The 71,733-nt window shown below is 40.7% G+C and overlaps 3 protein-coding genes and 1 long non-coding RNA gene across 12 annotated transcripts in view; 2 read left to right on the plus strand and 2 right to left on the minus strand.

Moving 5' to 3' along the window:
- Positions 1-9,778: 9,778 nt before the first annotated feature.
- On the minus strand, positions 9,779-44,301 carry mllt10 (MLLT10 histone lysine methyltransferase DOT1L cofactor). 9 transcript variants are annotated; one of them, XM_058060022.1, is made up of 21 exons: positions 43,931-44,301; positions 38,062-38,141; positions 35,597-35,651; positions 33,684-33,793; positions 33,513-33,616; positions 33,249-33,342; positions 30,559-30,651; positions 26,872-26,970; positions 25,972-26,311; positions 25,157-25,369; positions 24,344-24,817; positions 18,717-18,868; positions 16,455-16,572; positions 14,333-14,405; positions 13,143-13,363; positions 12,670-12,819; positions 12,519-12,565; positions 11,096-11,361; positions 10,982-11,002; positions 10,733-10,820; positions 9,779-10,505 (listed from the first exon to the last, which is right to left on the minus strand). In XM_058060022.1, the coding sequence occupies exons 1-21, from the start codon at positions 44,091-44,093 to the stop codon at positions 10,500-10,502; spliced, it is 2,967 nt and encodes a 988-aa protein (XP_057916005.1). In that variant the 5' UTR covers positions 44,094-44,301; the 3' UTR covers positions 9,779-10,499. The 9 variants fall into 9 exon arrangements, with proteins under 9 accessions (XP_057916005.1, XP_057916004.1, XP_057916003.1 ...); XM_058060021.1 differs by having other exon boundaries at positions 9,779-10,508; XM_058060020.1 differs by having other exon boundaries at positions 9,779-10,630.
- Positions 44,302-49,377: 5,076 nt separating this feature from the next.
- skida1 (SKI/DACH domain containing 1) lies at positions 49,378-51,953 on the plus strand. The gene has a single exon (XM_058060249.1). It carries the CDS (start codon positions 49,516-49,518, stop codon positions 51,673-51,675), a length of 2,160 nt encoding a protein of 719 aa, XP_057916232.1. The 5' UTR covers positions 49,378-49,515; the 3' UTR covers positions 51,676-51,953.
- Positions 51,954-54,329: 2,376 nt separating this feature from the next.
- Positions 54,330-63,262, minus strand: LOC131109037 (uncharacterized). Its single transcript, XR_009120621.1, has 4 exons — positions 62,691-63,262; positions 59,588-59,753; positions 55,996-56,047; positions 54,330-54,448 (listed from the first exon to the last, which is right to left on the minus strand). It is a non-coding gene; the product is annotated as an uncharacterized LOC131109037 (long non-coding RNA).
- Positions 63,263-63,364: 102 nt separating this feature from the next.
- Positions 63,365-71,733, plus strand: part of LOC131109140 (polycystin-1-like protein 1) — a gene marked incomplete at its 5' end in the record, with an annotated part of 17,221 nt that continues 8,852 nt past the window's right edge. The window contains 23 exons of the mRNA XM_058060804.1: positions 63,365-63,546; positions 63,618-63,857; positions 63,917-64,049; positions 64,108-64,305; positions 65,631-65,809; positions 65,920-66,123; positions 66,199-66,362; positions 66,435-66,512; positions 66,649-66,834; positions 66,922-66,987; positions 67,051-67,221; positions 67,289-67,366; positions 67,441-67,583; positions 67,661-67,781; positions 67,848-67,971; positions 68,058-68,250; positions 69,415-69,471; positions 69,547-69,840; positions 69,913-70,128; positions 70,185-70,298; positions 70,394-70,542; positions 70,602-70,702; positions 70,782-70,974. Coding sequence (XP_057916787.1) covers positions 63,365-63,546; positions 63,618-63,857; positions 63,917-64,049; positions 64,108-64,305; positions 65,631-65,809; positions 65,920-66,123; positions 66,199-66,362; positions 66,435-66,512; positions 66,649-66,834; positions 66,922-66,987; positions 67,051-67,221; positions 67,289-67,366; positions 67,441-67,583; positions 67,661-67,781; positions 67,848-67,971; positions 68,058-68,250; positions 69,415-69,471; positions 69,547-69,840; positions 69,913-70,128; positions 70,185-70,298; positions 70,394-70,542; positions 70,602-70,702; positions 70,782-70,974 — 3,584 coding nt within the window. The remainder of the gene's footprint in view (positions 63,547-63,617; positions 63,858-63,916; positions 64,050-64,107; positions 64,306-65,630; positions 65,810-65,919; positions 66,124-66,198; positions 66,363-66,434; positions 66,513-66,648; positions 66,835-66,921; positions 66,988-67,050; positions 67,222-67,288; positions 67,367-67,440; positions 67,584-67,660; positions 67,782-67,847; positions 67,972-68,057; positions 68,251-69,414; positions 69,472-69,546; positions 69,841-69,912; positions 70,129-70,184; positions 70,299-70,393; positions 70,543-70,601; positions 70,703-70,781; positions 70,975-71,733) is intronic.

Consider the following 71,733-nt stretch of genomic DNA (forward strand, 5'->3'; position numbering starts at 1 on the left):
ACTTTTAAAAGATTATCTCAAAGAACGGCACCGGTATTTAAGTGTCATCAGGTTAGGAACGAGTGAGGAAGTCTAATGGAGAATGTGGGCTGATAGCAAACACGTCTTGTTGTTCTATGCTGTCTCTTCTTGGGGTTTGTTGTTAGGTCATTGTTGCGTAATAAAACCATGTTGTGTAGATACATTTTGACTTTTTAGAATATTTTTAAGCCGGTGGTCAAGTGGTTAACACGCAGACCTCACAGCTAGGAGACCCGAGTTCGATTCCACACTGGAGTATGCATGTTCTCCCTGTGCATGTGTGGGTTTTCTCCGGGTACTCCGGTTTCCTCCCACATTCCAAAAACATGCTAGGTTAATTAGCGACTCCAAATAATTGCCCATTGGTATGAATGTGAGTGTGAATGGTTGTTTGTCTATATGTGCCCTGTGATTGGCTGGCGACCAGTTCAGGGTGTACCCCGCCTCTTGCCCGAAGACAGCTGGAATAGGCTCCAGCAACCCTGTCACCCTGGTGAGCATAAGCGGTAGACAATTAATGAATGAATGAATGTAACAAGAATGTAGAAACATGTGACATCTATCAGCCAATCATATCATAACCCCATAATAATGGCAACAAAAACCTATAATCAAAGAAAGTATATTATACTAATTATTATCAAGACAGTACTTTTTTTAAATACCTGGTATTATTTAATTAATTAAATAAATATTATTTAAATATCAATTAATTAATTACTTATTATCATTAAATATTATTTGATTTATTTTTTTATTTTTATAGATAGATAGATAGATAGATAGATAGATAGATAGATAGATAGATAGATAGATAGATAGATAGATAGATAGATAGATAGATAGATAGATAGATAGATAGATAGATAGATAGATAGATAGATAGATAGATAGATAGATAGATAGATAGATAGATAGATAGATAGATAGATAGATAGATAGATAGATAGATAGATAGATAGATAGATAGATAGATAGATAGATAGATAGATAGATAGATAGATAGATAGATAGATAGATAGATAGATAGATAGATAGATAGATAGATAGATAGATAGATAATATATATTATATATATTGTAATATATTATATTATTATAGTGGATATATATTATAATGGATATAACAGATATCTATATAAAGCAAACAAAAAATAGACTAAGCAGCAGTGTGTGTTGTGTGGCTTTAGTTACACGCCTCACACACACACACACACACACACACACACTACACCAGCCATATTGATGCTTTCACAGGGACACACCTGTTTTGAACCCCTAAAAACTTTACAACCACCTGTTATTATTCTAATATTTCACGTAGTCAATGATTCCGTCTCTGGTTGTTGATAACTGTGAAGCTTTGGGTGGATGTGTGTGTGTGTGTTTCTCTCGTGGCTGTATCATTTGTGAACCCTCCTCCACTCCTCTCTCTACTCCTAACTTCCAAAACACACACACTGACCTTCCCCTCCAGCCCTGCAGTCTCCAGTCTGCATAATAAATGAGGCCTGTGGATAGGTGGAAGAAAAAGGGGGGGGGGGGTGCGCTCTCTCTCACACACACACACACACAAACACACACACGTGCACATATTAACGACGGACTGTACCGTGATAAAATCCAGGCTGCATACCATTTAACAGCTGTTGCTATTGGGAAAATCCCTCTTTTCATGCTTGTTGTAGCTTTTTAAAACTAAATCAGCAAATAAATACTTGAGCTAAATGCTATAAGAACGGCGAGCGTGCCAAATAGTGGCTATAAAGTGTGGCAGTAGCTTGGCCTTGCCAAAAAGTGAGCTAACACTTACTGTTGAACAAAAGTATGCAGAAGTGTTTATGAATAATCATTATTACCTATTTACAGCAAAATAGTTTAGTTTATTTTTTCCGTGTGTGTCCAGCTTTGTGTTTAGTTTCATTTTCTGACTTTCAACAAACTTTTAGCGTCCGTCCCTTTAGTTGTTTACATTTTGTCACCGTATATTTTCCCATCAGGTACTTTTAGTAATCCCGCTCGCCACGTCATGCTTCAAATTTTGCAGATTCACTCTATTATGTTTTTTTTCTAATACATTTATTAATAAATAATGCTGTTTCATGGTTGAATACAGCTTATTGCTAATATAGAAATGCAAATTTAAGCTAATTATATGTATTTTTTGCCTAAATTAAGCATTTTCAAGCATACAAATGGCTAAATTAACTACAATACATATAAGGCATTCAGAGAAAGCATTCAAAGATGATATGTAATACTCTACTGTGGTCACTAGGTGTCAGCAATTTTACTGGAATAATAACAATAATCCCTAAAACTAGCTACAGTTGCGCCATAAGTCAACTCTGAACCCTCGACATCTCTTCCCGTTACCCCAACTAAGCTTCCTAGCACAGGAACTCATTCCACGCACAAGCACGTTTCTTAGTAATGCCTTGAATGGCTTATGTTCTTTTCTTATGTCTACTATATCGGACAATATGCGTTTAAGGGTGACTATAGGGGTGCTATTTCAAAGCTAGAGGGCTCTAATAATGTTAAAAACAGTATTTAGAAGGTAAAAACTGGTTATATATATATATTTCATACATACATTTGTTGAAAGTAAAGTTAACATTGAAAATAAACACTACACAAAACACAAATAGACAGCAATGCACTCACACTTGTCACTACGGTCAGTCAACTGCATTTATCATTATCCTGTCATCATCTATCATGTGACTTCTAGCTCCACCTCCAACTGCACTGCATTATTCACATAGTCACAAATAATCCATAGAAACGGCAAATTACACACACTCTATCATTCACTCACACGTTTGTACAAATATATATATATATATAATATTGTCTATGAGAGAGCGTGTAATAGTCTACTCCCTCCTGATTTTTATGAGCTAATCAGAAAACGACACATACACAGGTGGGTGCGCGGAATCAAATGAGCGGATTTCTTAATAATATGATATGCATGTGCTGCTTGATGAATACTAAAATCAAATTAATCAACCTGACAATTCTGGCAAAATGGGGAAATAATTAATAACACATCCTTCCGCCCGTTGTTAATACATACAGAGTCCCTCCTCGGCATGCTGGTCTGGGAACAGTTCATACCACACACACACACACACACACACACACAGCCAATCACTTGGAAGTAATTATCAGTAATGATCTGCTGGTGACTGATCTATTTTTACCTGATGATCAAACCATGTCACATCTATATCCCGTCACATTCATTAAAGGCTTACATTCATCTCTGCCAGCGCCATTTGTCCACCGAGATCCTCAGCGCTCCTCTCACTAGGATGCAAGAATTAAACACAATATTAATTGTTTATGTAGGTTCTCATAAAAGTGCAAAATGTTCTACAAAGGACGTTTGAAAAAGGAAAAAATTAAAAAATTATAAGGTTTCTTAGTGAGTTGAGTTGAATTGAATGGATACATAACTCAGTGAGATTTCTGTTTGGGGGTCATGTAAGCTTCACTGTCCTCAATGGAGACAGCAGGTCGCCATGACAGACAGCAGCCATACGTCTTACTCATAATCCTTTCAGTGAAATAGAATCTAATCTTTAAAAACACACCAAGAAGTAATCACAACAGAAACATAACTAGACTGCTTTTTAAAATAAAAATAATAATAATTTACAAACTCCGAGCTGAACGCGAACTCCTCATTGTCAACAATGCTAGGTTTATTTTCGCCATTTTGGATTTAAGCAGAAAATATACTTAAAAGTTAACGAGGTTGTTTTAAAACGTTAAACCGCCATTTTGATTTATTTGGTGTTTTGTTAAGTGTTTGTATTAAAATGACAGACGACGCTAACCAGGAAGCTACTCTTGTCTTCGCTGTAAAGCTGCATTTCCCTTTCAAAAAGGGGGAAAAGCAGACGCCATTAAATCATTTAACGAAATAAAATTCCTAATGTTTTAATAGATATTGAATTAAAGTATACATTTCCATGCTCTTATCGCTAACTCACAGGTTATTTGTGGGTTATTTCCACGAGTCGATAGAGCGAGTCGCCGTCAGCGGGGGAATGACGGGAAGCTGGCCGAACAGGGAGTCACTGCCGTCGGCTGGCGCGTGGAGGAGACACCGCTGCTCGCGACTCACACTGAAATAGGATTGTTTAGATTAAAAAGACAAAACGCACAGTAAATGTGAAGATATTCATAAAACACGTTCAAATTGAATTGTTTTATTTATTTTTTATATATTTCACCGTGTAATTCTTGTATAGGCTTTGTACCAAGCGTTTGAATTTAGCCCTAAATACGTACTTGTACCATCAGCACTTGCACTATTATTTAACATATCTTGTTGTTTTTTTAACAAAAAATCTTTACATTGCTTTATTTGGTAAAAATGTACTATAGAATTTATACATTTATTAATATTTTATGTATTTTTTATATTTTGAATAAGACTGTGTAAACTTTGTATGGATGTTTCTCCCTCAGTAATGCTGTTTTAAATAGTAACAGTAACACATTACATTTATTGGTATATAAGACTTTTCTGCAGACTCGAACCTATTGAACAATAACGTGAGAAAAAAACATAAAAACTCACCAGAGTATGCCAGTTTTATACTGTTGATAAGCACTGCTCCTTCCTTTCCAAGGTTGAGACAGCTAGCTAGCTAGCTTGCGCCGGGATTGGCTCTTCAGCTTTTTGAACCTGCCTTTGTTTTTTCCAATCAACCAATCAGAGAATGGAAAAATGCTGATGTTATTGTAGGCCAGCTAGCTGGCCGGATGAGGTAAATCTGGAATCTGACTGGTTAAAGAAACAGCTGCATTGCTAATAGAGGTTAAGTAACATTTGCCAGCATTACTGATTCTAAAACCCCCCGGCAGATTAGACTGACATGGCAACACAATAGGAGGTTTTATCATTACTTTTAAGAAAAGTACATAAAAAATATGACATGTCGTAATCGACGAATTTTATTTAAAAACTACTACTGACAAAAGAGCTCACTCCGTTCATGCCGTTGTTTCATGGAACCAACATCAATGTGGTGAAACCAACTCTCTTCCTGTTTGGTGGTGGGAGATGAGAAAAACAGACACACACGCACATGGCGATATATTAAGGCCGGTAAAAATATTATAATATTATAAATCTAACATACACATACATAAATTAATACAATTTCATGGAATAAACACTATAATTTCTTTTGTAAATGTAGGTCAATGCTATTAATAGTGTCCAGACCAGCAGAGAAGACTAATAATAGATACTCTCCCTCCAAAAAACTCCTGCTATATTCATTCACCTCCAATTTTGGATCAGTATTTACAATAAAAGTGACACAAATACTCATATTTTGAAATTTGGAATTTTTGCGATACCTCATTGAAACTTCTAGATGTCCTTCAACATGGAGGGAGGGCTATTGGGAAGATGTGTGTGTGTGTGTGTGTGTGTGTGGCAGCAGAGTGTCACTTTGCAGAAGAATACGAGCTGTCTGAAAATGAAGAGGGATGAAGCCGAATCCTGCTGCTTCTTTTCGCCACAATTATCCTACAGGAGAGGGACGTGCGGGGGCATGCACACGCGCACACACACACACACACACACAAAACCTTCCCTGGGAATTGCCTCAGCTGTCCCCCCCTCCCCTCCACCTTCTCTCCTCCTAACATTGCGCCTGCCCTCTTCCTCCTAAAGCTCTACCTCAGAGCTGGGGTTCCTCAGGGCACTGTCACAGGGCCCCTGGCAGCTGCCTGCAGGTTGGCAGCCAGGATTAAGCCTCTTAATGACAGCCACTCTGTGATGATTTACACTGCATGACTGTACACTCAACACACTCCAACGGCTTGCCTGCCTTGTTCTCCTAATGGTTTATTACTCTTGAGCCTCTTTTTGTTTTTTTTTTCCACAGTTCTTTGCTCCCTTCTTTCTATTGAGTCGGTCATCTAATTAAATAAGTGAAGTAAATTAATACAAATATTAGCCTAATTACTCATTGCACTTACTAAGCTAATAATAATTGGTGGGATCTGTGATTTGATGGGAGTGTACTTAAGAGTGATTTATTATATATTATATATATTTGGGTTTAAAATGTTAATTGGTAATTTTGAATGAAGAAAAAATATATAATTGGACTTGACACGACACTGGGTATATTATCATTAATTACCACAAATGGCAAAAATATTAACCTTTCCTGGGGTGACCGGCTAATCAAAATGACCCCAAGAGCGCAGCAACGACTCATACAAGAGGTCACAAAAGACCCCACAACAACCCCCAAATGATCTCTGGTCTGACGAGACAAAAGTTGACCTTTTTGGAAGGAGTGCGGCCCATTAAATCTAGCGTAAAAGTAACGCCGCATTTCAGAAAAAGACCATCATACCAACAGCAAAATGGTGGCAGTACTATGGTGATCCGGGACCGCTTTGCTGCTTCAGGACTTGGAAGACTTGCCGTCTTATGCTGTCCTACCAAAAAAATCCTGAAGGAGAATATCCGGCCATCTGTTGGTGACCTCAAACTGAAACCAACCTGGGTTCTGCAGCAGGACCATAATCCATAACACACCAGCAAGTCCACCTCTGAATGAATGAAGACTTTTGAGATGCTGGAAAACCCTCCAATGTGGCTGAATGACAACAATTCTGCAAAAGACTCAAAATCACAAAGGTGTACTGGAAATAATCCAGTATATAAATACGCAAATACCACATTTATCAAGTTAGAAATATTTAAATAAGTACATATACTCAAATAAGCAGTCAGATCATTTCCCACATGGGACATAACATATCATTGTAGTGCAGGGGTCTCAAACACGCGGCCCCCGCCTTGATATGAAAGTTTAATGTTAGTGCGGCCCGCGCAAGTTTGATATGGATGCTTTATGGTATCATGTACCCAGAAAAAATTATTACGTTTGATTAATGTTCATGTTAAAGGTTAAATAACTGTTAATAGTTATCCTCCCTATCCGTGTGGAAGTGGTAAGTTTTTGGCTATTTAAGTTTAAAGGAAATAACTTGAAGGCTACCGTTTAGGTCGCTAGCTCTCTAGTTTGCGAGTTAGCATGTGTCTCAAGACCCTGCAGTTGTGCAATATGTTGTAAATAAAAAAGTATAAATGTGATTATAGTTGTGTTTTGTCTACAGGGCTCTAATAATGCTTTGTTAATTTTTATCTGAAAAAAAATGTGTCTATCTACCAACTATATGTGGTTTCTTAAGTTTTTATTATTTGCTGTTTTATTATTATTATATTTATTTATTACTGATTGATTGATTTATTCTTGATTTATTTATTTTTCATCTTATTTTGTGCAGAAAAATAATAATTAAGATATTTGAGAACAGTGGAATGTTTTATCAGGGCTGTTATTGTAGAAAATCGGAACCAAAGCACTGAAAAAGTTTGTATATTTTTCTGTTTTTAATAATTGCGTTTTTTTCTCCAGTGGCCCCCAGGTAAATTGAGTTTGAGACCCCTGTTGTAGTGTCTGTATTCATACAATATTTCATAAGATATTTATGTAATTAAAGCTGTAAGTAGAATAAAAAAATATTTTTTATGCATTAATTTAAAAAAGTATTTAGCATATCTGATTTTAAGTGATTGAGCAAATGCGTATGTACCAATGAATTCATTCTACCAACTAAAAGTCCTGAATTCCCTCAGGAGGAGGTGGAGTGGGTCATCCAGTAAGCAGAGGGGTCAGCAGCTCTAGTCCCACTCACTGCTGTTATGTCCTTGGGCAAGACATTTTTGCCCCCAGGGTTGCCGCACTGCTCCTAAAGAAGATTAGTTAAATAGATTGAGAAATGAATATTGTACATTGCATGTGTAATAAAGTTCAATTATTATTATTATTATTATGAATGCTGTGGCTTACTATATTAGTCCAATCATCCAAGGGTGGGGTGGGGCTTAAGCACGCCGTGCCCCCCCTCTCACCTCACCCTGCAGGGGTTGGGGGGGTGATGATGAACACAGTGGCTCTGCTGTGTGCAGGGTGGGGAGTGGAGGGGAAGCCGCTTATAAAAGAGAAGGTCCTAGGTGGTGTGTGTGTGTGTGTGTGTGTGTGTGTGTGTGTGTGCTGTTTAAACAGGCCTGGTTTGATTGACAGGGCTGATAGTGTGTAAGGAGAAGGGGAAGGTGGGGGGTGTTTTGGGGGGTGCAAGTGGTCGGTAAAGATTTGGGGGGAAAAAAAGATGGGGGGGTTGTGTTGTTGAATTCAGGTTACATTGTGTGTGTGTGTCGGTGAATGCAGGGGAGATGGGGAGTCGTGGGGGGGTCTGGATGGGGGGTGGCAGGGGTGGAGGAGGAAAGTGAGCTTTTAATTACCAGGGCAGAAGCAGATGTAGCAGAGTGGTACCCCCACCTTTAAACACACACACACACACACACACACACACACACAGTGGTGTTCCTTGGCAGCTGGAAGTCATCAACTATGTGTGTGTTAGGACAGCAGCCTTGAAGTGTATTGTTTAAATATAAAGATGCTCAGCCACTAGTGCCACTTCTTAGCTGCCCCCCCCCCCCTCCACCAACACTCCCCCATGTGTGTGTGTGAGCGTTTTTTAAATAAAATCCCATTTTCCCATCCATTTTGTCGCCGCCGCCAGTGCTGCACGTGGAAGTCCCCGGTGCAGTTAAAAGCATCCGACATAAAGGCGGTCACGTAAGTATCGTCTGTGCTGGTGTCAGCTGCCTTTAAATCAAAAGTGTGTTTACGTGCTCCCCAGAGACGGCAGAGTGTTAAAACATTTTCACGGCTTTTAATATTTTCCTATATGCGAATCCCACAGAGACAAAATGGCCACATAGAGAACTATGGTCCATAAACATTTAATATTCAGATTGCTTTTATTATTGTAGTATTTGTATTGATAATAAGAGAGCTCTTGAAAATGTGTTTTTTTTTAGGAAAATAGTGCAAATTTGAGTCTTAAAACTCTTTTCAATTTTGTCATTATTTCATATATTAATTCATATATTTTTTTTAAATTTTCTGCTATTTTCTGCTAATTTTTTGCAGATTCCACTTATAATAAACAACCAGTTCTGTTAATTAATCCAGAGTGTTTCTTTAATTTGTGATCTGAAATACAATACAATGTTTCCCACCCACCGCTTATTTTTTTTTTCACTTGTACAAAACCGATTCAAAGCAAAAAAAAAAAAAAAGTGTATAAAATGTCAAGAAAAAACAACAAAAAAAAATGTCCCTGCACATATAAAAATAAATTAATACTTTATGTGTGTCCAGTCACCTTCAACCTTATTGTCTGGTCCTAAGAAAAATTCACACATACAAACAGAGGCGTCATTGGCGTTTCCTTTTTGCACAAACACAATCACTTATGTACACTGACGGCCAATGAGAAAGTTCTATTTACATTTAACGAGGTAAGAACTGTGCCACCCATTCTAAACAGCTGCAGTCACACCCCTCCCGTTAGCAATTTAGCAATGATCAACTTTAAAACACAGACTAGAAAGTCAAGAGCTTATAGGAAGGAGGAGGAAAAAGGGGGGGGGGACTTTACACAGTAGTACAAGGGGATGTTAAATAGCAACATCGTCTCATCTTTTTTAGCCGTGACATAAACAAATAAATAAAAAGCGCCATAGAAAAGCTGGCTTTGATATTTGAGGATACAACAACATTATGTCCTGGTTTTCATTGACAAGTGTTTTGTTATGTGTTGCCTTGGCAACCAGCAGCACAGAGATATGAGAGATGGGACAAAAGTTAAAAAAAAAAAAAAAAATTAGAGTTTGGCCTCAGGCACTTGGGCGTGGACCCTGATTGGCCGTTTTTTTTTTTTTTGTTTTTAATTGGCTGCTGCTGTCAGCCATTTAGGTCCCGTGTGTTGGAGAGAGGTAGGTACAGCAAGGGGGCTCTCTTGCGCCTTGAGGCCCCCCCTCCTTCATCTGTGCAGCCAAGAGAGTCATAAGCAAGGCTTGACACTAAGACAGACAGACAGATGCTAATAAACAAGCATCTGGTATTACGGTATTACATTTTTTTTTATGACATCTTTGTTTGCAAGTCTTGTGTGCTAGCGCATGTGCTAACATGTGCACAGAGGCCCCCTGAGAGAGTGACACAGCAGAAAGACCAGACCGGGGGTTGGAGACGGGGAGAAAAAAAAAACATCCCATGAGAAATCAGCATGAAAAAAATAAAAATAAAAGTGGCATCACAGCAGAGATTTGAAAGCAGCACAAAATGAAAATAAATAGTATAAACAATTAACTCAGTTTTGCTACTATTTTTTTTGTTGTTGTATAAATGGAACATCAACATCATGTCTCCTGCAAAGAAATCCTCCTCAGTCAGCCCTGAGGGGGTAACATGTAAGTGCAGTGGAGCGCCAGGAAGGGGCTTGGGGCTGCCATGGCGGTTGACGGGCAGCTGAGTGGTAGATGTGGCGCAAATGTGGCTGATCCTGATGCCGCTAGAGCTGCTGGGGTGTAGCAAAACATGATGGGGTGGAGCGGGGAAATGTAAAAAGGAGGGGAAGGGGGTGGGTTATGTTTCAGACAAGAAATGGGGAACGGACACAGGGGTAAGTCAATGGAAGTGCTCCTTCAAAGAGGACAAGTAAGGGAGACAAAGGGGAATAGCGAGATTTAAGAATTCACTGTTTGAAGAATATTGTGTGTGTGTGTGTTTTTGTGTCTCTCATACCGCTGAGGGCTGGGATGCGAGGAGCTGCTGGAGTTGATGCTGCTGGATGAGGAGCCTCTGCTGGTCAGACAGAGCGAGCCGTGCAGCACTAACCACACAAAGACGAGAAACGGTCAAGAAAAGCCTTGATATATAACCTTTATATATTTATTCCTATGTATTCATGCAATTATTATTAACTGTATTTATTATTATTATTGACTTATTTATATAATGACAAAAATAAATATGACTTCCTGTCTGACTCACCTGTTCTTACTAGTTGCAGAGCTGCAACAATCCAACATGGCGAGCCAAAGAAACAAACAAAGGTTCCAATCAAGTCCAACCATGTTGTGTTTTAAGTACAAATTAGCCAATTACCTGTTATTGACCGCTAGCGTGACGGCCGCACTCGCATGTGGGCTGCCGGTCCCTATCGAAGTCTGGATCACGCCGTTCAGCGCGATGCCCCCCATGCCGAGCGCGCTTCCGGAACCGAAAGTGCCCATCAAGCCCGACACGGGGGTCGTCCCCGCGGCGACTATGCCGTTGAGCTGCGGCTGTGGCGGGCTCTGGGAAAGTGAAGGGGGGGTGGAAAGGGAGGAGGTGGAGCCACTACTGCTGTGGCCGCCACATGACGCACTGTCCTAGTGGGAGTAGAAATACTGAGACGTCATAGCTCTCTCGACTTGATGATGTCATACACGCGAGTGTATGAAAATACATTTGCAGGTGGCAAAGTAACTAATCCATCTTCTGTTCGATTCCTTGTGAGCTATGTGGTTTTCACCTCTAAATAGCAATAGCATCTACACAGGCAAAGCCTATCCTACTGGACCTAAAACTAAGCAAACAGTCAGTGCTTTTTAATAGGACACACCTGTGAGTTGCATGTTCTAGTACAGGGGTGGGCAAACTACAGCCCGGGGGCCACAATCGACCCGCCAAGTGTTTGAATACGGTACAAAGTATTAAGGCTTGAGCCAACCTTTTGATGGTTGGAAGTAGCTGTTTTATCAATTTTCGTTATTTGATGTGGTTTGTTGTTTACAAAATGCTTCTGAAAAAAGGGACACAAGGACATAATAAAAAAAAAATAAAAAAATAAAAAAATAAAAATAAAAAATAAAAAATAAAAAATAAAAAATAAAAATAAAAATAAAAATAAAAATAAAAATAAAAATAAAAATAAAAATAATTTTAGGGCTGCACTGTGATTGAGTGGTTAGTGTGCAGACCTCACAGCTAGGATACCAGGGTTCAATTCCACCTTCGGCCATCTCTGTATGGAGTTTGCATGTTCTCCCCGTGTATGCGTGGGTTTTCTCCGGGTGCTCCGGTTTTCTTCCCACATTCTAAAAACATGCTAGGTTAATTAGCGACTCCAAATAATTGTCCATAGGTATGAATGTGAGTGTGAATGGTTGTTTGTCTATATGTGCCCTGTGATTGGCTGGCGACTAGTCCAGGGTGTACCCCGCCTCTCGCCCAAAGACAGCTGGGATAGGCTCCAGCACCCCCCGCGACCCTCGTGAGGAAAAGCGGTAAAAAATGAATGAATGAATGAATAATAATTTGAATTTATAACACACTTTACATCAAATAAATGATCTCAAAGTGCACATATAGCAGATTGCATGACACTTTTATGTGTAAAATACTATATAGTCTGGCACCCCACCGTCAATTTTGTTAAATCCATGCGGCCCACGAGTCAAAAAGTTTGCCCACCCCTGTTCTAGTACTTTTGCTCACATGAAAAACGGGAGCATAAGCAAGTTTTAAAGCGAATGTGAGGATTTACCTGAGCAGCCACAGGTAAAGATGAGTCAGCGGCTCCTCCCTTTACATCTGTAACACAATGTTTAAAATAAATGAACTGCATGGTTTATTTAGTGTAGTTCATTTATACAAAAGTCCTGAGTGGTCAATATGATGCACGTGCGTAAGTGTACCGGAGGATGCTGACGTGGGCGTGAAAGGCACTGATAGCTGAGCACTGAGAAGTTGCAATCTCTCCTTCTTCATGGTGAGTGTTTTAATCTGCTCTTCCAGTCTCCTGTTCTCCTCCTGCAGCTGATGCAGAGATTTTAACATGGCCACCACTGAGATAGGGGAGAGAAAGCAGACCACATTTGACAGTCAGCATCAGTTTACATTTCTGAAAAGACCTTCAAAACCAGTGGCACCGGTGACAATAAAACCCTGCTCAGGCTCCACGTGGCATGTTTTCACTACTCCGCTGTCTGATTTGACATATAGACTCCACAGAGAGGTCAGAGGTCAAGATCAGCTACAGCACACTGGCCCTGTTGGCTGACTCAAGGGGCGGGACTTGCCAAACTTCAACCTGACTGGCTAGATCAAGGTCGATCTTTGCCAAAAAAAAATGGATCCTTGAATGGATGTCCACCATGTTTGCTCTCACCGTCTCCCTGGGCGCCCTGCTGCAGGAGGAAGCTCTGCCCCTCGTTCCACTGCCTCTCCAGGAGCTGCTCTATAGTTGTGGCCACCGGGGGCAGCGCCTCGCCGCCACTGACGCCTCCTCCTCCACCTCCGCCTCCTCCTCCCGCCCCTAGCAACCCGAGCCCTGGCCCCGGCAACGACCCTGACGGGTCGTAGCGGATCTGCAGGCCACCAATTGGCGAGCTGAATAGAGGGAGAGCAAGAGAATTCAAGCGCAGATAGAAAAGGAGAGATAGAGAGGTCAATAGGGAGATTAACGACCCAACATAAATGTCAGACAAACATAGACACTGCTGGCTATAAAACTACATCAATTTGTTGTTACAGTGGCCTCTAATGAAAAGGGGCCAGGCTTTCAGTCTGTGTGTGTGTGTGTGTGAGTGAGAGAGAGAGAGCGAGAGAGAGTCAGACCGGGCAGGAGAGAAAGGACGAAAGAAGACACAGCAGCAAGGTGAGACGTATAGATGAAGTGTTGATGCGCTCATCTTGTGAATGAATTGCACAAGATATGGAACCACAATATTGAGCAAAGTTTTTAAACAGTGTGTTTTGTATAAAGCCGGTGTGTATTTAAAAGGATGGTGTATTACATCATGTACAAAAAGTCATAAAAGTATTTTTCATGAATATAAACAACAGAAATTGTCAGGTATTCCTACATAAGAAAACAAATGTCAGCTGTTAAAATGAATGTAACGTCACCAACCTTATCAAGTGAATTCATCCATCCCAAAAAAAAAACAATAATAATGGATGTGTATGATCGATAACCCCGTCTTCAAAACATTTCCAAACTACGAAAAAACCACCAGGATGTCCTTCCATGTGTGATTAAAAGAAGGAGAAAAAAAATCCAATTGCAGTTGAAGGATGGTTACCACCTTCAAAAACACAGGTTATCGTTGGCTGACAGAGCGAGAACTGCCTGTAGGCGTGTAGGAGCGAAATGGGAGTGTGTGTGCGCTTGTTTGTGTGTGTGTGTGTGTGTGTGTGTGTGTGGCGTGAGAGGAAGAAAGAGGAGATGAGGGGGCCAGCAGAGGGAAAAGCAGTGAGGGGGGATGGGTGAAGAGGGGGGTCAGTTTGGAATGTAAATGGGGATGGAGGGAGGGATGGAGAGCATCTGTGTGTGTGTGTGTGTGTGTGTGTACTCACCGCGGGGTGGTCTTGGGAGAAGCCCTTATGGAGAAGCCCTGCACACCGACGCTGCAGTCTCCAGCTTCCTGATCTGTGCAGACACACACACACACACACACACATCATACAATTATAATCTAACAAAATAAATAATTATATGGGCATTTTGAGTCTGCATGAGTTAACTGTTTAACTATTAATTGGATTCAATTGTTTCCTTCCCTTCCTGTTGTCAAGACAACAGATGCAAAAGCCGGCCACTCATGGTGGTGCATAATTGCTACCAAGATGCAGAAATAAGTGAATTATTGAATACGCACAGCTTGCCTATTGATAAAAAGGTACTTAAATCGCTTAAATGTGTGTCAAGGTAACAGGTGAGAATTTGCTCTTAGCATAATGGTGACATCATCACGCTCTTTGTAAGATTCACACACACCACCCTTCATTCAGTTTTGCTCTCTCTCTCTCTCTTCCCCCCTCTCTGTGTCCAGAGGGCCTCGCTCGCTCCCTGTGCCTGCCTTCCTCTGGGCCAGTGGCCAGACGCTTCTTTTCATTTCAGAGACAGTAATGAATCACACATGCACGCAAACGCACGCTTTCGCATTTACACGCTCGCACTAAACTCCCCTCTACTTAAGACAGTCAATCCAAGCATTTACCCCATCGGGTCAGCGCTCGTGGTCCCTCGCCCGACTTCTTTCTTTTTTTTTTTTTTTTTTGTTCACACTCCCTCTCTCTCTCTTCGTAACTCTGTTCCGTCCTGGCGCCTCCCACCGCGCACTCAAAAAGCAAAGAGAGAGACGGCTGCCAAAGTAAACTGGCGGGTGTGCGCACACAAACAGGCGCACACACACCTTGCACGCCTGTGCTCACACACACACACACACACAACCGCATGATAAAAAGAAAGTGTTGCTTGTGTGGAGAGCCGTATCGTACAACACACACCAGTTCATATCATGTAAATAGCACAGCTGACTCTAATTTATTAGAAAAAAAAAATAAAATTATTTTTACTAATATAATATAATGTAATATAATATAATAATTTTAACACAAAATAAATTTAAAAAATGTATAAATACTGACATTTCTCGCCATTTTGCAATATAACACTGAAAAATTAATTTGCCAATTAATTAAATGTAATATAATAATAATATAATAATATTAATATAATATAACAAATTTTAACACAACATAAATAAAAAAAATTATAAATACTGACATTTCTCGCCATTTTGCAATATAATAATGGAAAATTAATTTGCCAATTAATTAAATGTAATATAATAATATAATATAATAATAATAATAATATAATATAATAATTTTAACACAACATAAATAAAAAAATTATAAATACTGACATTTCTCGCCATTTTGCAATATAATAATGGAAAATTAATTTGCCAATTAATTAAATGTAATATAATAATATAATATAATAATAATAATATTAATATAATATAATAATTTTAACACAACATAAATAAAAAGTTTTTTATAAATACTGACATTTCTCGCCATTTTGCAATTAATAATGGAACATACATTTGCCAATTAATTAAAATAATTAAAACTTGACCATGATGACAGAATAGCAGCCATCATTTATAGGAGTTACACAATACTTTTCTACACACACACACACACACACACACACACACACACACACACACACCACTGTGGCCCTGTCATTCAGCCTGATTAGTGAGTTGACCTGTGGGTCAGAGAGGATCTGGCTCCAATGATGGCGACGTCTGTCGTCCGCAAGTCTTAAAACTCTCCTTTAATTCTCTCTTCCGTGTTGAAGCATATGTTTTGTTTCAGGAAGTAACTCTTCTCCATCGTTATCACTGTATGACACTACTTGATGCTTTTAATTAGTGTGTAAAACTTGTTCATGGAGGGGGTGGGGGGGTGGGAGGTTGATGAAAGAGTGTCATTTGAGCTGCCGGGGAGGGGCTTGAAAATTTCACCAGCATTGACCCTTGACCTTCTGCAGGACCTCGAAAAGGGGGTGGTGACAATCTATTAGGCCACGCCTTCCCCTTGCTTGCACACTATCTCTCTGACACACACAGGGTTGTGTCACATGAATGTGTGTGTGTGTATGTGTGTGTGTGTGTTGTACCTGCGGGTGAGGCCTCCGACTGGGCGATGAGCGCTGCCATGGCCGAATTGGGATTTAGCCGGTTGCCGAACATGTGGGAGTGGGCCAGGTTGAAGACGGACCCCGGAAGGCCGCTTACCTGAAGACAAAGAGACACAAATATGGAAAAAAAATCATTAAAAAAAAAAAAAAACATTCTTTGACATTACTTAGCAATCATATTAAAATGTACTGCTTAGATTTTTAAATCCCACATTAATAATAATAATAACAATGTATGATAATTAGTGCAAAGCATTTGCAAAAACATTTAAATATTAATTTTGAAACTATTAAAAGCCTTTTATGGAAAATTCAAGTGTATCTGCCCTAGATTTGTGGGGTGTCATTTTTTTTGGAGCACTTTGCTGTGTATAATTTTGACTTTCATGTGACGGGAAAAAAAATATATATTGTGTTGCCACATCTTTTCTGTTCTGTGTCACACGCGAGGCCCACAAAGCCCCTCGGAGAACCGCCACGATGCTGACATGCTGACAAAGTGTTTCTGATGCATAGAGTTTAATCCAATTAAGGTATTTCCCCAAATAGGGGCCGTGGAGTAAAGGGTGTGGTGAGGGTGAAGAGGGCGGAGACCAATCGGAGGTTAGGGAACAAAATGGCTGATTGTTTTTGCTTCTATCAGATCAACAACACTGAAAGGTGTGCATTTTTTTTTTTATTTGTCATGCGTCAACTTATTATCGGAAATAATTCGACTTTCCAACATGGACTTGGAAGCAATGTGGTTTCCTGAAGGTGGATAAATGGACATGTAAAATGGTACGGTCCTTCCTACACATCTGCTCACATTTAAGATACCTTCAGGGATGAGACGGCCATTATCTCCTATTACTAATTCAACATCAAATATGGAAAACATCCTGGAAATATCCCATTCCTCTTGAATGAAGAAGCCAAAAGAGCAACCACCACCACCGCCACCGACGTCCATTTTCCCTTTGCTGAAATTAGTACAGATTTTCCCGTCACTACCCCTCCTCCTCTTACCATATTCCTGCCTCCTTCCCATCAACATTCATTTTTCATTTACATTCATTTTTCATTCAAAGACGCGCTCTGCCTTCAACCCGTCCTGAGCTGATAGCCGCTAAGAGGCGGCCAGGAGGCTGGCTAGTGGACTGAAAATAGCAAATGGCCTTGCTCTGTCTTTGACACACACACACACTCACAGAAGCCTGGTGTTGGAATCCTTTAGCTGTGTGTAACTTGTGTGTGTCAAAGATGCACAGCAGTGCAACACACACACTCTCCCTTCTCTCTCTATACACACAGCAAAATAGCTGTGGTGTCCTATGCTCCCCTCGGCCTCCTGCCTGTCCTATATGGACGGAACAGAGAGGACCTGGCTTAGATGAATGCCAGGCCTGAAAAATCAAGGCAACCCCAAAACGCACACACACACACGCTTCTTACTGGCCCTTGCATCCCGACTGTGGTGCTTGTCAGATGTCATTACATCACAGGACAAGGGAGGGAAAGACAGAGAGATGGATGAATTGGGAGAGGATAAAAGGGAAAGTGGAGGGTGAGAGAAAGGGTGGATGTGTGAACGGGGGTGAAAAAAAAAAAAAAAAAAAAGAGGTGCTGAGGGGACACGGGGAGAAAAATGGAGCTGGGTGGGCAGTGACAGATAATGCTCTCTGAGGACATTTTGAAAAGGACACCGAGGTCAGTGACTACAGATTAGGTGCCCCCTCCTCTTCCCTTTACGGCTGTTAAATGCTGCTTGGAAAAAAGATAGCAAAATTGCAAATATTTCAACCCAAAAAGTACATATATTGATGTCAGTGTTAGTGTTTTACTACATTTTATTTTTCCCAAATTATTTACCAAAACACATGTAGCCAAGTTAATTTTACCAGGGTGTTTGTCATGAAGACCACCAGTAATCGAAAAAAAAAAGTCTTCCGTTTTGCGAATAAACCCAAAGACCCCTCATCACGTGCACTGTACCATCAGCACGCCAATACGTCACTGAGAATAGACAATTCACACAAGGTCAGGACGCACATGGCTTGCTCGTAATTAACGTCCCGTGTGAGAGAGATTTGCGGCGGAAGACATTTAATTAGTGAGCAGTGGTTTATTTGCGCTTCTGCAGTTAATTTGCACTTCATTGTAAAGATGTAAAAAAAATAAATAAATGATTGTCAATGGCCGCTGAATAAACGGCGTGTTGCGGGCAAACAGAAGGATGTGTGTTCTTGAGTCGGGACTCACGTGTGTGGCGGCCGTGCTGGTCAGCGGTGCGGTGGCAGTGAAGGGAGAGGGAGGGGCCAAAGACGACGTGGGTTGCGGTTGCTCTGAGGTAACTCCGCCCATGGAGAGGGCCCCCGGCCCTGACGACGACCCATCAACACCAGAGAAAACACCTGTGGGCATACAGTTAGAGAGTTATTGAGGTTAACAACAACAAATTTAAAAATTATATTTTCTGGAGATACATTTTTTTTGTTGTTGGGTCATGATGATGAATTTTGCTTGCCAAGTTATATTAAGGAATATTTTTAATATTTTTTATATATTTTTTTAATTTATTTTTATATATATATATTTTATTTTTATTTTTTGGTTACTGAATTTTGCTTGAATTTTGCTTGCCAAGTTACATTAAGGAATATTTTTAATATTTTTTATATATATTTTTTATTTATTTTTATATATATATATTTTATTTTTTGGTTACTTTGCACAATTCAACATGGCCGAAAAGGAATAGCAAGAAGCAGCACTACCCCATCTCCTTGTATATATAACGGATAATTCATTCACACTGTATTGTTTACATGTTGACACCTACAATATTGTATTGTTTTACTTTTGTTAAACTGTTACCATTTCCTAATTGAAATGAATACAGAATGTGAAGCTTATGCAAATATTGCATTTAAATATATAACACAAAATAACCACTTTTTTTTTTTTACATTTATTAGATTTGCTTTTAAATTAAAAAAACAACCTAAAGGAGTCATATTTAAATGAATAATTTTGAATAAAAATTTAATAGTTTAATTGTGTGGTTCATTTGTTGACATTTTGAATATATGGTAGAACAATAGTACGGTTTCTCAATGATATTGACATTCTTTGTGCTGAAATGCAGAAACAATCAATAGTAAAAAAATATTTTTATTGATTGGTAGATGTTGGAAGACGCAGGAAACCCCCCCCCGCCTCGAAAAATAATAATATAATAATGAAAAAAAAAGCTGAATTTTATATCACACAAAGAATGAACAAGCCTATTTTCCACACATGCACGCCTCATTCTCTTATCTCTGCCTGCCTCCCTCACACACCCCGTGCTCAGCCACTAACCGGGGATAAGCCCTGCCCCGGCCCCCTTTGACCCCAGCAGAGGTGGTGGTGGTGGTGGCGGCGGCGGGGGAGAGGGCCCCTCAGCCCCACAAAAGCCTGAATGGCTCAGGGCAGCATACATTCACTAGGGGAACAAGAGATCTTTGTGCCAAGAGGGGAGAAGGGAGATGATGGCAGGAGGGGGCGTGGGGGGGGGGGGGGGGGGGGAGATATGAAGACTACATAGGCCTACATACTATTTATAACACGTTGTAATATGCACCGGCGGAAAATGGATAGGCGAAGCGGGACTGCAGTCACTCAAAGGGCATGCGCTCCTATGAGATGTTCAACAACTGAACGAGACGCCAAACCAATAATTTATTCGCTTTGCCCGCAAATCGCCAACAATGAAAAGGATTCAATGTAGGAAAAGTAAAATAACCATGATTAAATCACATCAAAGCAAAGTTGCTATAATTACCATGCAAAAGATGATGTGGTAAATATCAACACTCTTCACCTTTTGGTAGGAGTGAACATGTCCTAACCAATCAACGTGATCAATAACAGATTTTTAGGCCTCATCAGTTCCTGTTCCTTTTCTCTTTCCTGCTCGGCACATCTGTATGCTCTAAAACAGGCACCATGATTAGGTCAAGCTGGGTTTCTCTCTACATAGGAAATCAAGTGTTTTCCTTTTATGGGCGGTTAAGTCGACCTAAAAAGCACATAAATGGTATCATGTTGTGGTTTTAAGGGGACAAATGAGCAGAAGGAAGCTCACTTTAAATTTGAAGAAAAAAAAAAAGGTTGAAGAGTGTGTGTGTGTGTGTGTGTGCATTTATAGTTTTGCAAACTCCAATAGATTCAAAAATAACCTAGATGTTGTTAAATTGTTATCACTATTAAATCACTGAGAAAAATTGTAAAAAAAATGCAGAATTGTGTATGTTTTTTTTATACAATAATTCCTAAAACTACTTAAATATTTACCCTGTTTTATACCTTCATTTTCCCTCATACAAAAATAAGACAATAGATAAATATATAATTAAAAAGATCATTTTTTTTTCACACACACACACACACACACACATTAAATTCATTCCACGCGCAAACAAACACGATTCCCGTCCTCGATCCCCCGCCCCCCTGCCGTCAAACATTAACCTAACCAAAAACTAACCCCCTGCCTCTCACCACCCACCAGCACATATCTATCAAGCTAACTATCTATCCATCAGCACGGTGGAGTCAGCAGACAGGATGATGGGGGAAGGAGGGCGGCCAAGGATCCTCCCCATTACTGCCCTGCATTAACCCTCAGCTAAATATTTACAGTGGGAACACCAACACACACACACAAAAAGAGAGATCATATATAACCACCACCTTCTCACAACGGCGGTGGTCACAAATGACAACGCTGTTGGATGCAAAAGCATCAAGACGGCGACCCAGTGAATCGCAAAAATAATTATTTCTTGACCACCAGAGTACAACAAAGTAGTGTTTCCTCAAGCGTCTTCATCTTTAAAGTCAAACACTACATGGCTTTTGTATGATTTTGATATAAATGTTAGACACCGTACAAAAAAATAATAACTACAACTATAAAAAATGACTATGGAAATTATGAATGGGACTGCTACCTGTTGCTAATCTCTGGACTATGGTGTTTGAGGCCGACTTGGTAGCTTTTTTTTTTTGCGCTTTGCATTTAAACCTATTTAAACCTTGGCAGCAGGCCAACAAAATGCAGATGCTAAAAAAGCTAGCAACCTGCAAGAAAATGTGATAACTGGGAACATCGTTCACTTCAGCTGCAGTGCTAAATGTCAATGTAATATGCAAAATGCTAAAGATAAAAAAAAAATTTGAACGCCAGCGAGCGCTATAGTAGTTGTACATAATGCTACCATGCTAACAGTTTGCATAAAAGTACCCAACAAAAACAGAAATCTGTACAGTTCTTACCTCGTGCCATGTAAAGTAACTAAAACGCTAACAGTTAGCATGCTAACAAAAAATGATTAAGGCAGTTCAACAGTCTTTTCACATCATTCTATAACGGTATATATTATTTCCTGAAATGCTACAAATTCTCTTATTTATTCATAATTCCATACAAATGTATGCAACATGACGTGCAAAATAGCTGAAATGCTAATAGCTAGTATGGCCACAGGTGTAATAATAATGTATACAGTCCTGTGTTTGACTCAGTCCTGTGTTCAAAAAAAATTTTTTTGAAGGCCATGGAGCGCTATAGTAGTTGTACATAATGCTACCATGCTAACAGTTTGCATAAAAGTACCCAACAAAATAGCACTAGTCACAGAAATCTGCAAGGCAGTTGTGTACAGTTCTTACCTCGCGCCATGTAAAATAACTAAAATGCTAACAGTTAGCATGCTAACAAAAAATTATTAAGGCAGTTCTACAGTCTTTTCACCTCATATATATATATATATATTATATGACTGAAATGCTACAAATGCTCTTATTTTTTCATAATTCCATTCAAATGTATGCAACATGACGTGTAAAATAGCTCAAATGCTAATAGCTAGTATGGCCACAGGTGTAATAATAATGTATACAGTTCTGTGTTTTACTTAGTTAAATAAATATGTTTTTTTTAAGTGTTGAAAAAGTGCATTAAGTAAGTTCATGTTAAACAAATGTTTCTCAAGGCCAAACACTTGGCGATAATGACTCCAAATGACAACTGTGAGCGGCCCGGGGCTTTGTAAAGCACAGGAATGTGCTCATTTTACAAATCAGTTAAAAAAAAAAAAGAAAAAAGTCTCAGTTAAGAGATTTTTCACCAAACGACTTGACACTGGGGTGACAGATGTGGCTAGGATGACAACTTAATCAATCCTTCGGAGCCAAAACAAAACATTTGATCAAATAAACTTTTAGCCAGAGAGAAAGTACAGAAGTGTGGAAACAAAATTAGATATTAAGCATGTTTGATCAACTGAGCCCGGAGGGGAAAAAAGGCAAAAAAAAGTGTGTTCCTAATCTACTAACCCATTTTTTGACTGTTTGTAAATACCATTGCTATGGTTACACGGAATGTTATCAAATATAAATATCGCTTTGCTAGGCGGTGACACAAATCCAGTGATGTTAACAACGTGTGGCGGTTCTTCACACGGTTTGTTCTCGATTAATCGCAAGAAAAAGAGTAGAATCCGTTTGAGGAATATCAGCTGCATTGATTGATGTCGTTGATTTACTTAATTTTTTAACACAAGCTTGTAGAAAATCATCAGCATTTTAGAATGCACGCAAAATATATTTAAAATATTCACTGTACATTAATTCAGATTAAAGGAGAAGAAAGATCTAATAGAAATTCTTCACATATTCACTACAAAATTGTGACATTAATAGTTGAGTTAAAGCTAATGAATATTTTATCAGCAGTCACACAGCAACGCTAAACACCATATTTACAGTTAAGTAACGGCCATCACCCTGATTCCCTCGCCAAAACGTCATTTGCATTTTAGAAAGCAGGTGAGCGTCATCAGGTGAGAAAGGATGCGAGGAACCAAGAAGGTCAAAGCTGGAAACAAACAGTGGCGGTTATTCTCAAAGAAAGTGGAAATGCTGAGGATGTGAGGGGTTGTACGGAACCATTTTCTCCAGCAGAGGGAAACTCCAAAGCAGTTGCCAAGCAACTGAACACAAAGAAGTAGAAAAAAAAAAAATGCCGCAAATATCATACAGCTCGCTACCCCTTGACACACACTAAAATTGTATCGTAAGAAGCCAATTACAACAATTTGTATAACCCTTGTTTGGGGGTTAATGTTAATATTTCTCCATCCAATGGAAATAGTCTGTCATTTCCAATCATCCTCATCATTTGGATGAAAATGGGATAAAATTACCAAACATCAGGGCCTGAAGAACAGAAGGATGCTACATCAATGTAGCAATGACTAAACGCATTAAAGAAGAGGCAACTTCAATATGATATGATATGGAGCACTTTGGCTTCCATGTTTTTTTTCATTGTATAACACTGTTTTTGATGGATTCTTATGACATCATGGGAATTATTTGACGGCATAAGTGTGATTGCTTAATAATGCCTTATATATATATTTTTTGACATTGTATAAATAACAGTATTCGAGCACAATTTTTCATTTAGTGGTTTGGCCTTCAATGTCTTGATTGCAAATGGCTTTGTCAAAATCAAGACTCCATGCACGCACACACACACACACACACACACACACACACACACAGGGGAAGGCACAGCTGCAGCACCCGTGAAACAGTTGGCTTTGCTAAAGGCGAGGGCACCATCAATCCCCCCCCACCCACGTTTTTTTGCCTGCTTGTCTCGGGGATCAAAACCAATGACCTTTCAAGCATGGCTGCCTCGTCTTAAACTTCTACAAAAAATGGCATCAATTAAAAAAAAAAAAAAAAAAAAAGACAGTTCCCTAAATGCATCTGGACTTGTGATTATACCTCAAAGGTATATAAGGTATGTTGTGTTTATGTGCTGTCCTCACCTGGCCCGCTGTTGCTCTGCAGACTGCCATTCCTGAGGAGTGAGGGGGACTTCTGAATCCCGCCGCCGACACCTATGACCCCGAGACCCCTCTCTGCTCCTCCTCCCACCCCTAAGCCACCGCTGGAAACTAAGCCTTGCCGACCACAGAGCGCAGAGGACGAGGAGGACGACGGGGAGGCAGCAGCGGAGGAGGAGGAGGAGGTGATGCCCGTGGAGGAGGTGGGGAGAGTCAGCGAGGGCGCCGACTCCGCCGGCTTGACATCTGTGGTGAAGCAAGGACCGAATCTGTTGCGCCAGTTGCCTTTCTTTTTCTTCTTCACTCCATCCTCCGCTCCACCCCCTCCTGCGGCTGCTCCGGCGATCCCGGGGCCGGTGCTGGAGGGCTGGGGCCGTTTGTAGGCAGCGGAGCCACTGAGGCTTGTCGTCTCGCTGGCTGACAGACTGTGGGAATTCTCGTACAGCTTCCCGCCCACTGAAATAATAAAAAAGAAGCAGTGAATATTTAAAATGTGGTTTCTTTTGAGTTGAGCATGACGAAAGGGAGCGAAGCGAAAGAAGTGTGGGCTACTTGAGAAGTGTCCGATAAAAGGCGTACCATCATAAAAGCCCAAATTTGCTTAACTCCATTGATAGAATAAACTCAATACTGCAGGTTTGATTTACTGCTGTTTATTCATGAGGGGTTCTATGTGTTTCTAAAAAACCACATGGTACAAGTCCTGCTCTGTATGAAAAATGTCACCTGCTGGTGTGATGTAACACCGCATAATGAAAAGTTAACAAAACTGAAAACATGATAAAAAAGTATCACCTGCGGCGGCGGTCGTCGCGAGAGAACCAAAAAGGTTCGTCGTTCCCTCTGAAGCCCCGCCCTCCGAGCTGGGCTTTACGAGGCAGCTGCTGAAAGACGGCGGCGAAGAAAAGGTAGTACCGCCTCCCGGACGTAAGGAGGAGTCGGAGAAGCTCAGGAAATCGGACGACGATTGGGCGGAGGGCGCTTTGCCGGTATTCGTCAACAGCAGACCTGGGACATGTGTAAGAACGAGAAGGCAGAGGAAACATAAGATAAGTAAAGACTGAGCATCCAATAAAGATCCTTCGTACTACTATGCAGCGTATCACCGTGGGAAAAGCATCAATAAGAAACAAAGGAAACAAGTATTTAATTTAGTTTTTTATCAATTTAAACCTCCCACAAAGGAAGCACGCAAACGGATGAATACACTCGCTACTCCTCCGATAGACCAAACACACACCTGATGAGAGCTCAAGGTTCTGATTCTAAAAAAACACAAAAGCTTAGTGTAAGCACCGACTCCTTCAGGCTCTGACCTCCCCACATGTTGTGTGTCCATGTGTGTGTGTGTGTGTGTGTACATGTGTCTTTTCTCAGACAAGGCCCCAGATTACAGGAGCCACAGGCCAGAGACAAAACACCGTTATCAAGGCCACACACAAAAAAAAAAAAGAAAAAGCCTGGCGTCTGGTCAGAATCCAGTCACAAAGTATAAACACACACATGGTGGTTAGACGAGCAGATCTGTCACTCTGTATGCAACTGCGGGTTTAATTCCCTGTAGGGTGCAAATTAACATACAGGAACATTTTGCAGCTATCAATTTTTACCTTGGTGGAAAGGCCCGGTGGAGGAAGAGGCAGATGTGGAGGAGGTTGCCATGGTGACCACGGCAGAGGGGAGGGCTTTCCCTGAGGAGGTGAGCGACTTTCGCCCGCCCCTCTGTCCGACCGCGTGACTTCCGCCGGCGTTCTTCTTGCTCTTCAAGTCAGACGGCACTTTCCCGGGATCCGCGGCCACCAAGCAATCCTTGGCGCTTCCAACCGAGTGAGTGGACGATACTTCCTGGAAGTTGGCGTTGGTGAAACGGGCGCTGGCGTCGTCCAGTCGCTTCTGCGAGGGCGGTGGTAGAGGGGTGCCCCCTCCCACTGAACTGCTGCTGTTGTAGGGCTAGAAAAGGAGGAAAAAAAGGATGAATAAGCATGGTTGAGGCAGGAATAAAAATATACAATAAGGGCTGTGTCTCAATCCGTGCACTTCCACACTTAACAGTCCCTCAACGGTCGCCATCTTGGCAACATAGAGGAAGGGGAGGGACTAACTCAAGTGGTTGCATTTCACAATAAAATTGGATAGAAGAAGAGGAAGAAGCTGCAAAAAAGTAAGCTACACAATGTACGTAGTATCCATATTGAAGTATTCGAGTTGAGACACAGCCAATGATGGGACTCAAAGTATATTACAAGGCCAAATATCTTCACCTTTCTCTGTACACACATCCTAAATTTTGAAATTATGCAATATTCACTGGGAAATGAAAGAAAAAAAAGTAGAAAAAAAAATACGCTGCTCTTGCAATTCCTTGGTCCAGATCTTTATCTAGTTTACTAATAAACAAAGAAAATGTCTCCCTGAGCCAAACTACAGAACATGTTTGGTAAAAAAAAAAAAAAAAAAGTTACACTTGAAGAGCAGTTCTCCAAAGAAAAGAGTAGAAGGCTGCTCCTCACCTTCTCTGGGACCATGATGTTTGGAAGAACAAGGGAAGGGGACATGTCCATGGAGGTCTTCTTGTGTTTGGGTTTGTGTCTGTCCCGCTCTTTGTGTTTCTGAGTATTGACAGTGGGGGTAAAAAATAAAAAAAAAAGAAAAGAAAAGAAAAAGAAGAGGAAATATGATATAAGTAAGGCTAATTTAAAGAAAAGCTGACAATAACAAGGGTAAAACCAAGATGGTGAAACATGTAACCAATGGGGGAATTATTATTTTCAAAGAGATATTCACAAACTCATTGGGACACGGGCAGGGGAGTAAAAGTGTGTGTGTGTGTGTGAAGGAAAGAGAGCATTACATTTCAAAGGATCACTCTAAGATGAAAGCGTCACAAACACAAAGAGAGTGATGGAGGAGAGATGAGGGGAGGGCGTGGGGTGGAGGGGAAGGAATTCAGCCTGCTGAAGTTTAGTAGAGCAGTGTGTCTAAGTGCCTCGTGCCCGAGTGCACAAGGTCTCATTGTTTCATCCAATCATAGCCTCCTCCTCGGACCATCGCAGCTCAATTTACACCCTCTCCAACATGAACGCCGCCGAGCCTTCCTCTCGCACCCGTTGCCGGCGTATTTACACCTTACATGAACACCCCACACAGCGTGACACCTCTTTGTACACGCGCACGCACGTGTGGACTTTTTGACATGCCAAGCGTCGGTTAGACGGGCTGTGAAAATATGCATGAATCCTCGAAGACGTATTGGTAACGCTCAGTGTCGTGACATCTCGGAAACAGCAGAAACCACCCCCCCCCCCCCCCCACTTCTCCCCTCAGGGTCTCATTGGGAAATGATCACATGTAAGCTGGTGACAGTTTAGCCAGACTTCCGCAATGAGTGGCAGTTAACAGACGCCGCCAGCCGAATGAGGAGATAGCAAGCTCCACTGGAAACCCGCCTTCCGCTAATGCTAATGTTCTGGGGGGGGGGGGCTCAGCTTATTTGCGGGTGCGACTCTTAAATTGCAAGGACTAGCTTTACTAATATAAATCTTTTAAATCTGTTGTTTACCTTAAACTGCTTATACAAAAGAGAAGTAAACATGTCATGTCAGGAAGAAAATGCAGGAAATGAACTTTTTTTTGTTGTTTTTTTTTTTTTACTACTCTGCGTCCTACTGCAGAATGCAGGTGTTTTCAGTTAAAGAGGCCTTGAAAGCAACACAACTCATTAAGCACCAAACGTCACTGTCCGACTAGGAGTGTCTAGAATGCAATGCAGTTGTCAACAATCAATAAAGTGGTTCCAAATGTCATTATTCGGAGGGTGACATGAAGCAAACATTGCTTTGTAGACAGGAAATAATTCATGCAAAAAAAACAAAAATAAAAAATCAGTGACTACAGCTCCACATAGTCACACACCAAGAGAATCGGGAGCCTATGCACAGTGCAACAGAGGTAAGTCAAAAATAACTTCTACTCAGTGAAGGAACTAAGCCGGCCTGACAACCTGACCCAAATTATTCCCCAAAGCGACACATTAGTGATAGAATAGATTCACAATACACAGAGTGAAATATTTCAAAAATGTATATTAATTATTACAAATTAGTTAATAAAAAAACACAAATTTATTCAATTCTAATGTATTAAAATGCATTAGGATAAATAACCTTTGCTAAAAAAATTGCCACATTTAATAGTATGAAGTCTCCAAACTTAAAATAAATTATGCCACATTCAACAATAGTAGATATATCATTAATTAATCATCACCAATAATCTAGATATTTTATCTTAATTTATAATTCAAATACTTTCATTGTATAATTCAGTAATTGTGTTACTAATTCATTTATTTTCTATGCAGTTTTCGTCTTAACTGTAAAAAATTAAAAAATTGACTAGTCAGGCAAATAAAATAATAAAAGTTATTTGAACAATGACACCAGCCAGAAGAAGATAGATAGGTAAATCCTTTCATTAACATTCCAGAGGTCCGTGATGATGGAGAGAAGCTGAGCTGCCAGGGTCGGATATCACTAGCACACACACACACACACACACACACACACAGGCCCAAAGCAGCAGGCGTGGGAATACGCACACACACAATATAACCTTACACAGCATTATCAATCAGGTCAAATGATTAGCCAAGCAGACTTTCAGTGTGTCTTCACCCCATTTTTTTTCCCGCACTCTGTTGTCCACCATCGGCAGTTAGATCATTTAACATGTCCAAGTGGTCTTTGAAAGTGTGCGAGGTAAATATGAGCGGTGGCAGAGGATGAGGTCCGTGTTCATTTATCAACAGGGGTGCAGACAATGAGCAGAGCAACAATGGACTGACAACCACTCATCCCCCGTGCAGAATAAAAGACCATTTCACACAAATGTACACTTGCTCAATGATAAACACTTTATGACCTTCAATGATAAAAGTCAGAATGAACCACTTTTTTGTGGATTTGCCAAAACATTTAGTATATAACACTTCAATAAATTATGAAATGAAGGGAAAAAATTATTAGAGTTTGGCCTAACAATGTCCATAATACAGATACACTATATTGTGTGTTTGTTAGAATGAAATACAATTCACAGCACAGAGGCCCGAGGAAGGAGAAGAGGAGGAGAAGGGTACAGAGACGGAAGGGAGGCGAGCCTGGAGAGATGAGGGAAGAAGGGGTGAAACAGAGGAACAGGAAGTGAGGGGGGTGGAAATAATATGCCCTGGCCCGGCAGGAATTCCCCTGTGCCGTTTCCTGCGGCAGGATTTCTGCATGTGTGTGTGTGTGTGTGTTTGTTTCCTGCAGGCCTTTTCTACGCGTCCAGTGTGGAGGATCTTTTAGCCCCTGCTGTAGTTTGGCTGTAGCGTCTAACATGAGGTGGGCATGTAATGGGCGCAAGCAGACAAAAAACACGCACACACACCTTAGTGAATTTGAGCTGAGAACCAATTTGATTTAAAAGAAAATTAAAGACTAATAAAAAGCACTTATTTACTTCATATAATAAATAAATAAATAAATAAATAGGGTGGCAAAGTTGAGAGTTGAAGCGGCCCGCAAATTTAGATTTTTACGCAACTTGCGATTACATGCACTGCTAACAGGCATGACCGATTAGCTCGCACTAATATAGCGTCCATTAAAAGCTGCGGTCCCTAGAGGGGGGCAGGTGGCGGGGGCTCACATTCACTGCTAAAAAAGCAAATTCAAATGCAAGGGGCTGCAAAGCGTGCGAGTACAATTTCCGAGCACCTCGATGAGAATGTTGTGAATATTGTGATGTGTAAAAAATAAAAATAAAAATAGAATTAAATAATTATTATCAAACTCTTGAAGCAGAAAAGAATGATGTAAAAACTTGGAAAAGGTGCCAATGTTGCACTGAGAATAAAAGCTAAAAGTTACAATATAACAACTTCATGTTGTTCATTTGGGCCCAAATTAACAGTGATGCCTCATTTTTTTCCCCCACACAAAATTGGTCCAGATTCTATTCAACACAACAAAAATATTTAAATTACTTCCTTGAAACTGATGGCATAACGACAATGAAGAACAAATACAGATCTGCTGTCAAGTACTAATTCTTCAATGGGGAGAGCGTGTCTGACCATGTAAAAGCAACATGTTTCTGGTGGAGCCACAGTCATGGGTTGGAGGCGAAGAGAGGGTAAGATCAGAGGTCTGTCTTACCTTCGTGTCCTGGTCTGGGGGTCTATCCATACATTGAGAGGAAGAAGAGTCACTTAAGCTTTGAGATCTACTACCGCGGCCCCTGCTCCTTCGCTAAAAAAGGTAAAGAGGAACTCCAAGTTACTGGATGAAGTTCAAAGAAAAAGAGGCTTCATCTACAACTAAAAATTCTAAAGTGGCTAAAAAAAATTAAAAAAAAGGAGGAACAAAAATAAAAAAGTCAAAATTAAAAATGAGTCACAAGAAATTTGCATGATTGTGTGCTACCTAAGTGGTTTAAGGGTCCCTGATATGACTGATCAACTTGGCTTAAATGTTATATATTGTTTGTAATTATGCTATACATTTTTTAAAGCAAATATTAAATAATAATAAACCAACTAGCTAGCAGCTCAACCCCCGAAATTGACGTCATCAGGGGGTGACACCTGCTGCTTCTCGGGGTAGTTGACTTGGTTAAGTATATTTTTAATCAAAATAGAACTTGTGCCAAAATGTTGTGTTGCTGCTGGATGTTCACAATATCCTAGTGATACTGTAAGTTGCTTTTTCCAACAAAATATAGTCTCGCTAAAAAAATACAAATAAAAAAAACAACAATGTTCCTCCACGCTCTATGTTACACTACAATTTACAAAGTGCCTTTATAGGGGTATGATTTTATGAGGTATCCTGGGACATTTTTGGACAGCCTTGGCAATCGATCTCAGTCCAAACCTGCTTGGTCTTGCTCGTAGCGTCTGTTGCTATGGTGATTAAGAAGCAGCGAGATTACCTCCAGGCATAGATTAAGGCCTGCATTCAATGTGAGTATTTGAAAATGTTTTTTTTTTTTTTTGATGCAGTGTTTTGTGGCCCGCCACAGATAAATTTGGACTGCCACAAATAGATTTGGCTCTACCTGTGTCGGCTTCATTCCTAAACACATTACAACGCAGAAAATGGAGAGAGGGATTGGTTGCCCAATTAGCGACTTTGTCGCTATATTTAGCGAGTAATCACAAAAGGAACTAGGGACAAATCTTGTGAAGGGACTGGGAAACACTATGATGTTATTTTTGATACGCAAAAAAAGAACCTTGGATTTTACAACTCATTCTCTCGGTCACATGATTACACCTTTCTTTAACAAAAAGTCACTGTTGATAGACCGTCCCTTAGATTAGATTAACTTCAGTTCATAAGATTTAATACCTACTTCCTAAATCAATCTTTATTATCGAATTACTTTACTTTGAAAGAGAAAAATTACAACAACCTCAACATCCACCATAATCTTGTCACCAAATAACAGACACACTGTTCTCTTAACGTCATAATCTATGAAACCCATTCCGCTAACATTGCTCTCCTCATCCCGGAATCATTCTTGTACAGTCACGCATACAATTCCAGCATTTCCATCAACGCTATGTTCCAGCATCCAAAACCATTTGCACATAATCAATATGACAGAATATCACTGATGTGCGCTCACGTTAAAAAGGCCTGCCGCATCTTTTCATGTTTACCACAGCTCGAGAAAAACCAACATTCACTAATTGTTGACTGACTTAATAATTCTGCTTATTAAATCAAATTGTTCGCATTTTTAAATTAATTCAAAAGAATGGAGGGATGACCGCCGGGACCAATGGGGGTACAAGACAGGTGGATAGAAGGTAATGTTAATGTGAAAGAAGGGTTGGGCAGATTGAACCAGGGAAAGAAACAGCATTTCAGACAAAATGTCAAGTGAATGGGCATTTTGAAGCATTTATTTGATTAATCTCTTTTTAAAATTAATTTTATTTGCCAGTGTACTGAATGGTGTGATGACACAGGATTCAAGCCAGTGCACTAGCAAGAAGCATCCACCGCTTCTGCAAGACACACAGCCTTTCTGACCTGAGTGGGAAAAAGATGCAATCGTGGGTTGTGGTTGGGGAGGAGGAAAAAAAATGGACAGGATGAGAGAAGAGGCTTCTTTGAGATGGAACAGCGTTACATTAAAATGAATGAATGTGAAGATTGAAAGGCAACAGAGTGCAACAATGGAAGTCTTTCACAAAATAAAAAAAGGTGGAGGAGGAGAACATGTGTATTCTGGGCTTTATGCCATCTTGCTTGTGAAAACAAAACCTGATAACTAACTCCGAAGGATGCAAACCCCCACATAGCAACATACAAGTAATTAAGGATGTCTGATAATATCACTGACCTTTCATTTTGGTATCGTTTTTTTTTTTTTATTGATTACACAATGAATTATTTCCAAGCTTTGCCTTCAAATTAAAAATATGCAATAATTGTAAGGCGTCTTCTAACCTTTGAGGGAGAAGTTGCTGCCAGTTTTGGTATCTGTAATTAAAGCTATTACATTAAATATCATGATATCATTAAAAAGTTAATATCGAGCATCTCTACAAATAATCATATCCATAAAGACTGTTAGAACACACAAATAATACGCAACAACAGCAAAGTAGAAGTCAAACTAGCTTGTCTAGAACAACAAATCCAAGCAAGTGAGCAACAACAAAATCACACTAAAAAAAGTGCAATAAAAATGTGCCATTTGTGATGATGACTCGCTTATATTTACAAATCCCCTCACATTCACGGTGAACCTAAAAAATCTTGCCTTGCTATGTGGATTTTTGCCAGAGCTGTGTTTGTGTACTATGTGGCAAACAGAAGTGGCCACTTACCAATTTGCTGTGGTGGTATTTGCAGTAACCACAATACTTCACGTTGTCGGCATCCGACCCTTGCTCCTCGCACAGCAACCCTGCAAACTGGGCACTGTGGCACAAATGGGGGGTGGGCAGAATAATGTACTTTTAACCTCAAATAAAAATGTTGTTTTTTTTTAAAAAAAAAAAAAGGGGAATGGGAGGGCATAACCAATCTGTGAAACGATGTAGCAATCTCCTTTGACCGGGTGAGGTTAATGTGATGTGAGCAAGTCTCACCATGTGACATGGAAGGCCTGCCTGCAGCCGTGTTTGTTGCAGGTCATGCATGCACCAGTGGCCGCTTTACTCTCTCTGCCCTGATCCTCACAGATGTAGCATGTCTGTAAAACAAACACAAACGATAAAAGGAGACAATCGTAACGGTGCTTTCAACGTGTGGTCGCTTACCTTGTTGTAGCGATCATGGGGGACACTCTGAAGCACAATGGGCTCCATGGTTGACACGTTTGCAAACTCCACTTCGGGTATGTAAAGCGCACACACCACATGAGCCCAGCCTGTAACAACAGAAAGCGAGGCAAAAAAAAAAAAATCAACATGTTCATTATGTCACAAGCAGACCAGGTTGTAGTATCTGTTGACTGACTTGCACATAACAAACTCGTGCTTACAACTACATTCCCTTCCATGGTCGGTTAGAGTTCATTTGCAACACTCGAAAGTGGGAAATTTTGCATGGGCTGAACAAATGAACCTTGACAGATCACTCATACTGTACCGTCGCCACACGCACGCAAAATATCTGAAGTTATTTCTATCAGATAGCATCAGACGCAGGTGTGGAATACAATGAAAAGCTTTTCATTCATCGGTGAAGGGAAGCACAACCCGCAAGCAAACTTATCTAAATTTGTAAGTACCCGAGCAGACCTTGAATTACCTAGAAATTCTATCTCAGCGACGGTTTTCCATTATTATTAAATAGCACAGCTAGACTAACAAAGAATGCCAGGGAACCGAATGCTTCATGTTTAAATTCACACTGCCGCAATTAATTTAAAGGGCTCTTTATTGTGCCACTCACACACACACACAGCAGCTGCCTGTCAGTGAAGACAAACTGACAGCAGAATTGATGACAAATTGAGGAGGAGCAGAAGAAGGTGAGCGGGAGGTCAGATGGAGGTGGGAGCCTCCTGCCATGCAGGAGGTGTCTGTCTTTTCCCCCCGCAGAGGAAACAAAAACAGGCTTAAACTTACAGTTGAACCCGTGACCTGCCTTTGACCCAGCGGGCAGGACAGGGGGAGCAGGGCAAGAGGGCGGGACAGGGAAGAAGGCAGCGGGTGTGAAATGGGGCATGTTGTTGTTTTGAAGTCCCTCCAAGAATCTGGAAGAGGCCTATAAAACAGGACTATAAAAGCGGCACGGCTTTGCTCCTACGGGCGAACAATTCATCACAACGGAAGCCCCTTTTTAGACAAATGTGATGGGAGCAAGTCCAATGTGTTTGGATGGTGAACTTTTGTCAATGCATTTTGTGTTGTGGTTCAAATTCAAGGGACATTGAGAAGAACCATGGCCAGGTAAACTAAACAATACCAACTTAGTGCTGTATGCAGATTGAACACAATAATATTAATTTATATTTTAGCTGCAAAACATAATGATTATAAATGTTAGCGATGCGGCAAACTTTATTTTTATAATTTCTGAAGACTGTCATTAACCCGCTCTGTGTGAAAAGCGCCTTGATGGCGCATTTGTTACGCATCGGCGCTATGTAAATGCAGTTGAACAACGCCGAACATGTCGCACGCAGTCCAGCAAGCTGAGGAAGGGGAACTGACAGGACAAGATAATGAAAATGTAGGGGGAAAAAAAAAAAAAAGAGGGCGAGAGGAAAAGGACAATATAGAGAGAGGGGTCGTGGGAAGGGTAAAATTAAGGAGAAAGTAGTAAAACGGTGTGTGTTAGTGTTGTCATGATGCCTCCCTGCAGGCCTGGACACAATCCCACAGCTGTGCCTCTCTCTAACTGATTCAACACACACACACACACACACACACACACACGCACAGAATATTTACAGTCTCCACCAAGCTGACCTCCCGGTGAACCCAGCAAGGAGACTCCTCACAGGCAACGCACTATACCCAACTTGGCCCACCCCCTCATAAACATACACACACTCATAAAAGACATAGTGGAGAGAAGTACAGAGAAGGTAGCACACACACACACACACACACACACACACACATCACACTCACACCCCTTTAACTTGCTGCCGACACGCAATTAGCGACACAAGGGGAGCTGTGAGCGCGTATGTTGTGTGCGTTCACGTGACGCGCCGTACCTCCATTGTCCGTCCTCTTCAGGGCGCCATCTTTGTGGGGACACAGCTCACATCTCTGCGGGTTAAAAGGAGAAAACACCCGGTAAGACGGGGTTTTATCGCGACAACGTGTGGGATAAAAATGTGTTGCTTCAGCATGTGTGACACAAAGGCATGTCAAGTGTAATGTATCGTTGTGGCCTGTATGGGCAGATTGACTTTCCCCCCCACACCCCCCGACGATGATTTCTTTCTTTCTCTCTTCCCAACAATATTTTTCTGTTCCGTGTCAAAGTTCACACATTGTCGATAAAAAAAGAAAAAGTTGGGCCCCGTGGTCTTAGTCCACATTCCCATCAAGAAATAAATCACTCTTAACTGCTTTCCAAATATCTTAATGGCTGAATCGTTTGGCTTGGAGCTATACACACACACACACACACACACTGTAGCCACTATCTACAGCAAGTTGCAATTCTCATACTCATTCTTCATACTTGTATGCCTTATACCAGGGGTCTCAAACACGCGGCACTACTTAGAGAGCCCCACCTTGATATGAAGGTTAAATGTTAGTGCAGCCCGCGCAATTTTGATATAGATGCTATATGGTATTATGTACCCAGAAAAAATTATTACGTTTGATTAATGTTCATGTTAAAGGTTAAATAACTGTTATAGTTATCCTCCCTATCCGTGTGGAAGTGGTAGGTTTTTGGCTATTTAAGTTTAAAGGAAATAACTTGAAGGCTACCGTTTAGGTCGCTAGGTCTCTAGTTTGCGAGTTAGCATGTGTCTCAAGACCCTGCAGTTGCGCAATATGTTGTAAATAAAATGAGTATAAATGTGACTATAGTCGTGTTTTGTCATGTCTACAGGGCTCTAATAATGCTTTGTTCATTTTAATGTGAAAAAAATAATTTGTCTACCCACCAACTATATGTGGTTTCTTAAGTTTTTATTATTTGCCGTTTATTTATTATTATTATATTTATTTATTACTGATTGATTGATTTTCTTTATTCTTGATTTGTTTATTTATTTTTCATCTTATTTTGTGCAGAAAAATAAAAATTAAGATAAATATCTTAATTTGGAATGTTTTATCAGAGCTTTTATTGTACAAAATCGGAACCAAAGCACTGAAAAAGTTTGTATATTTTTCTGTTTTTAATAAATGCGTTTTTTTTGGGGGGGGAAAACCTGATGCGGCCCAGCCTTGCCCAGACCCTAGCTCCAGTGGCCCCCAGGTAAATTGAGTTTGAGACCCCTGCCTTATACAGTATATATGGACTCCATGAGATTAAGAACAAGGAGTAATGAAACAGAAATGTCACAATAAAGTTCATTAGTTCATTAGAAACAATAAAAGCTGTCGTCAAGTTTAACAACTTTAGCTGGTATTGCCAGCCTATTGAAACTTTAGTCATGAGTGTTTCCCATAGATTTGTGTGTGGCGGGCATCCACAAATAGATCTGGTACACATTATATATATATATAATACAGTATAGTAGTTAGCGATATTCATCCTAACATTCTATTTTCTGCAGAGGTTTTTCTGTATGGGAACGTATTCATGGTTAGGGGTGGGGGTAAGCACACTCAAGACGTCTTGTTCATGTCTAACTGCACACACACACACACACACACACACACACACACACACACACACACACACACTCGCCCCCCCTTCCTGACCCCTTCCCTTGGTCATCCAATCAGCAAGTCAGAATGCGGTTTGGGATGCATTCACAGACTTGCGGTGAGTCAGTCGGATATGGCAAACATTTTTACTCCACTTTGGTGTTAAAAATAAATACATTTTCTGTATGAGATTGTTTGCATTTGGTCAAGTTTGGCTTTGACTTTTGTCTAAAATTAGCTTGTGGAAAAAATATCAGGATATATATGGTGTATATATATATTCAACCTACAAATATTAATAAATATACCCAGCAATCAGATGCATTATTTGGGATGGTATTGTTGTACACCATTGAAATGCATTATGGGAAAATATTAATTGTTCTATTTTTAACTCATTTTGTAATTGTATAGCAAATTTCCTAGTATTATAAAATACATTGAATAAATTATATAATATTTCCCTTTTGAGTGTTAAGTTGCTGTGTGATGAGTTTCGTGTTCTTTGTCAGAGATGACTCCGTGAGTCACACTTTTATACTCAGTAATGACCTCCTGTGATTTCCAATGGGTTGACAACCTCACCAACCCCCCCCCTTACCGTTTTCTCACTGACTCGCAAGCAGCACACTATTGAAATGATTAGTAATAGAATAGAACTTATCCATCCAAAAAAGAGTAGCAGCAAATATACCGGGAATTACAGTATTTGTTTTGCTTTATATGTTATATCCAATTATGCAAATCTGGCAATGACCATCCCACACTGAATGTCAGCCCTAGTCGAGTTATTCCAGTAATTTATGCATAAATGACCAACTACGTGGAATGCGAGACTCACCACACGGGCCGCCCGCTCCTGAGATTCACATTTTCTGCAGAACCATGGACCAGTGGGCACCTGCACGATGCCATAGCATGCTGTAGAGAGTGGAGGACAAAGCAGATTCAGCAAGTGGAATTTCACACAAGCAGCGACATTTCCCATACTGTATATCACTATCATTTAATATAATGCAGATAGAACGGGCATTTTCTACATAAGAAACAATGGGAAGAGGTATTTTTGTTGATAAATGTATATTACTCCTGCTGCAAAACCAGGTAACTAATTAATGATTTATCAAACAAACATGCACTTTGTATCCTCATTTCAGTCGTAACGAAAAGGACTTCAAAGTTGGACTACAGATGGGAGGCAACATAAATAGCCAACCTCTACACATTTTTAGATTATCTCTGATCTGACCAGAGCCCATAATCCAAATCCAAAACAGCTATAATCCAGACTTCTGAGAACCAAAGTGCATAAAGGTCCTTGAGTTCAGAGAAAGAACTGTGGTGACGTCACACATGCAAACATAAAGATATTTATAATACAGAAAATTTAACTTTTTATGGCTCCACACAGCCACAAAGCTCACATGGTCAATATATCTTGAATTATTTACAGTTTTGCCTTCAGATTGTAAATACAGTAAACCCTTGTTTATTGCGCTTAATTGGTTCCAGACGACAATGTGACGTTAGATTTCTTGTTTAAATATTATTTTCATACTTAGGAGGATAGAAAAACTGTTGAAAAACAGCATGACTTATTAATTAATATACAGTCGTCCCTTGTTTATAGCAGTTAATTGGTTCCAAACCAAAATATTTTCATAGATTGCGAATAAATACCTGTTTATGACTTTATAAATACAATTTGTAACATTGTTAGAGCCCTGTAAACATGAAATAACACCCCTAGAGTCACCTTGGCATGACTATTATTCATTGTTTACACCACATTGCAACTTTTGCAACTCTGATGCTGCAGGGACTTGAGATGGCTGCGAGCTTGCGAGCTAACCATCCAATTCCAAATTTTGGAATGTGGGGGGTGGGGGGGGTGGGGTGGGGGGGTGGAGTACTCAGAGAAAACCCATGCACGGGGAGAACATGCAAACTCAACACAGAAAGGTCCAAATTGAGATTCGAACCAACATGCTAACCACTCGACCACCGTCCAGCCAAGCGAACTAACCACTAAGCCTCAAATTTCATTCATTCATTCATTTTCTTCCGCTTATCCTCACGAGGGGGTGCTGGAGCCTATCCCAGCTGTCTTCAGGCGAGAGGTGGGGTACACCCTGGACTGGTCGGCACCCAATCACAGGGCACATATAGACAAACAACCATTCACACTCACATGGACAATTTGGAGTCTGCAATTAACCTAGCATTTTTTTTTTTGGAATGTGGGAGGAAACCGGAGTACCTGGAGAAAACCCACGCATGCACGGGGAGAACATGCAAACTCCACACAGAGATGGCCGAGGGCAGAATTGAACCCGGGCCTCCTAGCTGTGAGGTCTGCGCGCCGTGCAGCCCAGCCTCAAATTTATTTATTCTAAACTTGAGAAGTCAAAACTTAACCACTTCCACACAGAATGGGAGGAGAATTTTTTCCCCACTCTAACATGCCATGGCTGACTTCATATAGTGTTAATGTAATGTATATATTTTGTCATTACTGCTGCCTAGTGACCGGAATACCACCAAAGCACTTGTATTTCAAAATGTTTTCGCTAATAATAGATTGCAAAATTATTAACAATTATTTCTTTAATTAACTCCTGAGAGTGAGAAAGTGAAGCCGCTAAATTCTAAGCACAAAGTGGCACAGGTTGAAAGTATTTTGGTTTAAATAAGCATACCGTCAATAGAGAAAAACACAAAAAAGAACAACAGCATAACGTGAGAAAACAAGTGCACGGAGGATCCTTTGAGTTTTGCTTTTCCGACGTACAACGTGATATATTTCTCAGCTATGTCACCCCAGTCTCCTCCCAAGCAAGAGAACTAGCAGCCACTTGTGCTTTGGTACACGGAGTGAAAAATAAACCCCAAACTCTCCATGCAGAATGTTATGCTGACAGCATTAGTCCATTATGTGCAATTTCCTCGTTTCGGCACAGCTAACAATGTTTACATTCATACTCATTATAAGCGGGCCCTTGGCAGCGGGTGGTTCGTTTAATTGCTGCCATGAACTGTAAAATGTTTGTTTCTCGCACGGTGATTCAAAGTTGTTTGCTTAAAAATTGTACTCCATTAATGTCGCCCGGCACCTTGCGGGGGCCACACGACCAAAAACATTCCTCTCTGCCGTTACATGCTGATAGTTAAATGATAGTTTTTATACAATTAAAGCACGGGAATGCATCAATGTGGCAACAGCACCCTCAGGCTTGTCTTAAGCGGCCGTCTCGTTTACACTGACGCAGATATGATGCCATTAACTCTTGTATTTGGCTAATTAGCGCCACATTCTATTACACCTTTCTGTTTCTGTATGGGTTTAGACCAGGGGTCTCAAACTTGCGGCCCGTGAGACGCTAGTTTGAGGCCCCCACCTTGATACCAAAGTTTAATGTTGAAATGACAGCTTAAAGCTGTGTGCACACCGGACACAATTAACATGATTTTCCCCCGCCCACACTGTTACCCTACCCCGTTACCCCGTCCTGTTTTGCTTTGGATTAGCAATGAAGCTAAAGGCTTATGACACTGGGTCATAAATGCAGGAAATGATTTGGAATAAAACGTCAAGTTAAAGCATCTCATCAAACATGTTGTTAAAGTTACAACGCTGCTCCCAGATGGATGCTAACTTGCTAATTGGGTCAAATTATTAAGTTTCATTAATGTTCATGTTCAAGGTTAAATAACTGTTAATACTGTATATTTGAATCTGAAAAAAATAATTTCTCTACCAACTGTATGTGGTTTCTTACGTTTTTCTTATTTGCTGTTTTATTATTATTTTACTTATTTATTACTGATTGATTTATTGTCTTTATTCTTAATTTGTTTATTTTTTGTATCTTATTTTGTGTATAGAAAAATAAAAATTAAGATATTTGAGAACAGTGGAATGTTTTATCAGATATTTTAGTGTGGAAAACCAGAACCAAAGTACTGAAAAAGTTGAAAAGAAAAAAAATGAAGATAGTTTTTTTATTGATTTCTTTTCCAGTTTTTAATAAATGCGTTTTTTTTTTTTTTTTTTGAAAACCTGATGCGGCCCGGCTTCACCCCAGAACCTAGCTCCGGTGGCCACCAGGTAAATTAAGTTTGAGACCCCTGGTTTAGACAAAGCAAGATGCAATGGGGTATACACATTATATTAATATTGATTAGTGTATATTTTGAAGCAGATAGAACACAACTAGGCATGTTTTGGGCACTGATTCAGGGTTTGTATGTCAAAATATTACTAGATGTAATTTTGTAAAATTAATTACCTAATTAACCCATCATCATTTGAAACTATGTCTGAAATATGCCAATTTTTACCCTATTTTATTAACAAAAACATAAATGACAAAACATGACCATACATTGTTGTATTGAGAGCTCCACATTAAATAATATTAATACAAGCAGAGCATTTGAAATACACATTAACCATGTTAATTGACATGATTTTTTTGTATTGTATCTCCTGCATTAACAGCTATTGAGTGCACTTGAACGCATCATCACATGAACGGCACCTGGCCAGCATGGAGTGCACAGTGGGTGCCCAGTTGGGTACCGATTTCGACACCAAGAAAGGAGTTAATTATGTAAGTGTTCATCATTTGTGCGTGTTCTATGAACCGAGCGACTGCATTACAGTCATTCTACGAAAAAGCTACGCTGGGTTTGTGACTCCCGTTATGCGTACACCTTGAGGACACACTGGGGCTAACATGCCAACAAAATACATAGACAAAAACCACAACTATATATTATGATAATAACAACATATCATAAGAGTTTAAGAGATGATATCTAGCAACTAGAAACTGAAGAAACAAGGGTGGTCAATAATTAATCCAACATGAAACTAACTTCTCCACGGTACACCACGGACATGGTGGTGCTGCGTTTTCTTCTTCTTGCAAGTGGCGGGAGTTGCATGGCAACCAGCTTTGAGGCACAATACCGCACCTACAGAGTGTGGCCCAGAGCTACGAACGTTATACGACAACCACATCGGCCCGATCTGGATCTCATGGTGGTAGCGGATTTAATCCAATCTTCAAAATACAACATGAGGGAAATTAGCATTTTGTGTCCATTCATTATGTTGTTTTGATAAATGTTGATCAACTACCTTGTCGTTATTCTGTCAATAGCCACGTTTACATGGACCCAAATATAATAATAATATAATAACGGAAAGAATGTAACCTTTGTATACACCTCATTCCGAAAGAAAAGTGCCAATCCGAATGAATATATAAATCGGATTCACAGGGGTGGAATATTCCTTTCCCCAATCCGATTGAGGTATCTTGTAAGCGCTCAATCGGAAAGTTGTCAGGGTGCCTTCTTCTTTGTGGTGTTTTTCTTCTTCTACACATGTAGACACGCGATTCTGTTCCACATTCTGTTCCACAGATGGCGGTAAAACACGAAAGCTGCTTGCCAACCGCCAATAAACAACAGAAGAAGAAATTGGAATATTCCTTTCCATGTATATCATTGCTTTTGGAAAGGTCATTCGGAAAGAGAAAAAACACTCATGTAAACGTGGTTATTGTTCGGGCGAAAGTTACAGTATTTTGTACTAACACATAAACATCACAATCCACGTAACCCGGAAGAGTTTGCAGCGGTGGAATGTGCAGATTACACATTTCCCAGCATGCTTTGCTATAGTTTAAATGATCCCTTTTGATTGTATTATGCCTCTAAGTTCTTATTTTGTATAAACAGGGTGCTGCCATTTTTAGTTGTGTATAGTTTGACTTTAGGTCTGAATTTGCCGCCTTTATTAAGAATGCTTATGAATATCGGAGAAATAGCTTAATTACGCAGATCGCTGTAAGCACTCAGTGCTTTAGTGTCAGGTTGAAATCGAAATCGAGAGACTGGAAGAGTCAATTTATTGGTCGACTAATGGTTTACACAATGAACAATTAAATGTGTGCATTCAAAGGTTTAGAGGTCAAATTGGGTTACGTTGTACTTAGGTTAATTGTAAAATTACACCCATAAGATTAATATCCATCCCGAACTTTAGCAGTGTATATGCTTGACATGCTATACAGTATGTTGCATGTGACTGAAACGTAATAACAACAAAAGTACACTTCCTTGGTTAATAATAGCTGATTCAGCAGTTGTTTTTTTTATTGCAGCAATGCTTGGCAGCTGTATTGTTTAAGGTCCACGAAAGCCATCTGTTAAAAAGAAGCTTTTTTTGACATTTTGACATGTAGTTCCCAGCCTCCCACATGGCTCTCTGTTGCATTTGTAAACACAAGCCATCATCTAGCTTCCATGAGTCAGCGCAGGCTGTTTCAAAGCAGTCTGACAACTTGATCGATGTTATATAGCTATTTAGTCAACACCCACATACACGGTGATGTTATTGTTTTGGTTTTGGCAGTGAACGCCGCTTTCGCTGCCTCCACTAACAACATTGTGACAGCGTCTCGTTCTTATGTCACAGCGTCAAGATAACATTTAGCACTAAAATGTCTCAAATATGTGTTAAAATCAGATAATGTGACAAAATGGAACACGATTAAAGCAATTGTGCTGTCTGACACTCAAACATGGCATTGAGAGATACGGTCCATAACCTTGCGCCAGGCTAGCGACCTAGCTTATAGCGAAGCTAACTATTAGCTGCTAGCCTTAGCAAGGGAGCTACCAGCCTACTACCGTACCTTGGTGAACAGCGACGTTGCAGCCGTGTCCATCGCAGTAAACCAGCGGGTTCTCTGCCCAGCCTCTCTCGTCTGAGCAAACACAACAGCCTCCAATCATCTCCTTCATGTTACTCGTCGACAACTCGTCGGCCGCCAACAAACAACGCTCGCCGGAGACCATCTACGAAGAAATAGGACATGTGGAGGAATACATGAAGACGAGTCAAATCCTTCGCTTAACGTGTCCCTCTGTCCTCCGCTTCTTCGTTATAAGTCCAATTTTTTCGGAAAGCCATGTTTTAAACGTCCCTTCTAGACGCTATTTTTTTAACCAAAACATCCACTTCACGACGCAATGTTGAGGTAATGGAGGAAGGGGGTGGGGGGAATCCGAGAAGAAGCGGAAGTGCGTCATGACGCAAGACGCTTTGCTGTGCGTGCCGCCTGACCGGAAGTAAACGATAGCTAACGTGCATGTGCTTTACAACGAGATTAGTGTTTACACTCTAATTCCACTTTTGCTCGGTGGACTGCTAAATTATGAATTATATGTTATATAATTATATACAAGTATATGTAAAAGATTATAAAAGTATATTCAAGAGATTCACTACACAGTTAAATATTTCAGGAAATAAATAGTATTACAGTTATAATACTAGTATTAAAGTATATATAGTTTACAGCTAATAACAAAATCCAAATTCAGTATTTCATCAAATTTGACAAATTGTCAAGCAGAAAATAAACTGCAAATATTTTCTGAGCCTGTGATTGGTCGCTTAGTCTGAATTGCACAATATTTTAAATTCTCATTCATTCAAATAATACTGCATGGGTATAAAAACATAAGGTCTGTTTATGGCAAATTACCATAAAACAGAACAAAATGCTAAGGTTTCCTAAAAAAATAAAATAAAACATAAGTACATGTCATTGTGTAAAAGTATTGTAATGGCATTTTTTTATTTACTTGAATGTTAAATTACTTTCTTTTGAGCTTTTAATTAGAGCAAATATTTGCTGCATTCTTACATCATCATGGCATTTCATTATGGAGTAAGAAGGCTAAAAGAATGGGCACGGTAACAAAAAAAAGCCAAGTGGAATGTAAGCAGCCTTTCATTTTGTTTACTAATAAGAATAAATACATTTTATAATTAAAAAAAAGAATGCCAGACTTGAAAGTATGCTGCTTTGTTTTGACAGCATCCCCATGCTGTTGCCAAGGATGCTTCAGAACACACACACACACACACACACATACGATTCCAAGCACTCAGCTGCTGCTGCTTGCATCACCGATTCCTGGGAGCGAGCTTCTGCTCTCCGTTTCCAGAGAAACGTAATGACTTGCCAATAATGCACAAGAGCACACGAGCGTCCTCCGTGTAATATGGTGAGCGAGAGGTCCCTGGGAGTGCCTGGCCATTGTTTGCTTTAATTTCAAATTGCTCAAATGCTCCAGTCGACACTGGGCACTCCACTAAAAGGGGTGTGGGGGGATGGGGAGCTATAGGGAAAAGGAGGAGAAAAAAAAAAAGTGAATTGTGTGTGGCAGGGGAAAACCTATTAGAGGCTGGGAGAACAAAGGGAGGCATAGGAGGGGGCAGTGGTTGTGGTTGGGGCCCATATAGCTACTCAAACACGGAAAATTGTAAATGATTTTTCGTACAACTTACACTTGATTAAGTCAAAGTCAGACTGAATCATACCTCAGGTTGTCAGCAAGTAGCATTCTCTGTAAAAAAATTTAAAAAAATGCGGTAATAGTTGCCTGATACTAACCATGACCCCAGAACAGCTCTTTCCTAATTGGAGGTATTCACTGATTGTCCTTTAAGATGCTCTATGTCACAAGCTTTGTTGTTCACGATATATAGGCTATATAAAAATTTTCAAGGGTGTGTTTTTGTTGCCTCAACACACAATACCTGCACATGTCGAATAATAAACACAATTGCTTATAATATTGGAATTATTGACAATTAAGAAATTATGTGAGTGCATATATTGCAATATAGTCCTGGAGTGTGTGTCCTCTGTGTGTGTGTGTGTGGTTTGCAGCGAGGACTCAGCAGAAGACGCAGGAATGTTTTCACAGTTTGATCTCATAAGCCTCAACAAATGAGTAGTGACAGCCGAGAGCAGGACTTCTATTTTGTCACACCCGTGTACACAAACACATGCCATATGCTTGTTTTTTTTAAATTTCATTAATGAGTAACGCATAGTAATGTGACTATTAGGGAATGTTTCATCATGTAAAACATTTTTTTTTGTACTAAGAGCCGGATACTAAAAAGTCAAAGGATGCGGGGGACTACTTTGATATATATTGCTTTAATTTTCTTTGAAAAAAAGTAACATATAGCAAAATTAAAAGCAAATTGATGTGTGGTTTTTTTGTCTAATTTTATAATTTTTGCTTTTTGTGCAGGAAATTGCCCCTGGGCTGCACTGTGGAGACCCTCAAAAATATCTCTACAGAATGAATCCCTATTTACTTATTTTATAGCATGCAGGGGAGTACTGTTTTGCACCAATATTTTAGTGATGGATCCAAGATGACTATGCTATGCTATGAAGTGTGCAACAAGCAAAATGTAAATATATAATATTGAAATCACCGCATGGTCATTGTATTGATTGTTTATTTCCTGCAGGTTACACCGTGATTGCACCCATCTGTGTGCACCTATATGGTCTTTTCTGCCGTGGTGGAAGAGTAGCACAAGGGCCCAACATGACGGGGTGAAAGGTGAAAGAGAGCCCTCCCCCCACCACTGTCCGCACACACTTCAGGCTCGGATTGCATGTAAAATCACATTCTCCTGGGGTGGTGGGGGGTGGAGTGGAATTCATTGTTTTGGCAGGAGGGGGGCAGTGGCTTTGTGTCATAAAAAGTCTATGCTCTTACAAGTGCCCTCACCTCCTTGACAGTAGTCTCCTTTTTTTTGTGTGTGTGTCAGTGGCTGCAGGCTACCAGAATACTTTGGATTTATTGGGGAATTAGTATACAATATGCTAGCATAGTGTGTTTGTAATTACCATAATGAGATTTTAAATTTCAAATATACACAATTGTGGGTTAACAAATTCCCCACATTACACTTAAATTTAGTTATTGTGTTCAATTAGTGGAAACTCTTTAATTTCGTATGAAACGCCCTATATAAATTCACAATTGAAACAATTACGGGTATTTAAATATTCTACAGAAAGGCACACTTACATATGACTTCAGTTCGGTCAACTGGAGCCTTTTAATTTTTTTTTTTTTTACCTCCAGCAGCAAGAGGGGAGTTCAAATGAATGTGCACCCGGGTTTGAGGTCTCTTTCTCGGCCACTCGTTCTCCAACATCCGTGGTCAGACACTGGAGGTAGAGGGAGGAAAATGTGCACAATAAATCTAAATAACAAAAAGGTCTTACTGTATATTTGAATACTTTATATGTTTTTTTTAACACACTTCAAATTGTTGTGCGTTTTTGCAACTTTGCAGTGTGTATTTATAATGTAATTACTTAACTTCAAGCCGGTGTATAATAATCCGCAAAGTTTGCACAGGAGACGAAAACTGTTAGGGAAAACGGATGTGCGTGTATTTATTGCGGTTATATTATCACATTTAAGTTAATATACCATGTGACTATAATTCTAAACGATCTTGTTACAATAAATAGAGTCATTACTGACAACAACAATAAACACATTGCGCATAAACTGCAAAGAAATGCAAAAAAACGCAAGCACCGGACGTACGGTATAGTTCCATCAACTCCCAAGCCGAGTTTGGCACACTGTGCACGGCTGTAGGGTCTAAACTTATTCCCTGGTGCATCAGAACCCCACCCCGCCTTCCCTCCTTCCTCCTCCTACAGTGTGTTTGCACTCTGCATCCGTGAAACTCCGTGTGCTATTAATGCTGCCTGTCATGCACAATCTACAGCACTAATGTGTTTTTTTTTTCAGTGGCCAAAAGCCCCCACATCCCCACTCCACCCCATGCACGCCAAGTCCGATGATCCCAAAGGTGCTGAGCAGAGAACTGCGTGTTTATAAAAAAAAAACAGAGTCCACTATCCTATCCACGTCATTTCGACTCATTTAGGCTTGGCTAACTGCGTCCACGTTTTAGATGATAATAAATATTGCATCAAACTAAAGCAAAATTACGATTGAATGAATGAATGCGTGTACTGTAATGATGTACTTAATTGTTTAAGTAAAAATGCAAAAGATATTGCATTGCATTCACTCTTGACTGCAGTGCGTGGGGGCCCCATCACGCACGGCTCTGCACATAACAAAAGACGGAAAACCAAGCGGTTGATAGTCGATGCTATGGATCATGTTGGGGGGAGTGGGTGGGGGTGGTGTTTGAATTCGAGTGTTTTTTTGTGTCAAAGTCATATCTACGTGTGTGTGCGTGTGTGTGTATAAAGCAAGTCCACAGTAACTACAATTATATTGCATTTATATTATCATTTAAGTATTGATAATGCATGAAACCCAAACATGATTGTGCACTTTTTACCTTTTCCATAAGAAACACATATAGAGCCTATACATATATATATATATATTGGGGAGGAGGGTCCTGTATATATATATATATATATTTTATTGACAATTAAATGTGGCACTGCTCTTTTTTTTAGCATTTTATGAGGGTGTTTAATTGCATGCATGCAAATTCTTGCTCCATAGCGCGCACACACACACACACACACACACACACACACACACACACACCTACTATCTCTCTCACACACACACACTGATTTTCAAACACGCTAATCATTTCAGTTCTGTGACAAAGCACATGATTATTCTAAGATCCGATGCAGACATTTTGTAGGATAAGTAGGTCAAATATTCACCAAGGGTACAAATAAGAAAAAGCAAATCCAGCATATTTAGGAGCCATATTGTTTAAATCTACTTTATAGTATATTAATATATTAGGTCTGTATAAGAAAATGTAAATAATTCAAGATGCGTAATATTGAAATGCATGCAATGATTACGCATAAAGTGGATATAGTGCTTATAGGTGGGGATGGGATATCCATTTTTTATTGCATCACCTGTCAAAAGCATCCAATAGGCGTCGAGTGCATGAACATTAATTGATGAAGGTGTCTCCAGACTGGCGCACCTCCTCCCCTCACTGTCATTTTATTTGTGTAACCACAATAGCAGCTGCATTTTAGCTGCTTTTTCTCTCTCTCTCCCTCCCCTTCACTCTCACAACTCCCTCTCTCTCTCCCTCTCTCTCTCTCTCTCTCTCTCTCTCCCTCCCTCTCTCTCGCCCTGTCTAGCTGTTTTATTCCTCTGGCTGAGGCAGTTGTGCACACCTTCCCCTCGCCCTGCTGCCGACCAGAGGGGAGTGTAGCCGGCAGAGGCAGGTATAGCAGCAGTCCCGGTGGATGCGTTCGTTTCATTATTCCACCATGCCGGACTGGGTGCGCCGAATGAATGGGGCCGGCTCGCTGCAGCTGAGAGTCAGCATGTCAAAGTTCGGCGTGGAGGTATGAGCAAGGATGCCCATGAATCCATAGCCGGGATTAATGCATTTGGAGAGGATCCATAAAACATGGGCGACCTGGAGTGTGGCTTTGAGGAAATGCAAGGAGTCAGACTGGGCTACCTGCTCATCCAAGGCAAGCAAATGTTTGCTTTGTCTCAGGTCTTCACCGAGCTGCTCAAGAACATTCCACGCACCACCGTGCACAAGCGCATGGACCACCTGAACGTGAAGAAGCACCACTGTGACCTGGACGAGCTGCGCAAGCTCAAAGCAATAAACTCCATCGCGTTCCACGCAGCCAAGTGCACTCTCATATCTCGGGAGGACGTGGAGGCTCTGTACGTCTCCTGCAAAACCGAGCGGGTGTTGAAGTCCGGCAGCAACAAAAGGAAAGCGACGTCGTGCGTCACCGCGGAACGCCTCGCGTCCACGGAGCTCCTCCGTGCGGACGCAGAGCTCTGGCAGGAAAAAGTTTGGTTGAGTTTGCACGGCGTGCACGACAAAGCGGCGAAGGGGAGGCGAGAACCCTGCGACTCCAAACTACCTCACTTTTACCACAAAACCCACGGACGGGATTACCGCTCGGCCACGAAGTCCACTCACAGACACTTTAAAAACTATGAAACAGCCAAGTTGCAAGGGAACCGGGTGACATTCAGCCAGAGGCACTCGTTTTTCCGGAGCGCTCCTGCAGCAGCGCTCCAGTCCGCCATGGCTGCTCAGTCCAGGCTCTCTCGCACAGCCGGCGACGTTCATCACAAAAGGAAGAGGCGGCGCGAAGGGGGCGGCGGCAGGGACGGCGTGAGACACCCCTGGAGGAGCAGACACCACCAACACGTCCCGCCGGTTCTACTCGTCCAACCCAAATCATCCATTACGCACCGGAGCGCTTTTGGTGCCTTCCAGCTCAGCCCGGACTTCTACATTCACCATCATCATCTCCAGCCGAGCTTCCCGGAGAGCAGCGACACCGAGTCCAGCACCTATTCAGACCGCGCCTACCCGGACTCGGATTTTGGTTCCGGATTATCCACCACCAGCAGCTCAGACGAGGAGGAGGATGACGACGACGAGGATGACACCCAGTCAGAAAGCACTGATGTCAGCTCGGATGAGGAGGAAGAGGAGGAGAGCTCTTCTCATTCTGACTCCAGTTCCGTATCCAGCCGGGTTTCGGTTCAAAGCATCCGGTTCAGACGAGCCCGAGTGGGAACCCTCGCCAAAACCCTTAACCCAATTAACGCTCCTCTGGTTCTGCAGCCCACTTTCCACTACAACAACCAGCAGCACCAGGACAGCTCACCACTGCAGGCCCATGCAGCATCCACACACGAGAAGTGGCAATTTAGGAATCACTCCGGATCCATACCTAAATTACACTCAGTGATTTTCACCGAGACCAAATGGGACAAAGAGGGACCAAAGCAGGCCCTCCACGCACCACGCAGGACGTTCGTGTGTCCCATCAACGAGCACAAAGACCACAAAGTACCCTATAACGATGAAAGGGGTGTGAGATCCACAGGACCTAGACTCACTCCGCCTAAGAAAATAAAGACCGAGGCGGAGGAGTCCTCTGTGACGGCCTCCCCCGCCCCCGAGAGCGGCTCCAAGGTAGCCAGGACGCCGCCCCCTGGTCTCCATAAAGTGAAGTTAAAAGTGGAAGAGTGTTGCGATGAATACGAACACCACAGCCAGCCTGCTGCAGCCAAATGCAAAGAACCACAGAGCAGCACTGAAGCGCCATTGGAAGTTCGAACCCCGGATGTGTCCCCCGCGTCACAGGGACACATGAGCAGTCATGAACCGCTCGATGAAGTGGAAGCGAGAGGTAAAAATTGCAAGGCTCCAACCCTGGCCAGGAGATCCAGGCTTTCCAGGGCGCAATCAAAACAAGCCAGGGCCACCAGGGCTGCTTCCTCCTCCTCCTCCTCTTGCGGCTCCCAGCCTTGCGAAGAAGCCTCCGTGGAGGATTTACCCAGCCGACGTAAACGCAGCGGTGCGAACGCCGCGACATGGACCGGAAAAATGCCTTTCAGTTTGATGGCCAACTTCCCATTCTCGGCGTCGCTGGTTGTTGGCAGCGACGGGGATCTGTGCCCGGCTTACTCCCTCAACTCTCTGAAGGGCGCCGGGCCTCCCCCTCCGTCTCACCCCGTGTGGAGCTGGCAGCCAGGCGGACATATTCTCCCTCCCCCACACGCTCACAGAACGAGGAGATACTGAGCAGGGAAAAAAAACAAAAAACAAAAAAGCAAATCTCCCTCAAAATACACATTTTTTTAAACCCCATTGTAAATGCATTTTCATTATGAACACAGTTGCAGTAAACGCCCACTGTGTGGACTGTGAGGCCCCCCGTTAGTGGATTTATATATATTTTTAAACAAGCTACCAGCCCTAAGTGATATAAAATGACTTTTTCCCCTCGACCTGTTGGATTGTATACTGTGCCAGGGTGTCTCTGGTTGGTGCTTTGTCTGAAAAAAAAAGGATGTACTGTTTTGGTGGATTTAAAGCATATATCAGGGTTATTCCATGACGTGCCACTTGTTTTCTAGCTGTGTTTCCCTTTAGGGTTTACATACTGACCACACATGTTCCCAAGCGTTCAATTTTATACTTAAAGTGGGATTGGTATCGTTTATCACAGTTAAGCCTTTATTAGATGACAGGAATTTATTCCTGTTGGTTTTGGGAGTTTTTCCACCATTTTTTTTGCTTTGAGTGCGTGTGATTTGGTGTTTTGGTGTTTTTATTTCTGTATATTATATATCCATGCAGGTCCCGGAGACATTACACAAGCCTTATGAAGAGACAATCAAAAAAATAAGTGTGTTTACAAACATAAATCCGGACAACTTTAAGATTCATATTTAAGGTTTCGGTGCATAAGGAAGCCAATATGTCCGCCTTTTTCCAACCGGAAGGCTATTCAGAAACAACGTATCTCAATTCGCTCACTAGCATACTTACACTCGGTGCTTATTGACTTATACTTCGAATTTTAACTGCGTATATGCTAAGTGTAAACATGGAAGTGCCGCTTTAGGTGCTTATTGACTTATACTTCGAATTTTAATTGCGTATATGCTAAGTGTAAACAAGGAAGTACCGCTTTATAAGAGCACAAAAACCCAATACACACTTTGTTCCTGTTTGGGGTCCTGTGTCAGCACATAGGAGTCCATGGCTTGCCTGATCAAAAATCGACGAAAATACGTGTTTAGAGACGCAATGATGTACATTACAACGTAAGTTACTATTATTCCAGGATTAAAATCTAATATTAAGGCTTGTCTCTGCTGTGACGCCAGACTACGGCACACCAAAAACACCCTCTTTTTTTTAAACGATGTAGCTTTATTTAACAAACACGCTAATGTAACCTATTGAGCATCAATGAATGTAGTGACTCCCAAGCTGTGTTGTGTAGCGTCAGTACACACACCTCCAAACCACCAGGAAACATGTAATGGTGGCTGTTTTTAAGGAAAACGCGTTAGATGTTAGAATTCAGGACAAGCTCCTGCTAATTGGCAGGTTTTCTAACACACAAGAGTGGGGGGGGGGCAGTTAATAGCGACAAAAGGCTCCCTGGCTGAGAATGATGTCATTCATATGATTGTATTTAAAAGTGCTTTAAATCAGCATCATACGGTTGTTAAATGTTGTTAAAGCATCCATACAGTACGTGTCCTCAACCTATAAGGGGGTCTCTCCCTTATGACAATTCAACCTCAGCGCCCTATTACCAGACTGACTATTTTACAGGAGGTGGGACATGAGCAGGCCCCCGGTTTATATAAAAAACACACACACACATACACAGAAGGGGGGGTTGCACAGGGGGTGGTGGCGGGTTGCTGTGTTGCAAGAGCGAAGCTTTCAACCTTTAATCCGCATGTCAAAAGCAGGCTGCACGGCGGAGGAGGAAGAGGAATAGCTGCATGCGCTTGAATTTGTGAGAGGTTGACAATATCAACCCCCCCAAAGTATCCCCCCCAGCACACACACACACACACACACATTCTCACGCATAATGCAAAACTGCAGGGACATAGATGGTGCTCATGCTGTAATGGTAAAGGCTTGGACAAACAACATTAAGCCAATTCTCTTCATTTTTATATACTTGAGGTCAGAATTTTTTTTAGGGGGGGTTTGAAGTCACTGGTTGTTTATATGAAACTGAATATTTATTTTTGTGAAGGGTTTTTTCTTTTTTTTTTATTATTATTGTTGTTGTTGTGGTGGTTATACATATATATTCATTTATATATGGGACAACTGCACTCAAAATGGAAACTTGAACAGTGGATTTCTAAGAAGCACTTTCCTTTTTTTTCCTCCCCTTTCTTTTGTGTTTTTTTATTATTATTAAACATTCATTAAACATAACCAGTGTGATAATTTTCTGGGTTTGCACTTTAAAGTTTGTGGTTTGGATTTAGGGACTAGGGGTCAGATTTGTGATAAACTATGACACTTTTTTCATGGTAAACTTACAAAATGTAAGCATCTTACATTTGATTCACCAAAGAAGTATATATACTGCAATGTACTTCGATTTTGTTGTACCTGTTACACAATAATAACACGAGGTGCTGCAAGGCAACACAACAATTGCCTTGCATGCAATTACAGGGAGGTCACCAACATAAAAACCACCATTCTCCATAATTAACAGGTAATTATGTCAATAATGGTAAATTGCACACACTTAAACACGCAGCACACAACCATAAAAGCGAGTAAAAAAAAAAAAAGTTAACCAGACCTGCTTTACGTGCCATGTTTGACATGATGTTCCATTGATGAATGGGGCTCTCTGCTGTGTGTGTGTGTGTGTGTGTTCGAAGCCATGCAGGCAGACTTGCCTGGTCTTCCCCGCTTCTGCTGCTGCACTCCCGCCGCTGGGGCCTGCATGGAGGGGCCCAACTGGGAGAGTCAAGCGGCTAAATTCCAGTGCGGATTGGGAACCAGTAGACTGTAACTCCTATAAGATAACAGTAAAATGAAAAAACTGAGAGAGTTGCCTTTATAGGTTTTTGCTGAAATACATTTTTATCTCTACTGAATGTGGGTCACTTGATCTTTGAGTTTAAACCATGTTTAGTTCACTCCCAAACTCATACTATTTTGCCTTAAACGCTATTAATAACTGTAGTCTATTGCAAGCACGTGAGAGTATTTGTGTGCGATTTGAAGACATCAGTAAATTCCATTTCTCCGCGCTGTCTGCATGAATAGGAGCCTGAAGTGTATCTGTGTGCACTAAACTGCACATACCCCCCCCCACACCATGACGTGCAGCCTACGTGCATGCATGCACTTTTGCAACAAAAATGCTTAACATTGATTCTACAAAAAGCACATATACGTAATATAATATTATGTGTTAAAGTACACCAAAAATCAGTATATGAGTGTATGTGTGATACTATATGGTCACCCTACAAGTCTACCAGTGTTTTTTTTTTAAATTAAAATAAATTGCTTGTGGATTTTTGAAATTATTAAAAAAATTGTCAGGTAAAAATTATAAATTCAGTAAACAGAAAGTTTAATTTTGTACTTTTAAAATCACTTATAAAGCTAGTGACCGTGAACACAGCGTATTCTGCACTTTGATCACGTACATAAATTACTATTTACTCTAAAATTGTGTTTATGTTACCATTACACACTCCAGTGAAATGAAAAAAAAAAACAAAAAAACAGCGGAGAGTCCGCTGGGTTTCACCCGGCTTCCCCCTGCACAAAACCGGGGTCAGAAGGAAACGGGTGGCGGCCTCATTTGTGGAGGATGGGTTGTGCATATAAAAAAAATAAACATTTAAAAGCCCGACTGAGGTTTGGAGTGGCGATCAATTATTACGCAACACTGCGTGTTTTTAACAATGGATTTTAATTACGCAGCTGTATAGTTGTGTTCATTAATTATTCATCAGGGTTAACGAGAATAATTTATACACCAGCGATACAAAGCAGTTAAAGGCTTACACACGCCGGCATGTGAATCGATATTTGTAGTTTCTTTTTTAATTTTATTTATTTAAAAGGAACTGGTCCGTTTAAAACAGTGTACTACTTTAAAGTAGAGAAGGAGTGTATAAAATGTATACTATATTAAAATGTACTATATTATGGAGCTCAGCATTCATGAAGCAACTTAAAAAAAACTGAAAATAACTAATATAAATTATGCATTTTTATATAGAGTTTAGAGTTCCAATGGCCTGCAAACAAGAAAAAAACAGGTCACTTGAGAGAAAAGGAGGGGGGGGATTTTGAACGGGGCCACAAGCGATGGTGACCTTTGACCCCCCCTCCTTCATACCAGGGAGTTTAGGCCGAGCATGCACGGGGTGGTCAAAAAAAAAAAACGCCTCAGAGTTTTCCGTATAGAAGTCTTGCATTCTACTTGGAAGGTGTCAGACACGCTGAGAGCACTTGAACACATCACGGTGCATGACACTGAACACACACTCAGGTCTCAGCTTGTTGATCATCGATTTGTAACACACACACACACACACTTACCTGTGTCACATTTCGTATGGTTGGTTGCGTGTCAGATTGCTGCAGGGTGCATCTATAAGCAGGAGACATTAGGATATTTTAGGGGCACATTCTTGGGGGTGATGATAGAGAGAGAGGGGGGGGGTCTTCTTTTTTTTGCCAGATATTGTTCCATGCACTCTTTTGAGTAACCAGGAAGTGGGCCAAAGGGAAAAGCAAGGAGTGTCATTGTATCTATAGGCTTTATTTATAGAAAAAAGGAAGTGGATGTGCCCTTTCACATTTAGTCTAATATTAACTCTTATTTTAACTCCTATGTTATTTATAGGCTGCACTTTAAAAGTTCCTCCCATACTTTTTTTTAGTCATATTTGTTGTGACAAGAGGTGGGGTCTTCATTAAAAAGTGGGTGTTCGGGGTGTAATCCGAGTGCTCCCTGCAACCACCCCCCTACCCGGCAACCCCCAGGGGAAAACTGACATTTGAATAAGTATGTATCAAGACTCAACAATAGGGATGTGCATGTGTAAGTAAGATTATGGGGTTGTAATGTAACTATGATGTACGTGCATGTTGCAAATGAGTCTCCATTGGTGCTGCATTCAAAGGAAAGTCCCCTTGTAATGCTTCAGGCGCCATGAAAAGAATCAGGTGTTTGTTGCATGTAGAGGATTATTTTGCTTCTATAACTTTAATAAATTGCTGAAAAAATGTGACGTTCCATGACGTCAGGGAATTTGTATGAAAGGTTAATTGTTATTATTGACATATGGTTGACGCAGTAAAAGAAAAATCCGGCAATTTTCCTGAAATTTTGTGTATTTTTCATTCTATATTGTATTTATATTGCATATTTATAAGAGTTTCCATTTATTTAAGTAATATTTTTGCTTTAAAAAGATTTTCAGCACATCTCTAAGCTCTGGCTGGAATATAATATATTTATGTCCATTAAGAAATCATTACTACGTAAGAGAGTAACTGGAATTATTAAATATGTCCTCAATGGGGAATCGACCTCCTTTGGTCATGAAGAAATATGAAGTTAAAAATATGCAATTGTGGGGTTTGGTAAAAAATGTCACGAGGGCAGGGTTTTGTTATTTTAATATTTACTTAAGGGTTAATTTAATATAATTAAAGCTGAGGGTTAAGTAAGAAATATTACTGCCTTCCTAATAAATAAAACATTTAAAAAAATGTTTATTTTCGAAACAACACGTGTGTGACCTTTAACTTTATTTATTCTATTGAAAAAAAAAAACAATACAACTGAAATTGGCGTTTAATATGTCCACTGCAGCCATTCTCGTGTTTCTAATAACGCAAAAAGATTTAAAACAATAAAGTGTGGGATTTTTTTCTTATCTCACTGCGCCCAAAAGATACAAACAAACAAAAAAAAAAAACGCTGAGTCAGCACTTTCATTCTCATTTTTTCTCCCCTCTTTTTAAATATTTCGTTCGCGCCGTTATTCATCAATTCGAATGTATTAAACTTTTAACAATCAGTTAAAAACGTCATTGCATTGATGCTTCATAAGGTGTGTGTGAAACGTCTTTTAAAAAGGTGTCATCCGTATAATAATAACATTTTTTATTGTGTTAAGGCCTTCATTTTTACACACGAAAATTACTTTACTAATCACGATTGGAAATGTTCTTTTTTTAGTTTCTGAATCAACAATCACTAAATAAACATTAAGGTTTAATTGTAGGTTTTTTTTAAGGCGTTTGGGGGAATTAAACGCACACATATGAAGGGTTTCCATGGTGGCGCATGCGCATTTGCCGCGTTCATGTACGTCTGTCGATGAAAACGAAACGAATTCCCGCAATTATGTGATTATTGCGTGTGAAAAACGGAGAGAGAAAATGGGTTTGATTCCCCTTCTGCGCGTCTGTTAGTTCACGTTTAATACAAGGAGGCATGAAGCAGTCTCACTGCGACACCTGCCGGCCAACAGGAGAAATGAAATGGTCTCTTAAAGGGGACGTCTGTGACACCGGATGAGGGTTTTTAAGGTGGACCGGGAGAGTTACCGTGAAGAAGGCTCATAAGGGGTAACTTCTTTTGCCGTCTCTCTCTCTTTCACCCGGTTTTAATTTTTTTTAATGTTCAACTTTTTTGATTGATATGACAATATCTGCTGTCCATAATGCTGTTATGTTCCCTTATTGTCCAAAATTGTTCTCTTATTTTCAAATTCAAATGTTGACTGCAATTATGAACAGCAAGTTAGTTAAAACTCTCATTAAATATTTGCCAAAATACAATATCCCAGTTGCAGGTTAAAATAAACTAAATTTTTTTTTAAATTCCTGTATGCAGGATACAGATTTCCGTGTCGCAGCTGACACTTCTCTGTTGGGATGTGGTGTACCCCAGGGATTTGAGCTGGGGCCACTTCTCTTCACTATTGGTACATGTCATCCACTATGTCAATATGGATTTGCTCTTCCTATACTCGGCAGATGGGCACTATGTCCTTTAGCTGTGATGATTTCGGTCAGGTCTACAAACATAAAACACGTAATAATAATAAAAACTGGATCAGCAGGAATTTTCTGTAGCTAAACACATGAAAAAAAACAGAGGTAATAATTAGGGCTAATATTAGCCAACTAGTTTTTCTGCCTGGATTGACACATGAATGAGACCTCAAGTGGTCCACACAGCAAAAAACCTGCTAACTCTCTGAAACCATTTCCAAATTTGGCCTTCGGATCATTAATATCCAATTAGCAATGAATTTGATTTTTTTTTTACTGTTTTGTTTCAACAAAATGTTTAAATATGTCATTTTTTCCATAACTTGCATTACATATTGCAGTATATGTGTTTATTCCTGAAGAACTGCTGCCAATATCGGTATCAGAAATGACATGCTAGACAATACGTATACCAGATATGTGTAAGAAAGCCGATATTGAACATCTCCAGTAATAATCATGGGCCCGCTTACCCAAACATGACCCACAGAAGTTACTCATAAGCGTGTTAACAGTGTTGTTTTTGTTTATTTCACCTTCAACAACTAATAACCAGGACAAATATGGAGACCATAGTCAAGATTTGACTATTGTAATGCTTTGTATACTTACCTTGGCTGATATAATTAACTGTAAATAAACTCTATCTGATCCAAAATGCAGCAATAAGACCCATGCATCAATCCCCCACTTTAGCATCCACGCACTGGCAGTCAATACATTTTAAAATGTATTTTTAAATGTCAGATTCTTTATTTTCATTTAAATTCATATATTTTACAGTTGATTTCAAAAGGCTGTATTATTTTTTTTTTCCAACCACCCCCATCCATGATATGTTAACGTGGGGAGCTAAACTTTGCCAAATCTGCATCATTAGCTGATAAGAAACATGCCTGTGTTACACACATAAAGCAGGAAGTTGACGGGATATAATATATAATTAAGTTTATTATTAGATTTTTCTTGTGTTTGACTGAAAGTACCCCCCCCCATTCCCAATTCCACATTCACCTGCATACAATCACCAAGTGTTCTGTATGCTACCTGTGTTCCTCCCCTTTTCCTCACCAGAATGAATGACTGCAGCATACGCGTGCTTCCTCTCAGTAGTTCCTACCATGGCTGCTCTGACCTGGTGTCTTCTTCTCCTTTACTGGTCCACAGGGGATGTAGAAACAGCTCAGTGGGGCCCAAAGTGGTTCTTGAGATTCCCCGGCGGCCTGCTAGACCCAGTCAGGCGCGTCCATGATGGCCTTGACCCGGCAACCCGCTGTGTCTTCTGTCTGCATGAAGGGTGAGAGAATGAATTTTTATTTCGAGTCAGGCAATTTGCAACAACGCAACGTCGGTATTTATGATGATTTATGATGTTATTCTTAAAACTTCCAACCTGCAGCACCACCAGAATGATGTTACTGTGGAATTGAGCTTGTCGTTTTTGTGATTTCCCTTTTTTTTGCCTGCCCGGCACTCAATTTTGGCACGATTGATCATTGTCTTCTATTTGCAAGATAACATGTCACCCAATTCACATGGTTAACAAATTACAAAAACATTTTAAAAGTCCCTGAAATATAATTTAAAGACAAAAAAATCATGCAAAACAGGGAATATATAATCAATTTCAAAAAACATTATTCAAAAAGTAAATATGTGTTATTTTATTAATATTAATTAGGCATTGCTTTACAGTTGAATTAATGTCAGCTTTTCTATTTTAACAGCTAAATATTAGTTTTAATGTGTCATTTTAATGAGAGTGAATTATTTCCCAATTTCTTGGCGTCCCCTAGTGGCCAACTGCCCCCTTAGCATGTTCCTATATTGCCTAATGGGCCAGCCGTTGTGCTTTACAGGACTGAAGAGCCATTTCTGCACCAAATGAACGTGTCGACTTCTGCAGAGAAATTCCAAGCAGAAGAGAGTCTCCTCTTTGAGGTTTGGGAATGTGGGAATCTGGCTGGACGTCCCAAGCAGGACACGGGTGAGAATATATCTGTCAACATGTACATTGGAAAATGAAAGAAATCTGTCATCTGGTCCTTTTTATTCTTGTTCTTGTTGTGTAAGCGTGTTATATCATGGACATATGAAGCTATTAAAATGGGAGGACGCTGGGAAAAAATTAGTTTCCCAGGCAAAATGGGAGAGCTGACAGGTATATGAAGGTGAGAAACTATTTAACACACAATAGACCTGTGTTTCCTTTCTTAAATCATTGTATTTATATTAAAGTTTGATTGAATTACATTTTAAACACAGCTTTCTTGATGCTAAAACCAATTCAATCCAAGATATGAAAAAAGTACACATTTTAGCCTTGTGTTAAAGGTATCAGACGAAGTAAATAAAAGTAATATTTAGTAATAAGGAAACATAATTAATTTTATAATATGTTGGGGGCCAACAAATACGAGCTGTGAGCCAAAAATGGCACCTGGGCCGCACTTTGGATACCCTGCAGCAAGCTTCATTCATGTGTTAAAAATAAAATGTGATATAAAATACGATAAAAACACAAAATATTGAATTTACTTACTAAATATATTTTTTAAACACACTATAGTGATCTGAGAAAACAAATTGCAAATTATGAATTACTTATTTAAAGTATATTTTTTAATGATCTACAGTATGTGTTAATGTATATGCTTATTTATATAAGAATAATAAATAACATAATTTTCATTAAGAAAAATGCTATATTGGTACACAGTGAATAGAGGAAACATATTAGTAATTGCTGTGAAAGGAAATAGAGGAAGGAATAAATAAGCTCTGCTTCTTCCTACTCCTTTTCGGACGTGTGAATTGGGAAACTAAACAATGCATGTTCAAAATCAAACTACACTATTATGACTATGACCAAATAGTTGATGGGTTTAGTTTGTTTTAGAAGCAAATTGTGAATTTTTATATTTGTTTTTTTTTTCAGGGATTGTGCGTATGAGTGAACGCAGCCTCCGCTGCATGACCTCTGAGGGTCAAAGTTCACAGCGGGTCAACGTGACGGATGATGGTTCCTTTGCCGTGTCATTGAAATGGATTTGGGAGGCTTTGGACAAAAGTGAAAACTGCAGTAGGTCGAACTAAAAAAATAATATATGTAAAAAAAAAAAATTTAAGTCATGTATTACACATTTGAATATATATATATATATATTTTTTAGAGGTGACCTTCTTCACCCCGGGCCACTGTGTCCAATTGCAACCATTGGAGGTCTCTTTGCTTCACGGCCTCCTCGCCGTCCATCCCCGCACCCCCTTCCCACAGATAAGACCCCAAAGCACGAACGTGCAGGCTGGCTATGTGGGTGTTCCCGTCACAGGGGGGGTGTACGTGACTGACGGAGGGAAGAACGAAGAACTCCAGGGAGCTGAGGACCAGAGGACTAGCACCCAAGTATGTTAGGGTTTACAGTAGAATGAAATACTCTCTGTTTGCTCTCTTTGAGTTTATTTTCTAAATCTACATTTGACCTTTATTCCAGATCTGGACCTGCAGAGGTGAAGGAGTTCACACAGTCTACATTGTGAGTATTCTGCTTGTTTTTATGAATACAGTCAAACCTCATAAGCCACAGTTTTTGTATGATTTTTGCCCAATTTTTGGGACTGTCTGTGTGTTTTCTATATTGAGTGTGACTGCTAGATAACACGCCATGGGGCCAATTTCATAAATGTGAGAAACATTGTTGAGTTGGGTTAAATTGCCTCATTTTTTGACGTTTTCGTTTTGATCGAACCTTTTAAAAACAAAAAATAACAAAATCTGATGTACCACTATAATGTACATATAGCCTAATAAGCTTTGTTGCTAATGGAGTTGGTCCTGAATAGTAGGAATAATGATTTTTGCCGATTATAAATTTGGGCGGATGAGTGGTTAGTGCGAAGGCCTCACAGCTAGGAAACCCAAGTTTGATTCCACTCTCGGCCATCTCTGTGTGGAGTTTGCATGTTCTCCCCTGGGTTTTCTCCAGGTACTCCGGTTTCCTCCCACATTCCAAAAACATGCTAGGTTAATTGGCGACTCCAAATTGTCCATAGGATGTGAGTGTGAATGGTTGTTTGTCTATATGTGCCCTGTGATTGGCTGGCAACTATAGGCATAAGCTCCAGTGCCCCCGTGAGGATAAGCGGTAGAAAATGAATGAATGAGTGAATATTATGTACAAAAACACACACAGCAGTTTAACACAAGGCTGATGTGTACTTACAGGTAGTTGTGCGTCCTCCAGTCGTCGACCTTGGAAAGAGCAAAGTTGGTCTTCCACCCTGCAACACCAACACTGACAGAGGTAAGAATAAAATAGTTAAATATGATTTCATGTGGTACATCTTATACTGTGGAACCATGAAGAAAGCAAGGGAAACAGCATAAATTTAAAAATAACAGTCATGGCAGCTCCAGGAAGACGAGGCTCTGAAGTGAAGCTGTTCCACAAGTGTAAAAAGAAGTTAATCACTTTCAAGGTTTCAATTCGTACCTCCATGGCACCCGACTTGTGGTCTCCCACCCACTCATAATTTCTATTGCAATAAATTCATTCATTTTCTACCCAGCTGTCTTTGGGCGAGAGGCGGCGTACACCCTGGACTGGTGGCCAGTCAATCACAGGGGATATATAGACAAACAACCATTCACACTCACATTCATACCTATGGACAATTTGGAGTCGCTAATTAACCTAGCATGTTTTTGGAATGTGGGAGGAAACCGGAGTACCCGGAAAAAAAACACACATGCACAGGGAGAACATGCAAACTCCACACAGAGATGTGGGATTGAACTCGGGTATCCTAGCTGTGAGGTCTGCGCGCTAACCACTTGACCACCATGCAGCCCTATTGCAATAAATTCAAATTTTAATTATTAACCCTTGCTTTGTGACATAACTGCTTGGCAGTCAGTATTTATGCAGCGAGTCAAGCTTGTCCCACCGATGTGGATGTGACCTTTCTGGCTGTGGGTGATGTGCCGGAGCCTGTGGAGTTTCTGTGGAATTTTGGAGACTCCACAACTGTCAGAAGCACAACCAGGAACGTCACAAAAAGATACAAGACTCCTGCAAGGTGGGTGGTAATATAATACATATATTATTATATATGTATATATATATATATATATGCATTTTTCTATGTAGGTATAACATAACAGTGATCATGTCTGATGGTGGCACCTCCCTCGCCTTTGGAGCGTTCCCCTTACTCGTGCAAAGACCAGTGAAGCTCAACAAGCTGGTCCACCGGGCGTCTGTTCTTCAGAACCACACCGCCACAGTAACATGCAGAGTCACTGCCGGCACAGACGTCGCTTTCTCGTGGAGCTTTGGAGACGGAACAAGGAGGATTGGACAAAGCACAGAAGGGCACATTTTCCGAAGGTGAGAATTAGGATTAGGATTTGGAAAGCAAATTTACTCCTCACCTCTATTGCTTGCAGGACTGGAGAGTTCCAATTAGAAGTGACCGTGTCCAACAGAGTCAGTTCTGCCTCCCTCAGGGGTGTCATCTTCGTCGTAAAGCAACCATGTCAGCCTCCACCTGTCAAAAACATGGGGCCTCGCAAACTACAGGTAAAGTCTGTCATATGTCGTGTTCTTGTGCAAGTATCTTCATGTATTCTTCACTCAGGTGCGAAGACACGAAGTTGTCCGACTGGGAGTGACCTATGAGGATGAAGTTGACTGTGAGGAATCGAAGGGCCTCCGATACACATGGACGTTAGTCGATTCCGCAGGACACATTTTGCCCCTTGCAGATGCTCACAAACAGAGTCTGGTACTCCCGGGTCATTTTTTACACTACGGCACCTATACAGCCATAGCCAGGGTAAGAAGTTGTATGTTTTCTGTCAGGTCGTGTTAGACCTAAAAGCAAATCAAAAAGTGGACGATAGACCGGTTCGATTTTTGAATAATGGATATTTAATAGTGCAATTTTAGATTGTAGTGCTAGTGTGTTGTGTGTGCACATAAACAAACAATCCAGATATTTGCTTGAATATTTTATTTGCAGACACAACAGGCAATTAGTTTATTCGTTTTTTTTATAATAATGACTTTAGTGTAGCAAAATTAGTAACAATACTTTGCTGTTTTGCCCCTTTTATGTCCAATAACTTATTCCCTGCACTTGCAGACAATACAATATATAATAAATACAACAATAACAATGTAACAGGACACAAATAATAATATTTGTGAAAATATAGAACTGTAAAAAAAAATACTACCATCGATAAGCATATCGACATATCGACATTTGGATCGATGCGACCCACTCTACTTGCTACTATACAAGACTGGGCGTTTCCTCATAGAATTTAAATGTTGTTTATCCCACGCAGACGAATTGAAGGCACAATGTAGGGTTTAACCTAAATTTTTGATGTTTAGTAAAGAGTAGAACTCTTGCATTACATATTGAAATGATTGGTTCAAAGGTAATAACCGTAACACAAACACGGCAACAGGTACGTCCATTTAAAAGCAGTACAAATTACTTACCACATTAAATTATCTTCACCGTCGACACCGCAAACCTCTCCACGCTGAATATCTTATCCACGCTTTTTAATGTTTATTGACGGTTTTGTTTTGACTGTTCATTCACACTAGCAAAAATGATGACAGCTTCAGTCTTTTTTTTTTGCTGTCATGTTCCCGCTCGATTTTTAATTTCCTGTTTCCGGTATTCATGGGCATGCGCAATAGTGTGATAAACAAGCGCCATTGTTGTGAGTGTTAGACCTATAAGCAAATCAAAAAGTGATGACGGCTTCATAGTCTTTTTTTTGCTGTCAAGTTCCCGCTCGATTTTTAATTTCCTGTTTCCGGTATTCATGGGCATGCGCAATAGTGTGATAAACAAGCGCCATTGTTGTGAGTGACGCATTATTAATCTCAACGGAGTGAAATTTTCTCGCCATGTTACTTTTTTGATTTTTATTTCCATTCAGAAGTCAAATGCATTTGTACTTAGTAAATCAAACAAGAAGGTAAGTTAAGTCTTACGTTTACTATCATATAGAATGTTTGAGCTACATTTGCGCATGTATTTTGGAGGTATACAAGTTATAATATTTTTATCTGACAAAATGTATTTTGTCTCAGAATATCACGTTTGTACATATTGAGTCTATAATTGTTATGCAGGTCCAGGTTGTTGGCAGTGTGGTGTACAGTAACTACAGTGTGAGAGTTCAAGTGATGCCCAGCACTCCTGTGGCCGCCATTCATGGCGGAACCAACATCTTCATTAACAGGAACGTCACCATGGTAACACTGGATGGGTGGAAATCATATGATCCTGACTTCCCCACGAATCCAATCAGGTGGAATTATTTTGCAACCCTGTAAATATATATGTTGACATACATAAATTCAAATATAGTCAGTGCTTATTTTTGACTGAAGTAGGTAATCATTTCCATTTGAATTCTAGCGTCAAGTGGATGTGTGAACCAGTCAGCGCCATGAAAAGTTCCTGCTTCGATCATGATGTTGTTACTTCCTCAACTGTGCTCAGCTTTCCAGTGAGCTTCCTGAAAAACAATTTTGACCAGTATCGATTCACACTCACCGTCCACAGCGGAGAGCGATCAGCGTCATCAGAGATCTTTGTCACATTAACGCCGAATGTCATTGGGTAAAAGACAGTCCCGACTGATTGCAGCTTGATCCCAACCGTCAGAATGACCTGTTTTTTTTTTTTCTAACCCAGGAAGGTAACAGTATCGTGTCTTCTGTGCGAAGGAGATCAAGTCAACTTGGATGAGTCTTTCTCAGTTAAAGCCTTGTGTGAAGACTGTGGGGTTGCCCCAAACCACATCCAGTACACTTGGACTCTGTTCTTGGTCAATGCGGCCTCTAAATCTGCGGTAGAAGGTAAAGCACGTTAATCCTGTTAATTAAAGTGTTATTTTAATAGAAGTTCTTTTATTGTGTGTTGTCCTCTAGTCCCATTTTGTTATACAGTCGATCTTGGCGCACCATCCCCTATAATGCAGACTACCTCCTCGGACCCAGTAGGATCAGGTAAGGCGCCACAAAAGTACTCACCGGCTGCATAATCCTTCAACAATGGCGATGTTTTATAACTAACACTGAGCCCAACTACTCATTGCGGTGATTTTGTATGAATTATTTAACAGCTAATGCTCTTTATTGCAAGGAGAGGAGCCCTCCAATCATCCCAGAGGGGAGCTCAGTCTTATTAAGCCTTCAAACTCCTCCACGGAACAGTTACTGCTTGTTCTTGATGATGGTAGCATCCATTTGGATGTTGGAAGTGAGTTTCCCATTGATTACGACTCCTCTGCTGACTGGGAGTTTCCCGCCATTGAGAGTGCTGGACAAGGTACCGTCAGGGTGCCGCCATAACGGCGCCACTGTTATCTGAATGTCAGATATTACTATGAAGTTAAAGCCTAATGGTCTTCTACAGATTATGATGTTCCATTCAAAATGGCAGAGGAGGGAGACCCAGGAATCTCAGCAGGGAGGCCCACAGGTACAGATAAATAATAATATTATGGTCAATAAGTGTATTTACTTGTACTGTATGTACTCCCAGGTATGAACGGTGAGGCCTTAAATGCAGGAGATGACTCGTCGTCACATGACCCTAAAGGGAGTAATCTAATGGACTACAGTTCAAGTCGGCAAACGATTCGGGAGCCGACTTTGCTTGATCTACCTCGAGACCCGGTGGAGGCGGGGTTGTTTGCATCGTACACCTACACAGGTACACACAAGATACAGAAAATGTCCTCTCATTGCCTAAATCATCAAATTATGACACATTTTCACAGGACTTTCCTCCCCGTTGCTCAGCTTCAGACCTTTCAGTCTGAGATCAGGGAGTAGATACATGCTGGAGGTTATCGCTAGTAAGCTTCATATTCATCGCTGACATTTTTCATCAAAAATATCAGAACGCTGACCTTTATGTACTTTATGCAAGAATCTCAAAGTAGTATTTTGGGTCGGACTCAACTATTCTTGAGAACAAAGCCCATTCCGAAAGGAATGACATGCCAGGTGCAACCAAGTAAAGGTCTGGAGTTGTACACACACTTCAGTATCTTCTGCACTTCAGGGAGAGAGGTATCAACGCTTCTTACTATCAGAATACAATAAATAGTTAATAATTATTAATTCTGTTATGTGTGTGTGCACTGAAGGACTTAGTGTACGAATACAGCTTCAGTATTGGAAGCAAACCTCCCAGGTTGTTATACCAGGGGAGAAACTTCCAGTACTACTTCAACCTTCCTTCTGGACACCTCAGTGATGACTACAAAGGTAAAACATGCAAATTAAATAGATTTTTTCGTTGATTAATGGTGTTAATTTGTATTTCTACTTTAGTAACTATTTACACAAAAATCAGAAGCAGCACATACGGGTCCTCCACCAGAGTTTGCCCAGCAACTGTTCAAGTCCTTCCCAGCTTCTTCAGAGATATTTCCTCTGATGATCCTGATGTGGAGCTGTAAGCAGTAATAAAAATTACATTACAAAAAATTATAGCAAAGTCAGTTTTTCACTACATGTAACTGTTTTCCTTTCAATCTCCAGGTCCCAGTCAGGTCTAAAGAACCTCTCAGCGTTGGTCCTTCTTGGGAACAATGCAGAGATACGTAACTATGTCAGTCTCTTGTCGGGCATTCTCAACAGATTGAGCTCCGACAGCCAGACTGGCGAGCGATGGCAGAGACGTATGCGCAGTGTGCTTATTTGCACTTTGTGCAAATTGGAGAGCAATGACCAGGTGCACAGACACAACACAAAATATTATTGTTTTTGGATGTCTGGAATGGATCAAAAATAAAAAAATAAGGTCTTATTATTATGAGAATTTACAAAGTGGTTAACGCGGAGGCCACACAGCTAGGAGACCCGAGTTCAATTCCACCCGCGGCCATCTCTGTGTGGAGTTTGCATGTTCTCCCCATGCATGCGTGGGTTTTCCGGTTTCTTCCCACATTCCAAAAACATGCTAGGTTAATTTCCGTCTCCAAATTGTCCATAGGTATGAATGTGAGTGTGAATGGTTGTTTGTCTATATGTGCCCTGTGATTGGCTGGCGACCAGTCCAGGGTGTACCCCGCCTCTTGCCTGAAGACAGCTGGGATAGGCTCCAGCACCCCCCATAACTCTCGTGAGGATAAGTGGTAGAAAATGAATGAATGAATTTATTAAGATAATTTAAGAAGAGGCTGCACAGCGGTCGAGTGGCTAGCACGCAGGCCACACAGCTAGGAGACCCGAGTTCAATTCCACCCTCGGCCATCTCTGTGTGGAGTTTGCATGTTCTCCCTGTGCATGTGTGGGTTTTCTCCATGCTAGGTTAATTGGCGACTCCAAATTGTCCATTCATAAGTATGAATATGAGTGTGTATGGTTGCAACCAGTCCAGGGTGTACCCCACCTCTTGCCCGAAGACAGCTGGGATAGGCTCCAGCACCCCCGTGACCCTTATGAGGATAAGCGGTAGAAAATGAATGAATGAATGAATTTAAAAAGAAAGTTCATTCATTCATTCATTTTCTACCGCTTATCCTCACGAGGGTCGCGGGGGTGCTGGAGCCTATCCCAGCTGTCTTCGGGCAAGAGGTGGGGTACACCCTGGACTGGTCGCCAGCCAATCACAGAGCAAAAGAAAGTTGAAACAAGTAAAATTAAAACAATCGCAAAATTGGGAAAAAGGAGCAAAGACCGAAGCTCATACTAATAATACGTTTTTTCACCTACATCACATAGCTGCATTTTTTTCTTAGCAAAAATCAAAGTAGTGTAGTAGTTGCATCCTTCCATTTTTCACTATGTGGTCATTGGTGGAAAAAGTTTGGACACCCCTGGTAATAAGAAATATATATATATATATGACTTTTACCACATTGTAATAGCATGTTGTTATGTTATTCAATGGCAGGACTCGATGGTAGACAGCATATGCATTCTCAGGGATCTTTTACAAGTTACCAGGCAGGTAAGTTCGCCCTTCCACAAAGATGTGTTGATAAATGTGGGCTTGAATAAGCACTCGACTTTTTATGCTTTTCAGGTAACATTAGCGAGTGTCAGACAAGTGGCCGCACATGTTGGGGCTATCGCTCGGCAGCTCTCTCATCCCAGTGCAACTATAGGGTACCGACTGGATGAGCACACACTCCGCACCTTGGTCACTCTGCTAGCTTACAGCCTGGAGGCTGCTGATGTTGACGTTACACATGAGTTGGAGTCGGATCTTGAAGCTATCAGAGACTCATTCAGCGGTGATGTCCAACCCAGAACCAGAGTAGAGCAGCAGGAGCAGATTGTTGACAATATTTTGCAAACTGCTTCTGACCTGATTCTGGTAAGAGATGCTTTATTTATATATGCCTGCCTTTATTTGTTGATATAATTTTTTCCCCCTTATGTTTTCTAGAAACACGTCGTGTTCAGCAAAATCCAAGAGTACAGAATCAGTGTTGGCGTCATGTCTCTCTATGTCACGCGCCAACACTCATCAGTCATGACCAGCGGCTCGGCTGTCTTTCACATACCCGCACCCCTGCTCCAGTCCCTCAGAGGAGACTGTGTGCTCAGTCTTGTTGCTGAATTCACACACTCCCCTTGGACCTGGGCCCACTATCCTGGCAGGGTGAGTAGCAATAGCTTCCACTTCATGACTTAAAAGATTCATTTGTTGTTTTGCAGATAAAAGGACCAGTTTTGGACTTGACTCTGTATAAATGCAGCACAAGGAGAAAGATCTCTATTCGATCCCTCGTTCATCCGATCATCACTGAACTGAAAACAACAAAAAACAAAGTATGCAACTAGTTATAGTAATAATACTAGTGGAGCATGCTTTACTCCTGCAATATTCAATTCTAGGTCATGTGACCACATGTGTTTCATTCAAGGATTCTGCAGGAGAGTTCATCCTCCTGCGCAACCACATCAACTATCACAGCTTCAATATTACCCAGGAGTACTTGCAGCGGGCCATCCAGCTGAGTGTTGTATTCACGCTTCCACCCAACAGGACATTCCCCATCATGCTGCTCTACAGGTATATTTGCTTTTGTATCTATGGAGCGATCCTTCCTAAATTATTCTTTATCCCGCCAGGATGTTTGCCAAGCCGACTCCCAGCATGCATCACCTGCGGAGCGTTCACCAGTGGGAGACTAACACCACACGCATCACCCTGCCACCGTCCTACCTCAATGGTAGGCTTTGGATCCAGCTGTCAAGTAAACTACATTCAACAAAAATGTACAAAACACTTTTTTTTGCGATGGAATTCAGCTCCAGGGGTTGGCTACTTGGCGCTATTGGATGTCGACTTTGCGAAACCAGTCAGACACAAGCACATTAGCAGCCATGTCAAGTACACTCTGGCAGTGGACGCCAGTCAGTGTTTGTCCTTGGACCAGCAAAAGCGAGCCTGGACCAGTCTCGGCTGCAGGACGCACCAAGCAGATGGAACGGTCAGCTGTAGGTGAGCTATTTGGTACTCCTACTCAGGTTTTTCAAAAATATATTAATTCATAAACATTGTTGTTTCCCAGTTGAATATGGCCTATTGTTAGTATAAAAAAATAAGCAAATTGTACCTTTTTGTGACCTTAGTTAAGCATTTTCAAGCACAAAAAATACAAGGCAGAAGAAGCATTGTAATTGTGAATGTAGTATTCTACACTGGCCACTTGGTGGCGGTGTTTGTTGAGACCAGACCAGACGTTCATTATTTCATTCATTCATTTTCTACCACTTTTCCTCACAAGGGTTGTGTGGGTGCTGGAGCCTATCCCAGCTGTCTTTGGGCGAGAGGCAGAGTACACCCTGGACTGGTGGCCAGCCAATCACAGGGCACATATAGACAAACAACCATTCACACTCACATTCATACCTATGGACAATTTGGAGTTGCCAATTAACCTAACATGTTTTTGGAATGTGGGAGAAAACCCACGCATGCACGGGGAGAACATGCAAACTCCACATAGAGATGGCTGAGGGTGGAATTGAACCGTGGTCTCCTAGCTGCGCGCTAACTACTCGACCGCTGTGCCGCCCAGAAACAGGAATAATAACATAATAATCATAATAACATGGGCTACTGTTGGTTCAGATGTCACTTCCTGTCCACTACGCAACTGTTCTACACCAACTAAGGTCCTTACTAAGAGGGAACACATTTACTGCGACACACGAGCAGGAGTTTCATTTACGTCTTAAATTTATTTACTCTTCTTTT

Source organism: Doryrhamphus excisus, chromosome 21 (assembly GCF_030265055.1).
Source record: "Doryrhamphus excisus isolate RoL2022-K1 chromosome 21, RoL_Dexc_1.0, whole genome shotgun sequence".
Taxonomy (NCBI): domain Eukaryota; kingdom Metazoa; phylum Chordata; class Actinopteri; order Syngnathiformes; family Syngnathidae; genus Doryrhamphus; species Doryrhamphus excisus.

Excerpts from the sequence above, each read along its gene's own strand:
- skida1 (XM_058060249.1), top strand. The coding sequence starts at position 49,516 with ATGGGCGACCTGGAGTGTGGCTTTGAGGAAATGCAAGGAGTCAGACTG.
- mllt10 (XM_058060020.1), bottom strand. The coding sequence starts at position 44,093 with ATGGTCTCCGGCGAGCGTTGTTTGTTGGCGGCCGACGAGTTGTCGACG. Across the intron at positions 35,652-38,061 it reads AGGAGCGGGCGGCCCGTGTG|AGATGTGAGCTGTGTCCCCA; the intron begins GTGAGTCTCGCA and ends TTTAACCCGCAG. Across the intron at positions 24,818-25,156 it reads CGCGACGACCGCCGCCGCAG|TGGGCGGGAAGCTGTACGAG; the intron begins GTGATACTTTTT and ends TTATTATTTCAG.